Genomic DNA, 66,772 nt, shown 5'->3' with positions numbered 1-66,772 from the left:
AGGAGAAAGTCAGTCTTGGAGCGCCTCAGTCCACTTCCCGAGGAGCGAAGCAAAGCTCCGATCCAAGAACGTTTGGGCTCACTAAGGAAGCCCAGAACGACTCAACACGCTGGGGGTCGCCGTCATCTCCAGTATAACAAAGAACTCAAGGCAGCTGCGCTCACCAACTTGCGCATCGAAGTCCAAGAGCACGCTGAAGACTCGCGCCCACAAAGGCACATTTCGAGGCGTGTAACTTTTGAAAGCCCAAAGAAGGCAACCACGCCGTGGGCACTGATCCAAAGCTGATTGAAACCGCGTTTGCTCCAATGTTCTTGGATGGCTTCGGGGTTATGACGCCTACATCAATTAGCGCCTGGATCTTGTCCTTGAGGTGGTAGCATGACTTCGTAGGGTGATGGACCGCTCTGTGGTATGCACAATACCTTGGATCCGTCACTTTGTTAGCCCCTTCTTGATCCATAATCGCTGGCAGCTGAATTTTGTTGTTCTCCAATAGGTACTTAAAGATGCCGGGAACTTCGTCATCTTTGAAGGAGTACACCTTGGGAAACCTCGGCTCTGAAGATTTTTGCTTCTGAGGCCGTTGTTGCCATTGCCCCCGAGCTTGTTGTGGTGCTTGTTGCTGCTGCTGCTGTTGCTGTTGCTGAGGTTGCATTTGAAAGGTTTGATTAGCATCAACTGCATTAGCGTGTGCCTTACCTTTCCCCCGTGGATTAAAATTCTGTGTCGGAGCATTCGTCGCCTGTTGGCCTCGTTCCGCTTTCTTCCTCTTGAGGAATCGCTCGACTTGCTCTCCTCGGACCTTCAAGTCCTTCCATGTCTTGGACGGTGCTGTCCCCATTGCTTCCAACACGTCCAGTGTAAGGTTGTTGTGACAAGTCTGAAGGATGAATTCCTCGGTGATCGGGTCCCGACAGTTCATCGCCTTGTTCCGGAACCTTTTGACGAAGGTGTCGACTAGCTCTCCGTCCTTCTGCTTCTCATCGAGCAACGATCCGATAGATACCTCTGTGTCGTCGTCGAAGAAATTGGCAAGGAACTTGGTCTCCATGCCGTCCCAGCTATTTATGCTGCCTGGCTTGAGGCGACGATACCAATCGAAGGCGGCTCCGCGAAGAGTGCCGACGAATGACCGCACCATCAGAGGCTCGTTACCAGAGATAACTCCCAAGTGCGATTTGAAGTAAATCAAATGCTGAGTAGGTGAACCCATCCCATTAAACGGCATGAAGTTAATTAGATTGAACTTCGCCGGATATGGGATTGATTCCCATTCTCTTGGGTATGGGCAAGGAATGCCTAAATCAACGTGTTGATTTTGCTCTCGAGATTTTTAATTTTCAGATTTTCATCTGTGTTTTCACTAGCATTCTCGTTACCACCTCCCGCATTGACGGGAGGATTATTGGTATTACGAGCTTCATTTGTATCCTCGTCTTCCAGATTAACCGGGTTACGACGACTTGGCTCGCCTTGCTGGTTCGTCAATGCCTGGATTTGCTGGTCATGCATTTCTCTCATGTTTTGTATGGCCATCTGCATTTCGAACCTGAAGGTTTCCTGCTGCTTGGCTAAGGCGTCTTCAAGCATCTTGGTAATTTGTTCCGCACTTATCATAAGTACCTCGCGGGGTTGTCCCTCGCTGGACACCGTATTATCTGATGCAACCGCGGAGCCGGCATCAGATTCTTCATCTTCTGAAGGGCGTCTTGTCCGAACCCTACCATAGGTTGCTCGCTCGATGGTTCCAGACTGCAGATGGGTTCTAGGCCGGGAGGCTTTCAGAATCGACTCGAAATCATCCCGTGCCGATGTCCCCTTGCTGGTCATGTTGGTGGTGACCCTCGGAAATTCTCCGTCTTCAATCGTCCTTCTTCTTCGTTGAAAACGCCTAGGCCTGGGTTTTGGCGTCTCCGCACTGAGTCTTTCAAAAACCGAGACTCTTTCGGGGACCGCCTTAATACAGTTGCATTCAGACAATACCGCCCGAATGAGTTTGGAACAGGGGCATTGAATTTCCTGTTCTCGGGGACTCCTCTTCCTGGTTCTATTTGTACCCCCAGCACGATAGTACAACTCGTCATTTTGACAGTCGGAGTAACCTATCGTGTGCGGGCACGACTTCTCAGGTATAACACTATCACTATCAGATGATAATGTTTCCATCTGAGGTTGGATCGCCTTCTTTGGGCTTTCAAAAGTTACACGCCTCGAAACATGCCTTTTTGGGCGTGAGTTCTCGGCGGGCTCCTGGACTTCAATGCGCAAGTTGGTGCGCGTAGTTGCCTTGAGCTCTTTGTCATACTGGAGGTGACGGCGACCCCCAACGTGTTGAGTCGTTCTGGGCTTCTTTATTGGGCCTAAACGCTCGTGAACTGGAACTTTGCCTCTCTCATCGGGAACTAGACCGAGGCGCTCCAAAACTGGCTTCCTCCTTCGGGATGATTCTGCATGATCTCCCGGGGTAGCCATAGGAATTAACGGCGACTTTGGTTGATTCGCCGGAGTTTGACCTTGCTTAGAAGGCTGCGATGGTTGCTTTTTGGTCTGAGTCGCCACTTCAGACTTCGGCTTCCAGACTTGGCGGGTTGTTGGTGGCTTCTTCGTCACCTCCTTTTGCAGTCTTCTACGGGCTTCCTGGACTTGTGCCCGTGCCTGCGCTGACATCGCGCGGCGCTTGCGGATACGCTCCTCAAGCGTCGAACGGTTCCGTTTGACGCGGACCCATTCGTTCTTTGACGGCTTGGAGGAGTCGTCGTTCATTGGTGGTTGAGGCTGTTTGCCTCTTCTGTTCTTCAACTCCGCGTTGTAGCGGAATCCGTCCGTAGACTCCATCGCCTTAGCGAATTGCCGCGCGAGGCGTTGACGACGCCTCTGGCGGGCTCTCTTTGAGAGAGTCACAACACCCTCAATGGTGGAGGCGTCGGCGGGAGTAAGGTTGACCTGGTTGGAGGCCGGTGGAACTTCACCTGACGCAACTTCGGCGTCAGCTGGGGTGAGAGCTTCGTTGGCTTTCCGAGCTTCTTCGAACCAACGAACTTTTCTCCTGGAGGAGAACTTCTTGGACTTGCGGGGGGAGATAGAGCCGGACGAGGACACGTACTCTCGAACTTGGCTGTGTCGAACTCATACTCGACCTCCTCCTATGCCGGGATTGAGATCGCGGCGTGCGACGTCACGATGCTCAGGCAGGCGAGATCGGCGGGTCCCACTGTGGTCGCCAGGCTGTTCGCGGGGAAAATCGTTTTCTTCATTGATGTCATTGTGATCTCAAAATAACAACTTTTTGTGGTTACAAAAGATCCGGTCTTTTTTAGATCCGGTTACAACGAAATCAAAGAAAATAAAAAAAAATTACAACTTTCTCCTTGTGAACAAATCGTGAGCTCCTGTTTTGCGGTCGCTCGCTTTTGTGGGTTCTTTGCCAACGCCGGGGTTAATCCGTGGACCACCGCGCGATCTAGATCCGGTCGGATCTACACGATTTGACGGGTATTATTCCACGAAGGGAATAATAGCCGGGAGGGATTAGTTCACTAAGGAAATAATCGCTCGGATCTCGGGATCTAAGACCAAGCTTAGATCCGGAGTGTGATCTCGTGTAGATCTCAGATCTGTTCTTCCCCTCTCTCGAACTCCTGCCTTTCGTGACGTGGATGCTCGCCGAGGATCAGATCTGGATGTCCAAGTCTTTAAGTCTTCAAAACTCTAGGCTCGATCTTTAATCCGGCAGAGTTTCGGCTCTCAAAAGTCCAACCCTTGAAAATGAACAAAAGGGGGCCTATTTATAGGCTACCCTCACTGTGCCTTGGGCACAGTGCAGCCGGCCACCTTGAGGTGGCTCGGCTCTGGGCCGGCCACCTCAAGGTGGCTCGGCCACCGAGCCACCTCAGGGTGGCTCGGCATTGGCCGAGCCACCTTGAGGCGGCTCGGTTTTGGCCGAGCCCATCTGGGTGGCCGAGCCACCTTGAGGTGGCTCGGTTTCGGCCGAGCCCCGCCGAGCCCCCCCTTGGTGTTTCGTTTTGCGCTGTATCCGTTTTCCGGTTCCGTCCGTGATTTGGTTGATTCAGACTTGACTCGTTGACCTGATTTGGCAGTAAGTCGGATTCCTGATTTGGCAGTAAATCCACTTCTGAGTTCGAGTCCGAAACCGATCTTGATTTGGTCGTTATTCATCCGAGTCCGCTCTTGTTTGAATGACTCGTTGATTCCCCGAACTGTTGGCTTGATTCCACGCTCGAATGGATGTATCCCGTTGCTTGCGTGCGGTTCGTCGCCTCGTTGGTTCGTCGGTTCGTGCCGAGCTGTGCTAAGGGACCTATAAGCAATTTTATATGCCTACAGTAGCATCATAAAAAACTTATAACATCTAATTACATATAATTATCCATTCATCTTCAGTTATTCCATAAGTACTATCAGAACTAGAACTAGAAGCATAAAAATTTATAAAATCATTTATAATTTTTTATATTCTATTACTACACTTAACATTGCATAGATGGAATTCCACCTACAGTCAATATATTTTGGAATTAGTCTGGGCTTATAATTTTTTTCTTTTACAACATTTTTCCATCTTTTAATTCTCATTTCAGAAGCATTATGCATATTAACAACTGTTCTAACCTTTTCTATCATGGGTTTAATTTCAGTAAATACACTTTGAACAATTAAATTTAAAATATGACAGATATATCTAATATGAAAAAGATCATCATGACATAGCAATGACAGAGTTGTTTTGACAAAATCAACATCTATATTGTTATTACTTGCATTATCTAGTGAAAGAGAAAATATTATTTGATCAATTTCTAGTTTCATAATGTGACGCCCATGGGTTCACACAAGGCTGCAGTCCGAGGTAAAACCAGGAATGTCAAATCTACCATGTAGCACATCATACAATAACATGTTTCACCATCACAATTACTATCTTTCTAGTAGAGTCAACAACAGGTGTAGGTACAAAAGCAAGTAAAAGATAATACAAGAGATATACGATAAAATAATAGAGATAAAAATGATATTTCATTATCCAACATACAAAAATATAAAGTGAATCTATGAAATACTAGTCTGGAAATCTCAACAAGTCTCAAATATAGAATATCTGATAAAAGGAAATAAGGCACACAACCTTTACAACTTCTAGAACATAACTCTCAAATGTCTAAACAAAATGTCTACAGTAGAGATCCATAAATAAAATAAAACTACAAATGAAAGATGGACGCTAATAAGTATCGCCATCAACCTACGACTCTCTGTGCACCTTGCTCGTTACCTGAAATGGGAGGGGACAATGAGCGTCAAAGCGCTAGCGAGCAACATCACAACCAACCCCAAGGGAGAGGGCTCGTTGCATATAGAAAATACAGTTAATACATATATACATAAAATCATTGATCCTAACAATAAGATGATTTTAGTATTTAGGAAATTACAACACGAGCATAGGTACGTCGAGCAAAATAATCCAAACAAAGAAACCCTCATGTATATACCCAAGATCTAATACAGGAACAATAATATAAAGAAGGCTAATCCATCTCAGAACTCAAATAACATGTCATGTCAAAACCCACATAAGTGTCATGTCCAGCCTATGTAAGTGTAAGTATCATACTCAAGGTTTAAACATGTGTCCAACACATGGACTAAGACTAGGTGTAGTGGATGCCCAACACATTGTCCAACACATGGACTAAGACTAGGTGTAGTGGATGCCCAACACATGGACTGCATATATAAATTGTCCAGCACATGGACTGAATGATGAATGTACAACACATGGACTAAATATAATGAATGTCCAACACATGGACTGAATATAATGAATGTCCAACACATGGACTGCACATAATAATTGCCCAACACATGAACTGAATGAAATATGTAGAATATCAATGAGATATATGAAAAAGATGCATATACACTAATTTCACACATGTCTCGGTGTGCAAATCTAAACTCATGTCCGCAAGTCATCTCACATATGAAGATACATAATAAACAATAATTTCTAACGCCAAATATTCGAGGCGACTCCTCGTTCACATTAAAGCACACAACAAAAGTAAACATGCACAAACTATGCCGGTGATCAACCGAAACAGGTAGAAACCCCTCACAGGTTTCTGTCTGCTTCAAAATAAATCTAGAAGTGACATCAATATTTTCCAAGCATAATATTACTGATATCAACATATATGAAACAACATGAAACAAAATATTAGCATGTAAATATATCGTCGAAACCCTAAACATTTATATACACATATTTAAACATTTTAAAAGCAAAAACTTGTGATTTAATTCATGATTAATAAATTTCAAATCTGGAATTTGTCAAGGTTACTATTGTAATCAATTAGAAAATTATGATAATGTATTCTCACTTCATAAGTTATAAAAATCTACTTTTGTACACTAAAAATACGTTTTAGGCTCGAAAAATCCGAATAAAACTTAATAAAACGTGCAAAATAAAATGGTGCAGAGTTGGGCGAGATGTTACTCGCCTCAGATGCTGAAAAACTCCTGTCACGTGAAAGAGAATCAATCCCCTTCGCTGCACTGCACAAAACCCGCTGAAAAATACTCCAAAATCCCTCAAAATCGCCAAAGAAAAGAACTAGAGTTTGAGAGAGGGGAAAAGGGGTTGCTAGGGTTTGGAACACAGGAGAAAAAAAGGTGTTTTTCGTGTTTAAACATGTGTATATATGACAGCAAACCCGAAAAACTATAGTCCAAAACCCGAAACCCGAAACTGGAAAACCCAGTCTGACTAGAAACATACTCTTCGGTATTTTGGTTGTAACTTTCGCATCCGACCTCGGAATGAGGTGATTAAAGATTTGTTGGAAAGCTGCTAAAGATATCTACAACTTTGGCCTAGTTTTTCCATATTAACAATGTATCAGTGTGTAAAATATAAAATCTCTCCACTAGTCATAAATTTCCAGATTTATACATCGAGCATGATTTGTGCATTTGCTCTTATATATATACATATATACATTGAATTGGTCTCAAATCAATTCCTAGCATACTTAAGCATCATAATATGTTATTTATAAATATATAACATATTTATTATTATTTATCACAAAATATTCAATTTTTTGGGGTTTTACACATAAGTTCTTCAATTATTAAATTTGCAATATTAATACCAGTATGTGACTCTTTAATTGCAATAAAAGAAACGACTCTTTTAAACATTTGCTAATTTTCATCAATCCAGTGTGTTGTGTTACATAAATAACTAGTTTGTGCTCTAGATGTTCAAATATCAGAAGTTAAATAAAATTTAAAGTTTAAATTTTTAAAATAAAAAATTACTTTTCCTTATTCCTCCTGATAATATTTTAAAATATCACGTTGATAGGTTTGATGAGAAAATTTTGTAAATGTAGGATAAAAACCATCTCTAAACATATCTTCAAATTCATCATCTTCTACTAATTTAAAAGGAAGTTTTTAAGAACGATAAACCGTATTACGCATTTCCTGGCTTGTGCAACGTCATAATTCCAACTACCGAACTACCATAAGAGGAGGATTGGGAAAATCATAGATTTTCGGATATCACCTTGAGGATTCTGACCTTTATTGTGTTTTTCTATATGGCGTTTGATGTGGTTGGTGCCGCTCTTATGATGAGCTTGGAAAGTCTGGCCGCACAACGCACATTTAGCCTTCTGGGTAATGATCCTACCATGTTCATCCTTGGTGACGTCTATCTTCTTAATAAAATTCCACACATCGGATCTCGGCCTTTTAGGAGCTCTTGGTGCATGTAGATTCGTCGCCACCAGATTCGGGATTAACACCGGTAGGAGAAGTAGTTGTTGTAGGACTCATTTCAAAATCGGTACGAGATAGGTTTTGCTCTTCATAATCAGATCCAGAAGGCATTTGATGGAAGAATTAGAAAATATAAGAGAGTATAAGATTGTATAACAGAGTATTAGAGAGAAGTAGATGAATTTTGGTGTGAGGAGAAGAAATAACCCCCCCCTCTATTTATAGAGGCAGCCTCCTAGACAAATGACCAAAAAACCCTCATAAAATAGCTGTTTTTTGACCGTTTTTACGGGGAAAACGATCAAAACGTTAGTTTTGGCCATTATGGCCGGGTCGGGCGGCCGGGCGAGCAGCAGCCAGCCAAAACGGTCATATTTCAAATCGTTTTGGCCGGGCCGGCCCGGTTATTTTTGCCCAACGTTCACCTCAGGTGGGACCGCTTGGTGCCGGGCCGGGCCGAGCCGGCCGGGCGAGCTCAGCCCAGCCAAAACGGTCATATTTCAAATCGTTTTGGCCGGGCCGACCCGGTTATTTTTGGCCAACGGTCACCTCAGGTGACCCTTGGTGCCGGGCGGGCCGGGCCGGGCCGACCCGAGCCCAGCCCGGTATTTGCCCGCAACGGTCACCTCTGGTGACCGTTGGCGGGGCCCGGGTCCGGAGCGGGGCGGGATGAGCGGGCTTAGACCGGGCCCGGATCTGGCCTGGGGTGTCCGAGCCAAATCCGGGCCGGAGCCGGGTCGGGTTCCGGCCAGGCCGCAGTCTTTTTGGACAGCCCTAATTATCCTAAACAGATATACAAGTTTCAGGTTTAGATTCTCTACAACTTGAAGAATACCAACAGTTAGTTAGATGAGCTAATATTATTGACTTATCTTAACAGGTCTCACAATTAAAAATATTTTTATACTATTTAGATAACTAATATTTTTTATTGAGTCTATTGAATGAGATGATTTGATTGGTGAGCTCTTGAGATGCTCTATAATCAAGAGCGGAAGGATCTCTACCCAAAAGTTTCCTAGGATTATAGAACAAACTCGTTGATCTAGTCTAGTAGCACAGGTGTCTTTAAAGATTAGATTAAGGTCAATGCATAGAAGCAACAAGTCTTCAAGGAATGCATATCAATTTGCAACTAATTAATCACATAACGTTCCAATCATTTAGACGTGAGGTTACATCAAAGTTCATCCCTATCACCAACAAATGAGACCGCGTCAGTATTAAAAGGGTCCGGACACAATCAACACCGCTCAAGAGTATTAATTATCCAAATAATATAATCCTACCAAAGTCTTTGGTAGGCTTCTTAGAGATAACTCGTATTATCTTGAGAATTGTCTTCGGTAGGCATCTTAGAATAGGTCATATTATAACTCAAATAATTAAAAAAAACTCATATTATCTTGAGAATAGTCTTCGTTAGGCATCTTAAAAATAGCTCATATTATCTTCACAACCCTGTCCAATAAGGCAACTTGAGATATGATAGGATAGCGATGTTTTCATAAGAATACACACGCGGTTGCGGCGCGCATATATATATATATAAGTATATATATGAATATATATATGATATATTATATAATATATATAATATATATATATATATTATATATATATTATATTATATATAGTATATATATATGAATTAAGTGGTATTCTTGTCATAGGAGGGGATTTCGCCTCCTTGACGCCGCTATAAAAAAATCAGCATGATGAAGCGGACCATTGTGCTGATTGACCGCGTCCGTTGACAGTGATCTACATATTCTAAAACCCCAACAGCTACCCAAGTTTGGGGTGAATCCGTCGTCGTTTGACCACTCCATCGAAGCAAGCTGTGAAAAGTTTCTATCATTCAAAACCGTTAAAATTGAACGGTGGAGTGAATGGTCAAACGACGACGGTTCAACCCGCAAAACTTGGTGTGTTAGGTTTTAGAATATGTACGATAAAGTTGCAACGAGCGGATCACCCATGCGCATCGATCATGTGATTTTAGAGGCGTCAGGAGAAAATCCCCCTCGCTATGACAAGGATACGACATTAATCTACTGCTCTCTCATCTCTCTCTGCTATATATATATATAATATAATATATATATATATATATCATACTCCCTTTAAAAGTATGAGTTCGGAAAAATCTTTCGATTGTCAATATTATCCTTAATTTTTTAAAATATTACATTATTATCCTAATCTATTCTAATTATCATATCTTCTTTGAATTGGTAATTACATAATTTATCATATTCATAATGAGACTTAACATATTATTAGATAAAAGAGATATGTTTGATATAATTCAATTCTCAAAGAAATATAAAAAATATATGTTAGTCAACATCTAAAAGTTTTTGGACTTTGTATAAAAAATCCTCCAAATTTTTTAAATTGCAACAACACCCCCTACAATTTCAAAATTTTATTAAAACATCTTAAAAATTATAAATTTTTACTTATTTTATCTGAAAAACATATGCTAGCTAGAAACTAAAATTTTTTAAACTTTGGAGAAAGTATCTCGTAAGTTTTAAAAATTACAAAAACACCCCTAAAAATTTAAAATTTGTAAAAACTGCCTTGAGAATTTTAAGCCTATAAACACACTAAAAACCTACAAATAACACAAACAACCCCCGAAAAATTATTAAATTTGTAATAAACACTCTAAATTTTTTACAAATTACAAAATAAAACCCTCAAAATTATAAAATTTACAAAAATCCTAATAATTTCTAACCTAACAATACATTGAAAATATAGGAATTACGAATATCCCCTATATAATTTATAATTAATAGAAAACACCCTTAAAGTTTTAAAAATTACAAATAAACACTCAAAAAGTTATAAAAAATCCCTAAACATAGGCATTATAAATAATCTATAAACTCATTAGTAAATTCAAAACATAGGAATTATAAATAATCTATAAACAATTTACAATATGTATAAAATGTAAATAAGTTTAAAAAGTTATAAAAAAACCCTAAAATTCATAATTTACAAAACAAACACCATGAGAATTTCTAACTTATAGACACTAAAATGAATATACAAAATTACTAACAACCCCTAGAAATTTAAAAATTTATAAAAACTATCTGCTCCCTTTAAAAGTATAGGTTTAGGAAAAAAATTACATGGTCAATATTATCCATAACGTTTTTGGAAAGAACATAACTAATTAAAAATCTATTAAATTTAAAATTTATAAAAAAATACCGTTAAAGTTTAGTACATTGCAAATTACCCCTCCAAAGTTTGAAAATTTTTAGTGATTTTTTGTAATTCCTTGATTTCTATGTAATCTTTAATAGTTTTGTGTATTTATAAATTATAAAATTTTAGGGTGTTTTTTATAATTTTGGAACTTTTGAGGGTGCTTCTTTTATAGTTTTTAAAATTTTATTGTGTTTTCAATGTAATGCATAGATACATCAATTAACGATGACATTAAAGAGTAAGTCATTCTCAAGATTTATTAGGTCACACGTTGCTATTCCTAGGCAGTATAGTTTATATATGCAAAAATTTTCAGATAATCTATATACTGGTTAAACTAATTTTGACTTTAATATACTATTTTTTATAAATTATATTTAATGTGAACCCACCATATAATTTTAACTTTGATCATCATAATTTTAATATTTTTGATTGATTGACTCTATAGGTATATAGACCATAGATTAGTTTACTTTCTCGCATGAACTAATATTTGACGCTTAATAATTTAAATTATCATTTTTAAATTTAATATAAAGAATAGCTCTAATAACATTTATTTATTTACCTACAAGATAATACAATCTCAATTTTTATTTTTTGCTTAAGATTTATTTCATAATTACACATACCAAATTAGTAACTAAAATAATAATTATTCATGCTTAAATTATGATGATTGTAGCTGGTCAATCACTATGAAATTTTCATGAAGATGTATACATTACTCTCTATAGCTATCTACACTGCTCATGTATATTTTATAAATTAGTTGTTAATTTGACATATTAAATTACTTTTCCTTTGTAGAAAATTCTTCTTTGACTTTTGGATTGTGTAATCACTATATCATCATTCTCGCGTAGAAAGGACATCACTCTAAATGGCTTCAAGCTAATGTTTGAGTTGAATTGAAATATATACTTTTACTACTATATGGATATATTTTTTAAGAAAACCATGTCAATACTTTTTAAATAGAAGAGAATATTCTAACATCTGATATTATAAAAACTAAATATAGCCAATTGAGTGATTAGCAAAAAAGGACTTACATTAGAAAAGCGTGAATAATAAGATAAAGATGAAAAATAATGGCATTGTCAATAGTACTACCAATAGCAAACTATAATATAAAGTTAAACTATTTTGTGGAGCCCAACTACTGGCCATAAGTATCGAGCTTTTCATATATATACTTTATAATTTATTAAAAAGGGTCATATAATCTTATATAATAAAATTAATTTAAAACTATATAGTAATATCGTACTAATAATATCGATATTAGGTAAAATTCTTTATGAACCAGTATGTTCTTTATGATATATAAGCTATTCACTCTAAATTCTTATGTCTTTTATAGAGCTAAAAAGTTTGAATACGAGCCTCTAATATTTTGCTCTCACAACAACAAAATCCACTTAGCAGATGTGGATATTCCAGTTGAGTTATATATCATATATACAATACAATTGTCCTAAGCAAGTGATTAATAATAGCATTTTTCATTCACATCATTTGAGGCAAGATTTAATAGGAACCTTACATCAATGAGAAAAAAAAATTATAGCACATGGCGAAATATTTTATAATCACCATGCTCTAATTTTGCAAGAAGATAATTTCTCATACTTTTTAGTTTTATTTCTATGGTTTGGAAAATGAGCTATAAAACTGAATGAGAACATTAGGTGATCTAAATATGAGTGAGACCACAACCAAAAGTTAAAGTGAATATGAGTCAACCATAACTAAAATTTTAATGGACATATTGCAAGTAAATTCATATGCAATATTCTTTTGTGAATTGAATGATCACCCATCTTTTGAAGACTTCAAAACACTAATAAACAAAGATGTTGTATTAGATCAACGTGTTTATAACTCACAAATAGTAGATCACGTGGCCACAATCTAGGTTAAAAAACAATGATAATATTTTATTTGAGAGAGAGATTATTGAATTGAAAATCAATCCCACAAAAAACTTTGTTTTCTTTTTTGTTTTTATTCTATTTTTATCAATTTAAATAATCATAATATTCAACCACGTGCATTGCATGTGAATCTCAACTCTATATATATATATATATAGATACCCATTAATATATATATATATATATATATATATATATACCCTTTAAAAGCACGAGTTTGAGAAAATCTTTCTATGGTCAATATTACCCTTCACTATTTTAAATATTTTATTTATATTTTAATCTATCTTAATCATAATTATATCATATCCTAATCCTATGTGAACTATCTACAGCTTAACAATTTTAAAAAAAATATTAATAAAAGATATAAAACATCTTTTTATGGTATTAGTTTGTAAGGAAAAAATTTATAAGTAACTAACGTACTATAATACATAAAGTATTGCAAAAAAACATAATTTTTTTTAAAATTACACAAAATACCCTGAAAAGTTCAAAATTATAAAAACTATCCCGACGACTAAAAACTTAAATATATAAAACATCTTTTTTTATGGTATTAGTTTGTAAAGATAAAAAATTTATACGTAACTAACGTACTATAATACATAAAGTATTGCAAAAAAACATAAAAAGTTTTAAAATTACACAAAATACCCTAAAAAGTTTAAAATTATAAAAACTATCTCGACGACTAAAACCTTAGAGCAACAAACATGAAATCAAGAAATTAACAGCTAAGAATTTAAAATTTGTGGGTAACATCTCATTATCTCAAAAATTACAGAAACACCCTCAAAAGTTTAAATTACAAACAAACACCTAAAATTCTAAAAATTTCAAGACTTACAAACAACATAGATGAATTCAAGGGATTACCATAATGCACCTAAAAATTTCTGACATTTTAAAACTTAAAACAACAAACATGAAAGTAAAAAAATTAATAGCCGCCTCCGAAGAATTTAAAATTTTCAATTAACAACCTCAATGTCCCAAAAATTATAGAAACTCTCTTAAAAGTTCAAATTATAAAAACCAACCATAAAATTATAAAAGTTTTAAAATTTGCAAACAACGAAAGATGAATTCAAGAGATTACCCTCATGCACCTAAAAATTTAAAATTTACCTAAATTAACCTCAAAGTTACAAAAGTTATAGAAAAAACTCTTTCAAAATTTAAAAATTATAAAAAAAACTCTAAAATTTTAAAATTTATAACCGAGACACATCAAATATAAAAACTATTGGGTAGACTGATAAAATTTGAATTTTTAAAAATTAATCTATAGTTTTAACAATTGTAAAAAAACAGCCTTAAAATTTCAGAGTTGTAAGAAATATCGTGATATTTAGAAATTACCACCAACACATAAAACATAGAAGTTACAACTATCAAACTTAAAAGTAATTTATTAAAAATGCTCCCAAAGTTTTAAAAATTACAACTCACACCCTCAAAGTTCCAAACCACCAAAAAGGGCTGAAATTTTAAAACTTGGCAAAGAAAAGTGTAATTGTTAGATTTATGAGTGTATGGTATTTAATATTATCTGTATATATTATCTAGATTATTAATAGTAGATATATCCTTATATTAATATTATAATATAGAGTTGTAAGAGTAGTTATAGTAGTATACTTATAATACTACTATATACTATATCAGTATTATAGTTTACCGTATACTATATGAGAAATATGAAGGAATACTTGGTACACAAGTTTTTCCTTTGAACGATTGGTTTAGTGGAGGTGGCAAATCCCCACCCTACATCCACACCTTGAAGAGGAGAGCCCTCCATCACTATTCACCTACTTTTAAAAAGAGGCTCGTTTTTATGTGATGTAGGGGGGTGATGTTTGGCCACCCTCAGCTACCAATTTCAATGTAAGAACTTGGCTACCCAAAGTTGTTCTATAGTTACGTATATTATTTTTATATAGTACTAGATATTATCTATATATCGAAACTTATGCTTCAACTTTAAGTTGATGCTCCACCAAACGTTCATAGGCATTATTATTATAAAAACATTTCACTATCATGCAAGGATCCATCGCATGATGAGTGGGGGCTAAAAAAGTCTTGGTGGACAACTTTTGCTATCCCTCTTAAGGTTGACACAAGTTTGATACATGATCATATAGTGCTATGTATAATTAGTATATATATTTAATAGATTACTATATATAATCGACTATATAGGTATATAATATATATGGGTATACGCGCTATACGTACTATAGTGTTCTAGCGTAGTAGTACGTAGATATAATATAGTAACTATGGTAGGTCTATATATATGATATGAATATGGGGGTAACTTGGTACCAGTTCTTTCATTGAACTTGGTAGTGAGGTGGCAAATCACCCCCTACATCACCGTCTCGGAAATTATGCGAGACCTATTTTTTACAAGCTAGGTTGGAGGCTCTCTCTTCGGAGGACGTGAGTGCCTAGGGTGGCGGATATTTGAACCAGCTCCACTACCAAGTTCATGAAGAAACTTTAGGTACCACAGTTATCTCTCACATATTTCCTCTCATCCTCATCTTCTCTCTCTCTCTCTATTAGTATATATATATATATATATATATATATTACTATCCCTTTTCAGTATCTAAAGACAGTCTAAGTTGTTACTCGTAAACAAAAGCAATAAGAATTGATTAAAAATATTCGGTTACGAAATAAAAATTTAAAAAAGATTAACGAGCCCAGGAACGATAACAACACAAAAAGTACAACTCTAGCCTGATGTCATAATCGAGTAGATGATGAAGATACTACTCTAGAATTGTCCGGGAAAAATATAAAGGTGAGGAAGGATTAATATTAGCTCAGTAAAAAAATAAAATAGAAGTCATAAAAGGTAATATTTTGTGAATATTTTATAAATTAGTTTAATTATTTTGAGTGAATTTAGAAATCTTTAGAATGGAGTTTCATGAGTTTTTTTAGTACTTTTATATGCTTGTGCAGATGCTTTTATCATATGAAAGTATACTAGAGTTAGCATTAATCTTTAATTTATAATTTTTTCTGAAGTCTATTAATGATTAGGAACAAACTTTATATATATTCTCCTTTGTATCGTTTTAGCATACTTTTAAGAAATTATTTTGCCTTATTGGTTTTAAATATTTACCTTCCTTGTATAACACTGTTTAAATATATTTTCACTTTTGCAACCCTATACTTGTTTAAGTAACACTTGGTTTCCTATCAGTCAAAATAATATAAAAATTTAAATTAGCTCAAATTTTATTTGTTTTCTATCAATTCTAATATTAACATGAAAATTTAAATTGGGTGTAGCCTATTTAAACAAACATCAATAAAAATAACTAATCGCAATATTAAAGTTTAGAGACAAAAGTGAGCATAAACTATTAAAGTTGAACTGAGGAACAAATTTTAGTTAGAAAATAAGCCAAAAATACTTAATCATGATATTTAACCACGCGTATTTCACGTGTATAAAACCTAGTATATAAAAGACTACAAGTTTTGTAGTGAAATTGATTTTCTCGCAGTATAATTTTTTCCAAACAATAGATTATTATACTCCTAACAGAAAATAAAGACTTGTCTTCTCACCAATTTTAACTTTCTCTAGGGAACCGACCAGGATTGGGATCCTCTACTAATGAGGATCCTCCTAAGATCTCCTAATGAGGAGATCTTGGCCTTTGATTTATCAATCAAAGGTCAAGATCTCATTCTCTTCCTCCTCCCTACTTTTTCTCATGAGGAAATCATGACCTTTGATTGATAAATCAAAAGCCAAGATCTCACGAGGAGATCTTAGGAAGGGTCCTCATTAGTAGAGGATCCCAATCCAAAGGACCATTACAGCATCTGCCACTTCAACCCACAACGAAAATCATTTCCCTTTCAATCATTAAAAAAAATAAGAAATTGATTATTTTCCATAACAAAATAATAATAATAAGACTATATTTTTTGTTATAGGTTGTCTTAAATACTCAAATCCATATTGTTTTGGGAGTTTCTTTTTAGCTTGGTTTGTTTTGATCAAGAGTTCTAGTTACATTAGGCTTTGCACAACCAATCATATTAGAGGTTTATTCCTACTTGGACTCTTGTTTTGTTTTAGGACATGTGAACTTCTATTCCTATTAGAACTCTTCTTCCTTAGACAGCAAGGAGCCGGGATCTTCAAGGCTATATAAGAACAGTTTTTCAAGCCAATTAGATACATCAATCTTCAGAGCACCAATCAAGAAGAGAGAGTTATTTTGTAAAGCCTATTTGATATTCTTCTCTTTTGTACTTTTAGTTGAGAGTTGTATTAGGCTTTTCGAGTGTGATTTAGGATTGAGTGATTGAGAGATTCTACTTTGTATTCCTCACAATTAGTAAAGTTTTTCTCCTCATTCGCTTGTGGACGTAGGCTACAAGTCGAACATCGTACATCTTTGTGCTGGTGTGCTCTTGATATTTTTCGTGCTCTCGTGTGATTGATATTAGCTTATCTTGGGGAATTTGTCATAACAAATTGGTATCATACCCCTCAGCTATTGATCGGACGAGAAGATTATGACAGCTACTACGAAGTGGGATATGGAGAAGTTTGACGGTGATATCAGTTTCAGCATTTGGCAAGTTAGGATGATCGCTGTGTTGACACAGAGTGGATTGAAGAAGGCTTTGTTCGGCAAGTCGAAGAAACCTGCTACTATAACGGAGGAAGATTGGAACGAGTTGGATGATAGAGCTCTCACAGAGATCCAATTATGTTTGACAAACAAAGTTTTGCAAGAAGTTCTCACAGAGAAGGCAATCGCTGATTTATGGTCTAAATTGGAGGATTTGTATTTGATGAAGTCGCTCACTAATCGCCTCCTCTTGAAGCAACGTTTGTACACACTTCGGATGTCGGAAGGAATACACATCAAATCTCATATTAGTGAATTTAATTCTATGATTACAGATTTGAGTAAGATTGATGTTAAGATTGATGATGAAGATCAAACCCTATTGTTATTGTGTTCTTTGCCACCTTCCTACAAGCACTTTAGGGTACTATGATTTATGGTTGAGATTCTATTGGTGTCAAGGATGTCAAAGAGAACTTATTGAATAAGGAGTAGATCGACAAAGAGTTAGCCACAAGTGAAAGTGGTGATAAAGCTGAGGGCTTGTTTGTTCGAGAAAGATTGGAAGAAAGGGGCTTTGAAGGTAACATGTATAAGTCGAAGCACAATAATTTGACCTGCAGATATTTTAAGAAGAAAGGGCACATCAAGATCGATTGTTACAGATTGAAGAACAAAAATAAACAAGAAGAGTATGAAGGAAAATTAAAGGAGGACTCCGCTGAAGTTGATATTGCTGAAGATGTGATTTTGTTGGCTATAGATGATATAAACAGGGGCATGGATGATTGAATTTTGGAGTCAGGTTGTTCCTATCATATGTGTCCTAATAGGTACTGGTTCACCACGTATGAAGCTATTAATGGTGGAGTTGTTCTTATGGGGAACAATGCCTCATACAAGCTTATTGGGAAAGGCACAATTCAGATTAAGATACATGATGCAGTCATCAGGACTTTGACAGATGTTAGACATGTTTCAGGTTTAAGGAAAAATTTCATCTCTTTCGGCACTCTTGATAGCATTGAGTGTAATTTTTCAGGTGAAGGTGGAGTTCTTAGGGTTATAAAAGACTCTATTGTGGTTATGAAAGGAAAGAAGATCGCAACTTGTATGTTTTGCAGGGTTCTACCGTTACCGGCTCGGCTACAATTGCATCGTCGATGTCAGGAGTTGATACTACCAGATTATGGCGTATGAGACTTGATCATATGAGTGAGTACGAATTGACCGAGTTGAGTAAGAAGAGTCTTTTATGTGGACAGAGTACAGAAAAATTGGGATTTTGCGAGTATTGCAAATTTGAGAAGAAAAAAGAGTCAGCTTCAGTATGATAGTGCATTAGATTAAAGGTACTTTGGATTATATCCATTCAGATCTTTGGGGACCTTCTCAAGTTGCCTCGAATGGTGATAGTTCTAGATATTTGTTAACCTTCATTGATGACTACTCCATGATGGTTTGGATCTACTTTTTGAGACATAAAGATGAGTTGTTTGTAACTTTCAAGCAGTGAAAGTTTTTGATTGAGAAGCAGAATGGGAGGTTAATTAAGAGGCTTAGAACTGATAATGACCTTGAGTTTTGTGGAGAAGAATTTAATGTTTTGCAAGAAGTAGGAAATCGTAGACATCGTGCAGTCTCTCGCACACCGCAACAGAATGGAGTGGCAGAACGTATGAATAGAACCCTATTAGAGAAAGCTCGTTGTATGATGTTCAATGCAGGTTTAATTAGGCAAGGAATACTGGATGAAAGCAGTGAATACAACTTGTTACTTAGTGAATTGGTCACCATCTACTGCTATTAGTTGTAAAACTCCAAAGGTGGTTTGGTTCGGTAAGCCTACGGATTATTCTATTCTTAGAATATTTGGTTGCCCTGCATATGCGCATGTTAGTCAAGGGAAACTTGAGTCGCGAGCGAAGAAGTGCATATTCCTAAGTTATGCATCAGGTGTTAAGTGTTTTAGGCTGTGGTGTCCTGATCCAAAGTCTCCTAAGATTATTATTAGCTGTGATGTTACTTTTTGATGAATTTACTATATTCCACGAGAAACGATCATCGGTTTTAGTTGGTGATAAGGCGCGCACTGCAGCACATAAGGTGGAGTTAGAAATTCATGATTCGGCTCTTTAGCAGGATAAGACTACGAGAGTTCAGCAGCCAGATTCCGTTCATATAGATGAAGCACCTCAGCAGCTACAAGAAGAACGAGAATACACTATTGCTAGATATCGGTCTAGATGAGATATCCGACCATCGCGAAGATATGAAGATTCGGTAGCTTATGCATTATCGGTTGACAATTTTGTGCCCTTCAACTATTTAAGAGCTACTTCAGGTGATGACTTCGCTAATATTTACGGTCGTCGTGCGGACAATTCAGTCGATTTGTTGAGGAGGCCTCTTTCTATTAGCAAGTTCAAGTCGGGCTTGAACTTGATCGATACCTGCCGCATTTAGATGCCCTGCAGGGCTATTGGAGAATGTGTAGTAAGTTAGCTTATTTTGGAATGAGAAATCTTCTACGCATTTGAGTCAAGGTGGAGATTTGTTATAGGTTGCCTCAAATACTCAAATCCATATTGCTTTGGCAGTTCCTTTTTTAGCTTGGTTTGTTTTGATCAAGAGTTCTACTTACATTAGACTTTGCACAATCAATCATGTTAGAGGTTTATTTCTACTTAGACTCTTGTTAGGTTTTAGGACATGTGGACTTCTATTCCTATTAAAACTCTTATTCCTTAGACATCAAGGAGCTTGGATCTTCAAGGCTATATAAGAACAATCTTTCAAGCCAATTAGATTCATCAATTTTCATAGCACCAATCAAAAAGAGAGTTTTTTTGTGAAGCCTATTTGATATTGTTCTCTTTTGTTCATTTAGTTGAGAGTTGTATTAGGATTTTAGGATGTGATTTAGGATTGGGTGATTGAGAGATTCCACTTTGTATTCCTCACAATTAGTAAAGTTTTTCTACTCCTTCGCCCGTGGACGTAGGCTACAAGTCGAACCACGTATATCTTTATGTTCGTGTGTTCTTGATATTTTTCGTGCTCTGGTGTGATTGATATTAGCTTCATCTTGGAGAATTTGTAATAACAGTTTTGTAGTGAAATTGATTTGTCCGCAACATAAATTTTTTCCAAAAAATAGATTATTATACTCCTAACAGAAAATGAGACTTGTCTTCTCACCAATTTTAACTTCCACTAATGAAACATCGCCGCATGTACGGCTTTACCCCACTACGGAGACCATCTCTTTCGACCGTTCAAACCTCTCTATAAAAAAAGAACACTCGTCCCTACGTCTCTAAGAATCCCTCAAACCTCAAAACAACCATTAAGAAAAATGGTACTCCAGAATCTTTTATGGTTTAATAATCCAAGATTAGGTCTAACCTCCCTCCTAATCTTCCATCTCCTCTTCCTCCATTCAGCCGCTGACAACCCCATCCTCCAACCCAGAAAGGCAAACTGTACGGGCCTATCCTACACCCAAAACAGCCCCTTCGCCACGAGCCTCGCTGCCGTCCTCTCCTCCCTCACCGCCAAGTCGTCGTCATCCAACTCCGCCACCTTCAACGTTACAACCAAAAACAGTTCGGACCTTGTATACGGTCTTTTCATGTGTCAAGGCGACCTTGCCAGCTCAGACTGCCAGACATGTGTCAGGGCTGCTGCCACTGCAATCACCACCAACAGCTGTTCAACATCACGTCAGGCCGTCATCTGGTATGATAGCTGCGAACTCCGTTACTCCGACTTCAACTTCTTCGGCATCCCCGACACAGCTGGATTTAGCATGAGCAATCCCAGCCAAAAGACGAGCTCTCAAGAGCCGTTTGCAGTTGTGGCTGACCTCGTGAAGACCGCACCGCTCAACAAACCGCTAATGTTTGCCTCGAAGGCGTTGGTGAACGACGACAGTATTTATGCGCTCGCTCAGTGCAGTGATGACCTTAGCATCGATGGCTGCAAAGAGTGCCTGACAACGATATTGGCTGATATCAAGAATTGCTGCACGCAATGGAGGGGGTGGCGGTACTTGGCGACTAGCTGCTGGGTGAGGTACGAGTCCACACCTTTCCTTAAAAACTTGAATGGAACTCCCACAGTGATCACTGAGCATAGCTGTTCAGACTCGATTTTCCCATCAAATAGTCTTGCAATAGTCGAATCAAATCTCAACAATCTTCTGCAAAATCTGACAACCAAAGCTCAGACGAGCGGTTTCTATAATACCACTGTTGGAGAGAACCCAGACCAGTTCTACGGCCTAGCCCTCTGCCGGGGGGACCTCACCCCACCTAGTAACGATTGCAATACATGTCTCGCCAATGCTAGGCGCACCATAATAGGAGACTGCCCGAATAACACACAAGGGATCAAATGGTACGAGAAATGCCTCATGAGATATTCCAACAGCAACTTCTTCGGGGTGGTGGATTTGGCTGGGCAGTCAAGCTGCCAGTGATGACACGATCAAGTTTGCTAGGGGCCTCGTGGAGCAAGCCTCGAATAATCCACTGATGGTTGCCGGTGGAGAAGAGTCAGTTACTAGTCAATTGTCGAGCTATGTTTTGTTGCAGTGCACAAGAGATCTTAATAGTGAAGGCTGCAAGAACTGCTTAGAAACCGGGTTGAGCCAAGTTAGTGCTCAGTGCAACCAAACTAACGGGTGGCGATATGTATCAGGAAGCTGCACGCTGAGGTACGAGGTTTTTCCCTTCTTCAGCATTTCGGCAATATCAACTCTTCAGTCTCCGCCAGCAGCTTCTCCACAGGGCGAAGAAGGTTTACATATTTTCTGTTGGTCAAACCTGATATATTTAATAGTAGCCCGCTTGTTAAGATCATAAAAAATTGACCAAGGTAGACACGAAGTAAATTGTCTCTTATTTGGAACTTTTACAAAATAAAATAAAGAACGGATAAGGGGAATATTAATCCTTTAAAAGTTACAAGTGCGACACTCAAGGAACAGCTTTTTACAACATAACTAGTTTAGCTGTGCTCAGCTACCAAAATGACATTTACACAATAAATAAAATTTATACACCTAGATCCATTATAACCTGCATGTTTTAAGGTCCCCATAGAAACAAGGGTTAGTTGTGAATCGACAACTGTAGTACCACTCAATCGCAAAAAGCTCCCATGTAGTTCTATTTGTTGTTAATAGAACCCCTGTAGTTATACTTGTTGCAAATAGACCCCTCGAGTGAATTTTTTTTACTCTTAAATAGTGAAAAATGTTTAAGGAGGTGGATAGACCCCTATAGTTCTATTGTTAAGGATAGGCATCTAATTTCTCATTTTTTTGACTTAAAAAAGATAAAAAATTCACTAAGGGGGTGTGCTCGCACTTGGCCCAAATATTATAGAGGTCTATTCACAACAAGTAGAACTATAAGAGGTCTATTCGCAACAAATAGACATACAAGGGGTCTATTTGCAGTTGGGTGATACTATAGGGGTCTGTTAGCAATTAATTCATAGTAAATAATAAAATTTGAAGACCTATCATCCAACACACCATAAGGTGGAATATGGAGCCTTCTTTCGTCGACAATCTACTAGAAAACAACCACAACAACAACAAAGTTTTTACCCTAAATTTTTGTTGGCAGCTACATGAATGCTACTCTTCCATTCAGTTTTATTTTTGGGTCATCTACTGTGTTAATTGTTATCATATCCTTCTTAATTGCTTCCAACCAAGTTCTTTTACGTCTACAATCTAACTAGAAAAATCTCATTATCTATGAACTAGAAGCTTCCAACCACATGACTTTTTAGTTATAAACGCTTTAAGGCATGTAGCATATTGAATGGAACAGAGTGACCATTGAGCTACCTGAACTCATGAATCCCTGAGTGCTTTCAGTTATATAATTGAAATATCACTTACAGAAACTTTCAAAATGTGTGATATATATTTATAGAACTTTCAGATTTTGTATATGTAAAATTAATGAGGTGGGCTATCCAATTGCATTACACACTGCATCGGTAGGTGGATAAATAACTAATCAAGGGATGTGTTGGAAATCTTTAGTTAGAAAGTAACACCCAAATATAGCAACACGGAGAAGAAATAATAACATTGATAAATGATCAGTGACTATTTCATGAATACATTCCCAGAGGAATAGCTTGTAAAAGCTTGTCATCATGCATAGCTGGATAATGTCTGAAGGACTCATTTCGCCGCGGATAATTGAAACATCACTTGATCACCAAAAACTTAGGTGATTAAAAAAAAGTACAACCTGGAGAACTTTGATTGAAACTAGATTTCCCACATCTTATGATTTTTTAATACTGAATTTTTAAGGCAAAAATTTAGCAGAGGTCCCTTATGCATTGGTCAGATATCATCTAGGTCTTTTATATTTATGAGTCATAAGTGAGGGTTCCTAGTGTTACCTCTGTCATAACCCTAGGTCTCTTTTACAAACTTCTATTAGATAATGATGACATGTCACTGACACGGAGGACATTAATGAAGTTATAAGTTTGTCCAGCCATGTCACTGATACGTCAGCAAGATTTAACTGAAGTTAGTTTAAAAAAAACTAGAGTGTAGGGACCCTAAATGAAGACTTTCAAAATACAAGGGACCTAGATGAAATTTGAGCAATACATGAGCAACCTCAACTAAAGTTTTGAGAATTTTAATTGTCTTCCTCTTTGAACAGAGATGACAAAGAACAACATGTCAAGCGCTAAGATTGCCTCCATTGTTGCACCTATTCTTGGAGCAGTTCTTTTGGGCCCTCTTCTATACTACCTATGGCGAAGGCTGAGAAGGAAAAAAGGTACATAGCTATCCCACTGTTTGCATCTCCAAGAAATAATGCACTTCTGATTTGCTAAACTATCTTAAGTTCTTCCTTCCAGATAGAGGAAGATCTCCTTTCAGTGATATTTCAAATTCACCGGACACAGATTTGCATCTGATGGATTTGGTTACTATACAAGCAGCCACGAGTAACTTTTCCGACAACAATAAACTTGGGGAAGGTGGCTTTGGCCCTGTTTACAAGGTATCAGATATTAATCTAACTTATGCTGGTCCCTAAATCTTTGTTTCTTAATCAACATGCAAACATACGTAGGGCATACATGGCAGAAAAGAAATCGCAGTTAAGAGGCTCTCAAAAAATTCCAAACAAGGTGCTGCTGAATTCAAGAATGAAGTGAAACTAATTGCAAAACTTCAGCACAGAAACCTTGTTAGACTTTTGGCTTGCTGCATTGAGAGAGATGAAAAACTAATAGTTTACGAATTTCTTCCCAATGGAAGCCTGGATGCCTTTCTTTGCGGTTAGTGGTCTCATTTATACATTCTTACATATTTCATTGACAATAAAAACATTCACAGCTTTTTGTTTAACCACTGTTCTCTCACTAATACAAGAATACTCCTACGATCTCAGATCCAAATAGGCGTGCTCAGCTGGATTGGAACAGAAGAATACAGATAATTTCAGGAATTGCAAGGGGTATTCTCTACCTCCATGAGGACTCGAGGCTCAAAGTCATTCACAGAGATCTTAAAGCTAGCAATGTGTTGTTGGATAATGAGATGAACCCAAAGATATCAGATTTTGGCATGGCAAAGATTTATGAAGTGGACGAAACTGAAGTTAATACTAACAGAATTGTTGGAACTTAGTGAGTGAATCAAATACTCTAATAAGGTAAGATCATACCACTTTTGTCTAACAAAACCCTTACTTTGATGCAAAACAGCGGATACATGGCACCTGAGTACGCAATGGATGGTCTGTACTCTGAGAAGTCAGATGTGTATAGTTTTGGAGTTCTGCTACTAGAGATCATAAGTGGTGAAAAGAATGGCCGCACACATTTTGAAAGACATGGGCAGACCCTTCTTAGATATGTGAGTTCTTTATATGCTTTAAATCACCTAAACCTGATGTTCCAAGATCCATTCTCTCAAACAAGAAGAACTGGATGCTTTATGCAGAAACTTTTAACAAATTTCATAGGAAAACGTTTTATTCATCAGCATTCTAACTGATGTCCAGTCCATTTCCATACAAAATAAAACTTAGCGTATATTAAAATTTGCAAGAATGACAATAACTAGCATTCAAGTTAAGATATTGAAGTGCAAGGGAAAAGGCATGGTAACTTGTGGAATGAGAACTATACATCAGAATCACAAATTCAAATGACTCCGAACTGCACTTGACAGGCATGGCAGCTGTGGAACGAGCACAATGCGGTGGAGCTGATGGATTCATTGTTAGAAGGCTCATATCCAACAAATGAGGCAATGAAATTAATAAATATTGGCTTGTTGTGTGTCCAAGAAAATTCAGATGGAAGACCGACCATGTCTTTGGTGGTTCATATGCTTCGAGCTGAGGAAACGGTTATTCCCCAGCCCACACAACCCCCAACATTTATTAGACAGAGGACATCAGCATCAAATGTTTCATCAAATACTCATTCCAGTACTGATCACTCCATCAATAGGGTGACAGAAAGTATTATTGAGCCTAGGTGATGTATTACTTTTAGCAAACATTACTGGTGTAACATAAACAAGTGGGTGGTTTCACCAAGGAAATAACATGAACAACCAAAGAAGCTAGTGGATTTTGCTAGTGCTCTTGATCTTAGAGATCGCTATGTTGATGGCTTGGGAATGATCAAAAGCAGGGACAGCCCCAAGACTATGATCGTACAAACATTACAACCCAGTGATCAGTGATTGTTCAACTCTATAACTTAACAGTTAAACAACTCTGTGTTTCTCCCTCTCTGGGACACCGTAAAGGATCATCTCTTACCATATAGTGAACCTCATAGCCTACTGCAAAATGAAGCTTTGCTGTATCACAAAAAGAAATGAAAGGAAACAAGAAAAGAAATAGAAAAATGGAATCATCTTATCGGTTTTTTATCATCTTCCAAGGGGTAATAGATGTTTCACTGCATCGTGTATATTGCTTTGTTCACCACTCCCAGCAACTCCAAATACAATCCTAGACCTTCTGAGGAAATCATAGTCAACAATGTCACCACTCCCAGCAACTCCAAATACAATCCTAGACCTTCTGAGGAAATCATAGTCAACAATGCAGAAAAGTTCCAAGCAGGATACAGTAGCAGACTCGACTATGGAAGCTGAATACATTGCAACTAATGATGCAGCTAAAGAAGCTGTCTGGATGAGGAAGTTCCTTTTAGAGCTGGAAGTTGTTCCCACCATTAAAGATCCAGTACCTTTATACTGTGATAATAATGCTGCAATAGCTCTAACAAAGGAACCCCGATCTCACCATAAGTCCAGACACATTCTGAGGAAGTATCACTTGATCAGGGAGATAGTTGATCGCCGGGAGATCAAGATTGAAAGAGTAGACACAAAAGATAATATAGCAGATCCATTCACAAAGGCAATTGCTCGTTCACAATTTGAGAAACTTGTTGAGCTATTGGGTATTAGATACTATAATTGGCCTTAGTACAAGTGAGAGTTTGTTAGATATAGGTGCCCTGCAGGCAATTATTGTATATTGTAACAGGACCTATATGTATATAACATCCTTGTTCAAAATGATAGTATGCTATTTTGGTCAGATTTATCTGATGTTCTAAATATACAGATAATGTCCTTAGAATAAATACTAGACTATCAGACATTTCGGATAGTGATCGTAATGAAGAGATCTGATTAGTCGGTAACGTATATTCTAAAATGTTCCTAGTTGATGAAGTGTTGAGATAGGACATCATCACTTTGGTTTAGACTAGTGTATGCTTTATTTCTCCTTTTGAAGGAGATGATCAATCTCTTAGATCATTGATGTGAGACATCAAGATACAGTATACAGGTGACTCATTAGTGAATGAGTTGACTGAACGACTCGCCGAGAACATCTAGTTGGTAATATACTTAACTGTCAAATAGAAGTTCTCAAGTGATATAGTACATAGTAGTCTCTTGACCTGAGGCATGAGTGCAATATCTTATATGTCAGTAAAGATGTATTTAGACTTTTACCTAACCACAGTTCTTATTGAATTGTGCATAACGGTTCTTGTTGGGTACATCCCGAGACATAAGTAGATATTGAGATGCCAAGAAGGGATTCGTCTCTCCCAGTATAGGGGTTGATGTCATAAGATTGTTTGATATAACTATAGCCTGGAAATCCTTGGCCAAGGTGAATAAGATAAACTGAGTGTCAGTTTGATCTTATAGGTTATGAGTTTAATATCAATAAACACTAATCAAGCTATTAGGGTTTGACAGTTTGCCATACCCTAGGCTCAATAGTTTGACATGGTTTGACGAAGAGACCGGACTGTACGGTATTATCATTGAGTGGTCCTGATAAAATTGGATAAGCATCTTGCAGACCTTTATCACAACTTATACCCGGGTGGTCTTCATGTGTAGCTAGCACCTCTGTTGTACTTATGGATATGATCCACTACCGAGTTTTTTAAGTTGGGCCCTAGAGTCACACCAAGCGCGTACTTGAATCCTATGAAACACAATTTATGGAGTGATGCGTATGATTGATACGCATATATGATTTCTTCCGGATACACATAAACGGTTATGTATATCGGTAAAATCGGAATGCTATGTGCTTAGGAAATGAATTCCAGTATTTTTCCCATAAAGTTAACTTTTAGTCAACTAGTTGACTTTTTGGTCAACAGTTGACTTTTGGTCAACTCTTGATTTATTTGGTCATATAGTGACTAATTAGTTAAAGATTGGAATAATACTATATACCGTATTTATGAAATACTGTATTAGTGATAATAATTTGGTATTCTCATTTATGAAATACACATACCATGTATAATGAGTCATGAGATGAGTCACTTAGTGGTATGGTTTGAGCACATGGTTTATTAGCACATGGTTTTGAAATGTAATGATTCATAAGATGATTCATTGCATGACTCACTTGATTAATCATTAATTTTTGATGATTCATTGCATGACTCATAGGATGAGTCATTCATATCATGAACACATTTCACTCTATAAATATGAGCTCTTTTTCTTATGGAAAGATTAATGAAAAATTGGCTAAGTGTTTTTTTCATAAGAGAATAAAAGAGAGCTCTCCTCTTACTAATCTTTAGCAATCTTTGAGCAAGAAGAAGTAGTAGGATTTTAAGAACCCGGGGTGGATATCTTGCCTTGTGTCTTAAGAAGACTCCCATTTTATCAAGCTCACTTGAAGACTTGGAGATCCACTACAAGGAGATTTTCTACTACAAGGAGCAAGAGCTAGGGGTTATTCGATCTTTCATCGAATCACGCTACGAAAGTATGACTTTCTAACTCTTATATGCTCACTTAATAATAAGGATCATGTTAGATTTAATTAGACGATCCATATGAATATTTCATGCTCTCTACATGCTTAGTATTTTTGTACATACATGTCTTCCGCTGTGTATTATGCATGTAGACATAGCACGATTTCCTTCACTCTGGTTGGTCGACTGAACGGGTATGGCCGATTGACCAAAAATGTGCATATTACAAGGTGAGAAATTGAGCTTCTGTCCGGTCGACCGGTGGTGTGCTATCGACCTGAAAGCGGTTACGTGCCTAATTCGGTTTCTCAGTCTGTTTTGGATTTGGATTGCTGATTGATATAAACAGCAACATCGTTTCTTAGGGTTAATTGAGAGTGTTTTAACCAGAGAATTGTTAGTCTTTTGAGTACTTTGTGAGGGAAATATTATGAGGGAGTTGAGATCTTTAGTTAGGGTAATATTTGAGTGATTGTATGAGTTGTAACACGTTGTATTTCTCCTCCATATAGTAAAATCTCTCTCATCCTTTCCCGTGGATGTAGGCAATTGCCGAACCACGTAAATTCCTGTGTTTGGTTTGATTTGTGCCGTATTTTTGGTGGATTGCACTCATATTTGGTTTAGTTCTCTTCTCTCATCGCTTACCGACTCATTTGGTTAGCGAGCACGCTTCTGCACTCATATTTGGTTTAGTTCTCTTCTCTCATCGCTTACCGACTCATTTGGTTAGCGAGCACGCTTCTGCACGGCGCGTAATAATTGTTATCAGAGCTCTAGGGTTTCAGATCTAGGGTTTTGCATTGGGTGAAGGAAGATTCGTTGTTGGAAGCTTGGTTCTTGGAGTTCTAGGCTTCGGTGGAGATAACATTGCGGAGTTGCCGTTGGGATCTCGCTTTCCTTGTGTGGTTAAGAGATCGTGTTCGAATCCTATCTTGGGTTCAGTTCGATAATTTCTCAATTCTATCAAAGTTTGAATCTTTCTTTACAATTTGGAGTTTGTAAGAATGGGAGAAGAAGTTGGTGAAAGCAGCAAGACAATGATGAATACAGTTTAGGTTGGACTTCAAAATACTAAGATTAGTATAGTGAAGTATGACTGCAAGATCAATTTTAGTTTGTGGATGAGCGACGAACATGACGCTTTCAATGCTCAAAATTTGAAAGAGACCATCATGATCCATGAGAGGCCACTGAAATACGATGAGGCGATATGGGACAAGATGAATAAGAACGCTTGTGGGGTGATCAGGTCTTGTTTGGAACAATAGCTGAAATACGATAAGATTGGTGTGACGTCTGCGATAAAAGATGTAGGAGATTCTTAACAACAAGTACCTTACGAAGAGTGTTAAGAATCGGTTTCACTTGCTGCGAAGATTATTCAGAGTCCAAATGTCCATAGGCACCTCACTTGCAGTTCATGTGAACAACTATACAAAGTTATTGTCGGACTTAGCAAACGTGGATGAGAAGATAACGGATGTGTACAAGACGATTATTTTGTTGGGCTCCTTACCCAATGAGGAGTATGATACTGTCGTGCTCACTTTGTTGAATAATAGATCTTTCATCACCTATAGTGATGTGACTAATGCGTTAACGAATTACGATCTGAGGAGGAAGGACAAAGAGACTTTTAGAGCTAGCACTTTAGGAGATGTCTTGTCGACGAGAGGAATGAGTCCCTATCCGAGATGTGGCAATAGAGACAAGTCAAAATCTGGAGGCCGCTATCAAATTTTAAAGAACCAGTGTGCTTTTTTGCAAAGAACAAGAACATTGGAAGAGAGATTGCCCAAAGCTCAAAGAGAAGGAAAATAGCAAGAAGAAGGGCCCGAAGGCCAATGAGGTGAATGTTGCTAGAGGTGATGATTCCGATGATTAATGCTTTTCTCTATTACTCCAAAGGTGAACCATGTGGATGCATCTAATTGGATGCTAGGTTTTAGTGCTCTTGATCTTAGAGATCGCTATGTTGATGGCTTGGGAATGATCAAAAGCAGGGACAGCCCCAACGCTATGATCGTACAAACATTACAACCCAGTGATCAGTGATTGTTCAACTCTATAACTCAACAGTTAAACAACTCTGTGTTTCTCCCTCTCTGGGACACCGTAAAGGATCATCTCTTACCATATAGTGAACCTCATAGCCTACAGCAAAATGAAGCTTTGCTGTATCACAAAAAGAAATGAAAGGAAACAAGAAAAGAAATAGAAAATTGGAATCATCTTATCGATTTTTTATCATCTTCCAAGGGGTAATAGATGTTTCACTGCATCGTGTATATTGCTTTGTTCACCACTCCCAGCAACTCCAAATACAATCCTAGACCTTCTGAGGAAATCATAGTCAACAATGCAGAAATGCAATCATCACAAAAGATTCTTCCAGATCTTATCATCAGATGAAGCCAACTATAGGTTATTATAACTGCATTCATTTCTCGCATATTTCATCGAATTTCCATTCATCCATCAAGGCTCTCATTTAAAATCGCTCATTTTCTGGAATCATTCTTGATTTCTCAGCATGTTCTTCCATGAAAAGAAGTTACAAAGTTGCCTTTTAAGTTTCTCCTCCAACTTTAAGTCAGTGTTACATGTACAAAAAATATGTTTGGGTATCTATTCTCCAAAAAGTGTAGATTCCCAAAGCAGATTTCTACATTTGGTGCAAGCATAGCCCCAGGAATGTTACCCAATTCCATCCATGCAAATCCAAAAACTTGCTACTTTTTCCCCCCAAAAAAAAAAAATCCTTCCTCCTAAAATTTTATGTTCCTTCTCCATCAATCTTGGTGCCCTCGCCGACACGACTGCCACTAGGCCATTACCGACGAGAATATCACCATGACTAGTCTCACCAACACCAAAAGTGATATTGCCCACAACATCATCATTGATGTTGCCTCAATGAAGATACTGGTTCTCTGTGAATATTAGCATATTTCTCCAAATTAATAAAAAAACATTTAAATACCAATTCAAACCATTAAGAAAATAATAAAATTGAAAGGGATGAATCAAAGAATTACTAGTTTGTAGTAAATACTTGAAATTGGAAAAATTATACGTTTAGACTCTAGGCACGATCCAAATCTGACTTGATGCGATTTTAGGTGTGATTACAATCAAGAACCTAAACCAAATTTGACAGCTTTGGGTTTGGATATTGATATCAAGAACCATATGAACATGGTACTAACTCCATTCAAGTCATTAGATTCCTAGGTTATTATAACCTTCAGATAGAAATTATTATTCCTATCAAACTAGACCTCCTCACTAAATATCAAATACTATACCCTACTTTCCTACTTATTTATAATAAATAGCACCAATAAATTTAACAAAGGAATACCTCAAGTGTATAACATTAATTAATGTGGGGCTAGTTATATTAGCTCTATTTAGATTAGCTCTATTTTATGAAGCCAACTCTTTATTCATTGTATGCAATCTTCTATCTTTTTCCTGAATCTAGACTAGCTCAAATCATCACATTTATGCATAACTATATCCTTTCGTGTCATTATCCATTCCAATCAAGGGGAAAAAGCAACAATTGTATCAACTCATTGACATCCACCCACTCCCTTCTGTTCAACTCTCCACTTTTGAACCTCCGCATACGGATCCTAGAGCAACTTGTTATTATCAAATAAAATCATATCATCGGCAAATAACATAAACAAGACATAGTACTCAGCCATCATAGAACACCAATGAGCTATTGGTAGTACGTTTAAAATTATATGAATCCCATCTTATAGAACCATGCGCAGCAATAATCTATAAAATACATCATAGAGACACCCTACATCATAATCTCTTAAAGTTTTGACTGTAACTATTTACCAATAAACCAAACGAACAACGTAAAAAGAGAAGTAATTTGGGTAAAAGATAACTTTCATCCCAAAAAATTACACAATGAAGATCGTGGTTCTCTCTGTGAATATTGGCTTAATTCTCCAAATTAATCAAGAAAAGACTGTTTCAAATACCAGTTCCAAGCATCAAGAAACTAATTTGCACGAAAATAAAAAAGTTCGAAGGGATCGATGGAATCGAAGAAATACCAGTTGCGACCTGATCGTCCTTTCGCCGGACACTCTCGAATTCACTTGATGCACGGCGGGAACTGAGCCGCCCAATGGACGGACAGGATCGAATCTGATCGGAACCTGATCTGATCGTACGGCGGCAGACCGTTCCCGACCTGCACCAAGCGAATCCGAGAGAACAGCGATGAAACAGGGAGGACGACGAAATCCCTAACTGAGAGAGAGAGAGAGAGAGAAACTGAGGAGGAGGAAAGGTTCTCAAGCTTTCGCTGTTCACGGACTTGAGAACGGGGATTGAACTGGATTGAAGTCCGCTGGCCCGTCAAGTGTAGAGAGAGCCCAGGTCTTTCTCAGGGGACACGAGGGGACTGGCCAATCAGGAGACTTGAGGGTTGTTTACATGTTAGATCCTGTCCGGTCACTTGGCATACGGGAGAGAGATAAAGGGGGTGTTTGTTTCAAGTCCTATAATTTTAGGATATGGATTTCAACATGAGATTTGAAATCCATTGATTTTTTATTATGAGTTGAGATTCCTAAAACTATGTTTGTTTCATCAATATTTTGGGATTTGAAATACTATAATATATAAATTCTTGTTTGTTTCAAACTCAAATTGTAGCATTACAAATTTTAGAATTTGAAATCCATAGTTGTAACAAACAAGTTTTAGGATTACCAAAATAATAAATGGTGAATATAAGAACTTTGGTGAGCTTACCTCCCACAAAAAAACAAATACAACTGTATAACATACAGGTGCAGATTCAGTTTATATGAAAATATCTGGACTTTTGCAAACCAGCTTTCTTCTGTTCTGATATAACGAAGTCTTTCTCTTTCAGGGTAAATTGGGATTGCTGGAGATCCTCATAACTTGCTAGTATGGTTCAAGCTTTTCTGCATAAAGAAAAACAAAGGAATAAAGTACATAGAACAAATATAAGGCCTGAATGAGATTACCAATAAATTTGAAGTAACCAAACCACAGATAACAGGTTTATGGGGCAGGTAACAAACCTGTAGGGAATGTGCCGAAAGTGTTCCACAAGTGTCTAAAATTATAGAGAAAGAAGAAATAAATATATAAGTTAGAAGCATCAACAAGTTGTCCTTCAAAATACATTGGGAGTGACTGAAGCAAAGAAAAGTTGACACACAAGCCATCAAACATGCTCAAAGCTCAATCTGAAACAAAAATGCTTAGTAACAAGCCCACAAGCAACCATTGAAACAAACTGAATCTGAAACAACCAAGCTCACAAGCCATCAAAAACATGCTCAGAAACAAGCTATAACTCAAACAACAAAGGCTCATACAAGCAACCATTAGAAAACTCATAATAAGACCAAGGTAGGGGCTCAGATATAGGTATTAAAATTGAATACATGGATTGTCTCATCTAACAATGATGTTGCAATGGAGGTTGCAATCACATGAATGGATTGCCTCACCTAACATTGTAAATGCAATGTAGGTTGCATTCTCATCGTAGATTGCCCTACCTAAACAAAGCAAAACATTGTATGCAAAAAAACAAACACAATTGTATTCAATTGGGGTAAGCATACACATTCAAACCCACAACAAGCAATCAAGCTCACAAGCTTAGATTGGAATTAAAACCCACAACAAACCAAGGCTACAAGCAAGCCATCAAAGAATGATCGCACCTGAAACAAAAACTGAAACAAACCAAACAAGTAACCAAACTTTTCCGGCTCATATAACCAGCAAAAAATGAAACAAACCATCAAAGAATAATCGCACCTGAAATCAAAGTATGCAAGAATGAAATATGCTGCAAGCAGGCTCATATAACCATCCAAGTATGCAAACAAACTCATATAACCAAGGCTGCAAGCAAGCAGCCACAAACAAGCAAGATGGACCCATCATCATGGCCTCAAATCCTTACGTGACCAATTGTCATAGCCCCCATCAAAAACATGCTCAGTAACAAGCTCACAAGCAACTATTAGAAAACAAACTGGTTTTGTCATAGCCCCCATCAAAAACATGCTCAGTAACAAGCTCACAAGCAACTATTAGAAAACAAACTGGTTTTGAAACAAACTGAAGCTAAAACAACCTGAATAACAAGCTCACAAGCAACTATTAGAAAACAAACTGGTTTTGAAACAAACTGAAGCTAAAACAACCTGAACCTGAAACAACCTGAATCTGAAGTAAACTGAGTGCTGAAATAATCTGAATCAAGCTCACAAGCAACCATTAGACAAAGAATACAACATTTTCTTAAGAATAAATATGAACTGAAACTGAAACTGAAACTGAAACCATAGAAAACAAGCAAGCTCACAAGCTCGTAAACAACTAAGCTCAACGACAAACTTAAACTGAAACAACCAAGCTCACAAGCCATCAAAAACAAGCTCAAAAACAAGCTTAGTGCTCAAATAACCAAGGCTGCAACAAACTAAGGCTGCAACTAAACCCACAACAAACCAAGGCTGCAACAAACCAAGAAATGAACAAGGCTACAAGCAAACCCACAAGCAAGCAGCTCAAATAACCAAGGCTGAAACAAACCAACAAGGTTGTGGTCTACTTGCAGCTCAAATAATCAAGTATCATAACTAAAACTAAAACTGAAACCATGGAAAACAATCAAGCTCACAAGCAACCAAACCTGCAACAGAAGCAGCTCAAATAACCAGTCTGCAAACTAGCCAAGTGCAAAGCTCATATAACCAAGGCTGCAAACAAGCAAGCTACATATAACCAGTCTGCAAAAAATTCATATTATTCCAACAATAGCACAATATGTAATTGAAAATAGTAGGTGAAGACCAAGCAACCAAAACATTCAAGGATTATGGTAGGGACACATATGATCAGCCTTGTGCTAATATCAAGCAAAAATGTCTCAACTGCCAAGCAACACCACATGTGCTAAATCTGAGAGACAACCCCTTTAGGGAACAAACATCAGAGAAGCATACCATTATTAAAGAGAAGTAAAAGAATGCGCTATGAGAAATACAATTTCCTACAGAATATAAAAAACGGTGTGTCGTAATTCCTTAATATTTGTCATAATAGGACCAAGGTAGGGGCTCAGATATAGGTATTAAAATTGAATACATGGATTGCCTCATCTAACAATGATGTTGCAATGGAGGTTGCAATTACATTAATGGATTGCCTCACCTAACATTGTAAATGTAATGTAGGTTGCAATCACATGAATGGATTGCCTTACCTAACATTGTAAATGCAATGTAGGTTGCATTCTCATCCTACATGGCCCTACCTAAACATAGCAAAACATTGTAGATTGCATTCTCTTAACTAAGACCATCATCATTGCTCACTTTGAAGACAACCATGTAGCCATACCAATATATATCGTGCAATGTAGGTATTCATATCCAATCATATTTATATAAACCTGCAAAAGAACCAAAGTTATAATGAGATTGTAATTAGAGTAGTGAAATATGCAAGATATTGGCAAAAGCAGTGAAATATGCATAAAGTTACACCGCTAAGTGTTCAACTTACATAATTAGCAACATAAAGCTACACCACTATGTGTTCAACTTACAAAATTAGTTACATCATTAAGTTGTTAAATATACAATGAGTTTACAAAAGCAATAGATATGTCAAGTCTTCAAAAGTAGTGCAATATCAAGTTTTCATAAGTCAAACCCTTGCTCGTTGATAATCTTCTCTATAAATAGCTTTTGAGAATTTTTGGTTTTGATGATCAACCTCCTAGCTTCTGATTCATGGTCATACAAGTAATCAAGCACTTTATCCAATACCCCCTCAGAAAATTCACTCTCATGTGCCATTAGAGCATTCGTCATGGTCTCACTCCAATGCACAACATGTTGATTTACATGTTGATTTTGAATTGAGAACAACATCGTGTCAATGAAACCGCGCATGAGAGTCTCATCCTCTTTAGCCTTGCTACTCTTCTTCCTAGGAGTTGATGTATCAATTGATGCAGAAGCTACGCCTTCAATTTTTTACCTTGAGAGTTGTGATTTGGCCCAATTGATTTCTCGGGCTCAAGACGTGGGCTTGAGGACAAATCAACCTCATTATCACTAAGTGTTGCATGATCCTCATCTCTATCCATATCATGTTGTCTAGATCCAAGCTTTTCAGTCATATCTTTGGTGAAATCACCCTTTGCTTGGTCATCTCCCGCGATATAACACAAGTTCTCATAGTGAATGAGTGGAGTGTTCAAATACTCCTTCAATCTAGAGCTATTACATATTTTGTCCTATACAATGAAATATTACAAAATCAGATACTCAGAAGTAAATATTCAAACAAGCTTATTTATCAAAAATATTACCTGTGTCTACCTATCAAAACAATTTGGATCCATGGTGACAATCTTAGTTTGTGGATCATAACCAGCCCCACTCATGTTCATAACGGTGCGCATATCAAAATATTTACTCTTCAATGACTTGACATGGTTCATGACATTCTCCTTTGTGAACTCAATGCTACACTTCATGAGTCTCACTTGAATGGGTACCAGGGGAAGTATGGATAAGTGGGTGGCCACTGTTAAGCATATTCACAAACGACATGAGTTGTTGAGTCATAAATGAGTAGTTCATATCATAAGGATTGTAAGATGGATAAGTCGGTGGAGCAATGTATTGGGGCGGAGGGAATGGTTGTGTAGTGGGTGGTAGGGGAGCCGGGAAGTATGGATAAGTGGGTGTTGTTGGTGTTCTTGGTGAAGTATTATTGAACTTATCACTTTCATTAAAATCTGCCATGACTGATTGCTACAAATGAAAACAGACAAATAACAAATTTCAAACCTCATGTTAGTACAATAATAGAGTACGAACATCAAAAAGTAGCATTCATAAAGCCCAATCATCATAGCTAAATCCGGAAAACTCAAATAACCTACAAGCATGAAAAACCAATATGCAAACAAGCCAAGCAGCTCATATAATCAAGGTTACAAACAAGCACAAAATTAAACAGAACCGCAAACTGGCAAGTTGGATATATGCAAAAATAGCATTATAATGATAATATACTCATTTATCCATGAGTATTGTTGTAATATCAACGAATACATAGAGGTAGTAGATAATAATGATAATATACTCATTTATCCATGAGTATTGTTGTAATATCAACGAATACATAGAGGTAGTAGATAATATATCAACGAGTACAATAATACATTGAGTATTGTTGTAATATCAACGAATACATAGAGGTAGTAGATAATATATCAACGAGTACAATAATACATGGAAAATATAACTTAAATTACATCCCAATTTCGGTTGTGTCTCCACCACGATATTTATCACAATAATCTTTCCACATTTCAATTGCAATTTGATCCCTCTTTGCTCTCCATTCATTTCTTGAATATTTTTCCTCTCTTTGTGTCATAGTTTGAGTAAAGTCAACAATACCCTCTTCACCCTCATTTGCTATTTCATCTCCATCCTCTTCAATATGGTTGTCCTCATGCAACAACTCATCTCCTAGGTCTTCTATGGCAATGTAGTTATGAAGTATAGTACATGTAATAACTATATCAACTTGAGTTGGAAATGGGTAATGTGGCTTCGTGGATAGGATTTTGAAACGATTTTTCAATACCCCAAAAGTTGATTCAATTTTAGACCTTAGGGATGAGTGTCTTAAATTGAACAACTCTTGTCTATTATTGATTGGCCTACACTCGTGCTCATTTAGATGATACCGCACTCCTCGATATGGGGAGATAAAGCCATGCATAGTAGTGTAGCCCGCATCACACAAATAATATTTTTCTACAATTACCAAAAATAAATTTAGTATATTTTTTAATTGTAATTAAGTAGACATACTTTATTTGATTGATTTATTACCATCGTAAACTCTCAATCCACGAGGTTGTGGTCTAGATAACGCGTCTTGCAAAACTCTATAATCATTTGCGGATCCCTCCCATCTAGCTAGAACATATGAAAATAACTTGTTAGGAGTGCATGCAGCTAGAACATTTTGAGTTACACATTTACGACCTCTAAAACGTGCAACAATGCTAGCGGGAAGCATGGCGTCAATATGGGTTCCATCTATCATGACAATGCAATCCTATATGATACATTAAACAGTTAATAATAATAGAAAGGTAAAATTGACTGTTATATTATGAGTAGTTATGTTATAATAATGATTACCTTAAAATAAGGATAGTATAACGGGTTACTGGCAATCTCTGGCGATACTTCGCTTGGTGCTTGCTTCATGTACCGCCCCCTTAAACGACCAACAGCTTCCAAGCACTTATTAAAGTATTTTGAAACGGTTTCCCCCGATCTTATGAAATGTGACCTAACAATTCTATTTCTTATTTTATGGCCTAATATATTAAGGAACATGAGCAATTGTTCTTCTACTTTAACACCCCATGAATCTTTTAGTAGGTCGGTATATCTCATTATTCTAACAAGATTATGAAATACACGCGGCCCCATTCTAACATAAGCCCTACAACTCTCATCATAGCCATGAAACACATGACTTATGTGCCTAACTCTAGATTCTATCTTCTCTTTATTTTTCACCTTAGGGTGATAAGTGATTGATTTCCTTCTACTACGTATCCTCATCAAACAAGCAAACACACAAATCACCGCAGAGATAGTAGCATTAGAAGCCATCCTCATTAACATCTCTTCATCAATATCGTCCATCTACATTGTTTTAAAAAGAGATTCCACTTATAAATACTATGCATCAATCTTAAACAAGTGCTCATATGGTAAATAGAAATCAACAACGTTCAAGGAGTTAAGTGAAATTAACCTTAATAAACACAAAAAATAGATGAACCCAATATTACAAATTCCAAGAAACTAAGAGGAAACTTATGAATGCAATGTTCTAATATGTCGTTTTTAAAGTTTCTGGCATGAACTAAGCCCAAATATGTGTACTATTTAGTAATGGAGACAGGGAGCTTAAGAAACAAATACATGGCTAGTACGTGATGAATTTGAGTATGGAGGCCGAATCTACTAAAATAAGGGCATGGTTTTCATCAAAATACTCTGGAGCTACATGTCCTCTAGTACGTGAAACTTTGTCCCCAAATCTTCCACAACTTTAAATGATCTAAAAGAAATAAAATCCAAATCCAAGCAATGAAACGAGAACAATTTTGTCCCTAAATCTGCCACAACTTTCACAAACTAATAATTGTGCCAACCCAATTTCACCAAACCTAAATCAATTTCACATATAATCTACAAATTAATTTCACAGAAACTCCAGAACATTTTCACCAAATGAAAAATTTACAAAGAAACCCTAATTTACGAAGAAAGGGAACAAGATTTGCCTGCCGAGGAGGAGGCGTAGTTCGGTCGGAGAACAGTTTAGGCTGAGAGAAGTTCGGTTGAAATAATAGAATCCCCAAATCAATTTACCCCAAAACATTAGAGAGGGTTGAGGGGAGGCAGCGATGGAGCTGGGAGTTAGGAACGCTGAGGAGGAGGCGGGGCCCGCTGAGCTTGAGGGTGGAGAGGAAGGAGGGGGTGGTGTCGTAGACGCGGAGAGGAGGGAACGAGATGTAGGGTTTTCGCGGGGAAAAGAAGACGGCAGGTAAAAGAGGAGGGTGACGAAAATGGGAGGGGGAAAGCGGTGAATGTATGCGATGGGTTTTCAGGATCACGAGATGAGGTGGACTCATTTTGTCAGAGATCCACCCCAAATCCTCTCTCAAATATAGGATTTCACATATCCTAAAATATAATTTTTGGGGATTCAATACTCCAATTTTTTTTTGAAACAAACAAGGTTTATGGAAACCCAAAACCCAAAAAAATCACTTTTTACATCCCAAAAGTTAAAATCCACGCTATATCCCAAAAAAAAATGAAACAAACACCCTCTTAGAGCAACTCCAAGGGTGCGGCAAAAATGGTTGCAATCCAACAAGGCTGCATATTTTGCAGCCAAAGGGAATGATGCTGCCTATATACAGTTTCTCTCCTGAATTTACAGATAACTACCAAGTAACTGTTCATTTTTTCTAAATATCAAATTTGTCTTTTTTATGATTTATAAATAATTACTTATTACTTCTATATATTTTTTATTTAGTAACTAGTAATTTAAAATCAACATAAGTTTATTTCTACTAATTATTTTTAAATAAAATTTTTACAGTTGAAAATGTCTTGTCTATACCTTCAAAATGAGACTAATATTTAATAATATTAATTAAAATATAAAATTTCAAGAACCAAGTAATTAAAAATAAAAATGTATTAGAAAATTAGATGGAAGATAAACATACTAATATTGAAATACATCAAAACTTTAATTAAAAAAGTTACATCGCTTTATTTTCATGTCTTTCCCACAAATATTCAATCAATGCATTTCGAAGTGCAAAATGAGCTTCTTTGTTTTTCAACTTCTTATGTCGAGCAAGGAACCATTGGAATCGTTCAATTTCGGTTATCTCCATATTTTCAGCATTCGGAATTGATTGTGGAGTTGAAATGACAACATCTTCTTTCTCGTCACGTTCATCTTCAACAATCATATTGTGCATTATAATACAAGCAGTCATGAAATCATGTAGAGTTCGTTTATCTCAAAAACGGGTTGGCCCCTTGATGATAGCAAATTGTGATTGGAGAACATCGAATGCCCGATCCACATCTTTTCGACATGCTTCTTGCATCATTGCAAAATATTGTTTCTTTTTATCATCGGAATTGAAAATGGTTTGACAAGTGTTGGCCACTTCAGATATATGCCATCGGCCAAATAATAACCGACATCATAATTTTTTCCTTGAATTGTGTAATAAGCAGGAGGAGCAATATCTTGTGATAGATTGTCGAACAAATTAGATGATTGCAATACATTAATATCGTTATTGGATCCTGGTAAGCTAAAGTATGCGTGTCATATCCATAGATCATATGATGCTACTGCCTCAAGAATAATGGGTTGACCTCTATGACGTCCCGAGTATTGTCCTGCCCATGCTGTTGGACAATTTTTCCATTTTTAATGCATACAGTCTAGACTTCCCAACATTCTTGGAAAACCTCTTTCTTCACCCTTTTGCAATAACCTCACAACATCGTCGACATTGGGGGTCCTCAAATATTCATATCCATATACTTCTACAATTGTTCTGCAAAGTTCTTTAAACATACAATTACAGTTGACTCACCGATCCTAACATATTCATCAGCACTATCTACTGATGTTCCATGCGCCAACATGCGAAATGCCGCTGTTACTTTTTGTAAAGTTGATAGCCCAAGTTTGCCGACACCGTCCATCTTCTGTATGAAGAAGTTGTCATGCTCACATACCGCCTCGACTATACGAAGGAATAAACTCCTTTACATCCGAAACCTTCTATGGAATAATTTTGCACCATATGTAGGGTTATCAGAAAAATAGTCAATGTAGAGTCGAGAATTACCTTCTTCCCTCCCGCGATTGATCACTAAATGACCAGGAACTGAGCCAATACACTTTGGCCGCTCTGCCTCTTGAGAGATACAAGTCATTATTTTATTATTAGAGGCATATACTGAAGCTAAGATTTCATCTTCCTTCTTCCATTGTGTCATATCTTCCTCCCAATCTTTAATGTACTGAGAAAATGTTTCGTCGTCAGAAGAAGAAGAAGAAGAAGAAGAAGAAGAAGAAGGTAGATGTGACGGTCGAGCTCCATAGTTCATTATTGAAGAAGTTGTTTATAGAAATAAAAATATAAGTTGTGAGTTGTTTAGAGATGGATGTAATGTCATTATATAATATTTCTCCCCGCATAGGATTCTTTTCAGCATTGGATTCTGTCCAGCATTGGATTATCTCTGTGTTGAATTCTCCCCCACATTGGACTTCAGAGTAGTTATGAAGATTGTTCCAAATATTATGCTATATTTTCTGGTTTTTAAAAGATTTTTTTGGAACTGCATTTTCGGGCCAACTTCACCGGTACCATGTTTCAAATTATTTTTCGGTTCTCTCTAAAATGAACCGCACATTATCTTATTTTTTTCCTTCGGTTTTATTTTTAAAGGATCTTATCGATTTCTTATTATCAATTCATTAAAGATAATTAATTTTATTTAAATATATGAATCCTAGAGTTGTGTATAGACAATTAGGAGTGATATTGTGGAGAGATAAAGAGTGTGTAGTTATTTGCAACTAAAATGAACATAGAATAAGAGGGGAGAAAGAGTGCGACAATAAAGACAAATGAGAACAAACAAAAGGGAAAATAAAGAAATAGAAAAGATCAAAATCAAGAAAATAAGGAAAAAAAATCAAATAGAGCAAAATCAAAGCAAGTAAGATGGAAGAAAATCAAGTGGATAAAATAGGAATCTAGAACTGAATTTACTAGTTTGTTTCATTTAGGATTTATAAATTTCTCTCTTTTTATCATATTTTACTTTAGACTTACCAAGTATTGACTATCAAACAACTTAAGAAAAACATAACCTATCAAATTATTATCTAATCAAAATCAATATTCATGAAAAGAACATTAACTAGATGATAATTTTAGAATTCATACGCATAATCTATTAAACCACTCAAGAGAAGCATAGATTATCAAATTATTCTTCTACCAATTAGTTCTCTAGTTGATTATCCTATACATGATCATTTTAAATACAAGAGAGCAATTCACAAATCGTAAAAAAAATCAAACTAATTTCATACAATTTTAGAATTCCTATAAGATTTAGTTACTCATTTTACAAAATAAAAACAAAGAAATAAAATCTAAAGTAGAAAGCAGGAGAAAAAGAGATCTAAATTACAAGAAAAATAAAAACTAACTACAAAAATAAGAATAAGAATAAGAAAATAAAGATTTAAATTATAAGCATAAATGAAATCTAACTAACAAAAATAAAAGAGCATAAAAGTAAATCTTAACTATAAAAATAAAATTGTAAGAAAATAAAAGAGCATAAAAGTAAATATATAGCACAAAATTGTGAAAAATATTATAATACAAAAATAAGAGAGTATGAAAACTAAATCTGATCCAATCTAACAAAATAAATCCTAAAACATGAATTTCTAAAGAAAAAAAATAAAAGAAAAAAAAGTAAAACTTATATTGCATGGGGGTAGCCCTTTGAAAGTAAATCTTCATTTTCATCTCCATCAATAATGACGAAGAAAAGAAAATTTAAAGGTGAAGAAATTTTTTTATTAATTGTAAATAAGAAGGACTCATCAATTAAGAGTAACACTCCTCTTCAAATGGAGATTATTATAAAAAATTCCACACTCTCAAGCCCTCACTCTACTCTCTATTTATAGATAACAAGAATCTCTCACAACTCATAGATTTGTCTTGGCCCCTAAATAACCCTCACAACCTTAAGAATTGGTTCAGGCCTAAAGTAACATTCATAACCATAGGATCTCTCAAAATAATATTATAAAACCCCGAAAATTTGAATATTTTATGATAAATAATGATAAATATGTTATATAGTGAAAAATAATATATTTTGATGTTTGAATATAATAAGAATTGATTTAAGATCAATTCAGTATATATTTGTGAATATATGAGTGCATATGTGCAAGACATGCACAAAGGCCAAAAGAGAAATCTGAGATTTATGACCAGTTATGAGTTTCTATATTTTACGCACTGATGCAGTTAGAATCTAAGAAAGTGTAAAAGATCAAAGTTGTAGGTATCTTCAATAGATTTTCAACAAATCTTAAATCACCTTATTCGTAGGTCGGACTAGAAAGTTATGGCCAATATACCGAACCACAGCCTGTGTGCAGGTTTCTATACGGTTGACTGCTGGGCGTGCAGACGCCAAGATTGTCTTTGTCTCGGGTTGGTTTTGTTTATACCAAACCTGGGAGTATACCTAAGTATATATATCCATTTTGAACCTCTCAGAACCCTCTTTTAAACCCTAATAGCCTCAGCCCCCTCCTCTCTCTCTCTCTCAAACCCTAAACCCCCTTTCTTTGGCGATTCTTGGAGGATTTTGGAGGAGCTGACGGGAGATCCATCGGTGTTTAGAAAAGGAGGATCGTTCTCACTCATTTTTGGGAGTTCATCAACACCCCTTAGGCGAGTTTCATCTCGCCCAATCCTACACCTATGTTTTAAACGTTTTTAATAAAGTTTTTCCTGTGTTTTATGAGCCTAAAATGTTATTTTATGTATAAAGATATATCTTTATATTGTATGTTACAAAAAGAACAAGTTTTTAATTAATAAAGATCACCCATGAATTTCTTAATGCAGATTTAGATCTGAAAATTTTCCTGACAAGAGTTTTGAAAGAAAGATAATTGTTTTCAAATGTGTCGACATGCATACATGTGTTTAAAAAGGTTTCTTTTTGTCTATAGTGATTAGATTGTATTTTTTACATAATCTAGAAATGCTAAATCACGTATATAGGATTTGTAGTATATCGAATCATCGCATAATGGCTTTTGAATCAACCTCGAGGAGCAGAAACCTGTAGAAAAGGTTTATGTCTCTTCGCAGTCGACCGCTGGAGAATTTTCTGCATGTTCATATTGTTGCATAAGTTTGTGTGGTTGGCGAGACACCTAGGTTATATGGGATTATAATACACTAGGATTTGTGTATATGAGTTGACTACGGACACGAGTTTTAGATTCACTCGCCGAGACACGAGAGTGAGTAGTAAATATGCTGATTTTTTTTTATATTGCTTTCATGTTGAAGTCCTCGTGTTGGACTATAATCAATTGAAGTCCTCGTGTTGGACTATAATCCATTGAAGTCCTCGTGTTGGACTATAATCCATTGAAGTTCTCATGTTGGACTTTAAGCTTTTGCAGTTCATGTATTGGACATTTACCTATTTCAGTCCACGAGTTGGGCACGTATTTAACATATGACATGTCATTGATATTATGGTTGGAGATGGAGCTATATTTCTTTATTGCTCCACGTTGTAGTTTTTTTTGGGATTTGGTATTTAGCTATTTACAATTTGAGCTAACGGGAGACGTACCTATGCTCGTGTAGTAAATTTCTAAATATCAAACCACTATTTTATTTCGGAGTAGATGATTAACTATCTATATATATTAATAGCTATTTTTCTTTCTTCTAGCCCTTCCCCCTGGGGTTGGTTGAGATGTTACTTGCTAGCGCTTGACACTCGTTGTTTCCCGCCTTTCAGGTAACGAGCCAGGTGCACGGAGAGCCGTAGTTTGATAGAATTGTTCTAGCAGTTATTTATCTACATTGTTAGTAGTTTATGTCAGAACTCTATAGTAGATGTGTTTATGAATATTTGAGTTATCATTCTAGTTTTATAAAGGCGATGTGCCTAAATGTCATTTTATTTGATTTCCTATGTTGAGACACTTGTATTCAATAAGATGTTATTTCTCTCAGAGATTTGTCTATTTATTTTAGTGGTGATGATTTCTTCATAATATCTATCATTTAGTATTTCTTCTGTATATTTTCTCTAGCCTGTTTTGTACCTACACCTGTTGTTGATTCTACTAGATAGATAGTAATTATGATGGTGAAACATGCTATTACACGGTGTAGTGCATGGCAGGTTTGACATTCTTAGTTTCACCTTTGACTGTAGCCTTGTTGAAACCAGGGGCATTATAGTTGGTATCAGAGCTCTAGTTCCAGTATCCTTAGGATCATCCTATGTCAAGTCGTGGAGTTAGAGTAGAGTTTCTTAAGATTCATATATAGAGTCCACTAGAAATTTCTAGAATGAGTGAGGACGTTATATACGCGTATTAAAAAATTACGAATATTTTTTTTGTGAGACTAGTATTCATTGATATTAAAAGTATTTGCGTGAATGATATATGATATGAATTTCTTATCTTTACGAATTCCATATATATTTCGTTCGAGGACTTATAAATTTTCTTCTATATGCTTAGATGGCCGGACATGGTAGACCTCGTACCCGAAGAGCTGGTCAGGCAGAGCCACAACAGGCTCCACCAGAGCCGCAACAGGCTCCACCCGAACCGTAGTAGGCTCCATCCGAACCGTAGTAGGCTCCACCCGAGCCGTAGCAGACTCCCCAGTATTTGATAGACATGATGGCTCTCATAGTTGCTAGGATGGCAGCACTTGAGGAGCTTGTGACTAATCACATCACACCACCAACACCAGTAGTTCTACCACCGGTGATACCAGCTATTCCTGTTGCAGAAAATTTCTCGGAAGACACACTCGTACCCACCCCACAGGCAATTATTGATAGAACCACAGAGCAGGAGGTTTGACTCCGCTTAGTAGAGAGATGCCAGAAGATGAGGGCACCAGAGTTTCATGGATTATCAGATTCTCTTGCGGCACATAAGTGGAAGGAAGATGTGGGTAACATCCTTGAGATACTTAATGTGACTTTGGTTCAAAAGCAGACGCTATCATCCTACAGTCTCAAAGGGGATACAGGGAGATGGTACCGGCTACAGTTTACCCCAGAACAGAGGATGACCCTCACCTGGGAGGACTTTGTCTATGTTTTCGATGAGCAGTATATCTCTTTCGCGACACGGGCCGGGAAAGAGCTTGAGTTATCCAGATTGACGCAGGGAGATATGTCAGTAGCAGATTTTGAGAGCAGATTTATGAGCCTACTTCACTTTACAGCGTAGTAGGCTTCACCCGAGCCGTAGCAGACTCCCCAGTATTTGATAGACATGATGGCTCTCATAGTTGCTAGGATGGCAGCACTTGAGGAGCTTGTGACTAATCACATCACACCACCAACACCAGTAGTTCTACCACCGGTGATACCAGCTATTCCTGTTGCAGAAAATTTCTCGGAAGACACACTCGTACCCACCCCACAGGCAATTATTGATAGAACCACAGAGCAGGAGGTTTGACTCCGCTTAGTAGAGAGATGCCAGAAGATGAGGGCACCAGAGTTTCATGGATTATCAGATTCTCTTGCGGCACATAAGTGGAAGGAAGATGTGGGTAACATCCTTGAGATACTTAATGTGACTTTGGTTCAAAAGCAGACGCTATCATCCTACAGTCTCAAAGGGGATACAGGGAGATGGTACCGGCTACAGTTTACCCCAGAACAGAGGATGACCCTCACCTGGGAGGACTTTGTCTATGTTTTCGATGAGCAGTATATCTCTTTCGCGACACGGGCCGGGAAAGAGCTTGAGTTATCCAGATTGACGCAGGGAGATATGTCAGTAGCAGATTTTGAGAGCAGATTTATGAGCCTACTTCACTTTACAGGCATGTGGTAGACTGGAGAACGCCAAGCACAATTGTTTCTAGCAGGACTTCGTCCTAGCCTTCGTCGATACCTCATTTCTAGGAGGTTCTACTCAATTCGAGAGGTAGCTGATGCTGCCACTTCACAGGAGAACAAGTCAGCTATGTTTCAGAAAGACAAGGAAGGGAATATTAAGGATAAGGACAAGAACAAGAGGCCTTTTTCAGGACCCCAACAGCAGCAGCAAGGACCTCATAAGAGAGGACCTCAGCATGATCAGAGAGCGCCTCAGCATCGCAAGTTTCATGGCACATGTTTTAAGTGTCACAAGATTGGCCACAGAGCATCAAACTGTCGCAGTGCACCAGCAGGAGCCCAGCAAGGGAAATGGTAGAATCAGCAGCAGAACCGATTTTAGGGCCGAGGTCAGGGCCAACAAATATGAATTGAGGCACCGCCAGTAGTTCCGATGATTGAGGGATAGGTTTGCGCAGTTCAGGGGGTCTCTCAGGGATATGTAGTCCCATATGCTCCACTTCCAGCAGCAGGGCAGCCTCCAGTCATCGGCAGAGTCTATACGGTAGTCCCTCGTGATCATGGTGTGAGCGGGGCCACAGTGGAGGGTACATTCCTCGTGAACTCCTTTCCAGCCCGTATTCTTTTCGATTCAGGGGCTTCACATTCTTTCACATCTTATGCATTTATGATTAGACTTTAGCTCGTAGCTCAGCCTCTAGATATTCATTTGTTAGTTTCCACCCCTCTAGGTGAGATGTCGCTCTTGGAGAGCATTTGTAGGAGGTGTATTATTAGTTTAGACGAGTCTGAGTTCGTTATCGATCTGATAGTGTTGTGCATATCAGAGTTTGATGTTATTCTTGGTATGGATTGGCTATCTTCCTACCACGTCAGTATCGACTGTTTTACGAAAACAGTCAATTTGCGAGCGTCCGTGTTGACCCTATAGTTTTGATGATGATTTAGCAAACAATTCATTACTAATAATCTCTCTAGTGTTTTTGTGTTTCTAGTTTCTTTTCAGGTATTTCAAGTTCACAAGTCAATCTAGCGTTAAAGATTCAAGTTCTTTTTGTGTGGTTCTACCTAGGTATATGCTTAGTTTACCTACATATATTGTATGATTGTATTCAAGCTCAATATATATACACTTAACACGATTTATAACGTTTTCTATCATATAAATGATTTTTCATTAACCGTTGCTAAAATATCTCTATCCTTTTTTTTTTTACAGCTCTTTCATGTTTCACTATATACGTATAATATATGCAAATATATATATGTGAATATTTACATGTCTGAATCAAATTTCACTTTCGTAAATTTACAGGTTTTCTAAGCTGTTTTCAATAACAGGGAGTTTTAGCAAACGAAAAATGTTTTTCCAAAATTTTCTTTTCAAACATGCTTATTTCATAATTTATAAACTTTCCCCAAAGTTTCACTAATTTTGGATATGATCTGATATTTTTAACGATTTTTCAAAACTCCCCAAAAACCTGTCAATTTTCTCATATCAGTTTTCGGTCGACCGATACGGTCGACCGACAGACAGTCTGTTTCTAAGAAAGTTTCCCAAAGTTTTCCGGTCGACCGAAATATACGTCGGTCGCCCGAAATTTACCTTCGGTCGACCGAAAATTACGTCGGTCGACCGCCAGCTTCAAAACTTGTTTTCTCACGTTTTTTTGAACTAATCGGTCGACCGTACCGGTCGACCGACGAGTTAACAAACTGAGCCTAACGGCTAGTTTTTCAAATGGGTTTTTTCGTCTTTTTCTCACTTCTAGCTGTTGTATTGGGGAGCTATATATACCCAATTGCTGCTCCTCTTCTAAAAAAGCTAAGAAATCCAAGTTTACTGTTTAGCAAAGTTTTAATCGCGTTTAAGGGCTGTTTAAGAGCTGTTTCGTTAATCTGTTTTCAAGTGAAAGTTCTCTACAACAAGAAGAGGCTCTCATATTCCATTGGGATCATACTCTTCAGCTCCTCTTGTTCATTGAGAAGTTTTTTCTAAACTCTTTCCATATAGCTTACTATTTCACTTTCATTTGATTAGCTATATTCATTAAATTATTTATTGAGTTTTATTCACTGTTATCACACACACTTATTGAGCTTAATATTTTCATATTAATATTGTGGGTTTGTGGAGTGTGATTTAGTGAGTGTGAGCTTCATTGTGTTCTCACGTGTCAATTGAGAACAAATTACTGTATTTGACTTTTATTTGTGAGAATCACTTGTAATACACTTGTACACCGAGAGAAGTGTGAGGAGAGAGAGACGGGGTCAAATCCAATAGGAGTGGCGTCGATTGACGAACCTAGGGAGAGGTTGTAATCGAGCACTTGAGGAGGAGGACACGGGCTAGATTCCTACACTTAGTGTGTAAAGTGTGATTGTTGAGTGATTGTGTAGTGTGAGAGTTTTCGGTGAACTTGTAAACCGAGTGTGTTGAAGTTCCGGCTTCCAAACCGGATTGTGATAGTGGATATCTCCTCGAGGTGAGGAGCGGGGACGTAGGTCGTGGGGACCGAACCTCGTAAACATATCGTTTTGTTTGTGATTGCATTGGCGTTCTTATTCTCGTTTTCATATCTTATATCGCCTTTGTGTATTGCTCATCATATTACCCTATCACTTGTGTAGATTGTTTATTTTACCCTTGTGTTAGTTCATATATCCTTGCTCATATATTTGTAATATCTCATTGATAGGATATATTCACTTGTTCATATTGCTTATCCTAGCTTACATATCTTGTTGTATTTTATACTTGCTAGGATAACTTATTAATTAGTTTTAATTGGCATTAAATCGGATTAGATTAGCATAAGACCCTAATCACCCCCCCTCTAGGGTCTAACAGTCCGATGGGTCCGAGTTAGTTGTGGCAATCTCTCAGGGGAACCAGTTTGTGGAGTCATTACTGGTGTACATCGAGGAGGTGATGCTTCAAGATCAAAGTGTTGATATATGCGAGACTAGAGTTATCTCAGATTATCAGGATGTCTTTCAGGACATACCTGGGTTGCCTCCTCTGAGAGAGGTTGAGTTTTGTATTGAGTTGTAGCCGGGCACAGCCCCGATATCTCGAGCACCCTATCACATGGCACCTGCTGAGATGAGGGAGCTACAGACCCAGTTGGATGAGTTGTTAGCTCAGGGTTTTATTCGTCAGAGTCATTCTCCATGGTGAGCGCCGGTCCTCTTCATGAAGAAGAAGGATGGTAGTATGTGATTATGTATCGACTACCGTAGTTGAACAAAGTCACTATCCGGAATAGATATCATTTGCCTCGGATTGATGTCTTGTTCGATCATCTGTAGGGAGCATAGTATTTCTCGAAGATTGATCTTCGTTCTGGTTATCATTAGCTGCGGATTCGGAAGATGGATATTCCCAAGACCGTCTTTCTAACTGGATATGGGTCCTTTGAGTTTTTGGTCATGCCATTTGGGTTGACCAATACACCCACGGTATTCATGGATTTGATAAACCGGGTCTTTCGTCCATATTTGGACCAATTTGTGATTGTATTTATCGATGATATTCTCATATATTCGAGACCGAAATCAGAGTACGAGTAGCATCTATGTTTGGCTTTACAGACTTTGAGGGAGCATCAGCTATATGCTAAGTTCAGCAAGTGTGAGTTTTGGATTGAGGTCAGGTTTCTTGGCCATATTGTATGCAGAGAGGGCATAGCAGTGGACCCAGCTAAGGTTTTAGTAGTGCTTAATTGGAAACTGCCGAAGACGGTTACCGAGATTCGTAGCTTTTTAGGATTAGCTGGCTATTACAGGAAGTTCATTCAGGACTTCTCAAAGATTACGATGCCACTTACACGCCTTACGAAGAAGGATGTACAGTTTACTTGGAGCACAGAGTGCTAGAAGGCCTTTAACACCTTAAAGGCTAAGTTGACTACGGCGCCAGTCCTTACTATTCCGAGCAGTGACAGGATATTTGTCGTATACACAGATGCGTCGTTAGCAGATTTGGGAGGTGTTCTAATGCAGACTCATAGGGTAGTAGCATACATCTCATGACAGCTAAGGGTACATGAGCAGAACTACCCCACTCATGATTTGGAGTTAGCAGCGTACTGAAGGCATGGAGACACTATTTGTATGGAGTTCAGTTCGAGCTATTCACAGATCACCAGAGTCTGAAGTACCTATTCTTCCAGAAGGAACTCAATTAGAGACAGCGGTGATGGATTGAGTTCATCAAGGACTACGAGTTTGCAATTCAGTATCACCCGGGAAGGCGAACATCTTAGCAGATACTTTGAGTAGGAAGCGTCGACATCGGGTTGCGGCCTTGAGGTGCTCGTTGTATCGAGATCTTCTCACTCTTAGCCAGTTTGATTTTAGGCTAAAGATTGGCGGGACCAATACATACTTGGGAGCTATATCAGTACAGCCATCTTGAAGGGACAGAGTAGTCAGAGCTCAGTTAGAGGACTCTTGGATTCAAATCCGGAAGGAGGAGATTTCCAAAGAGCCCAAGGACAATTGGACCATTAGAGCAGATGGAGGCCTTCGAATGAAGGGTCGATTGGTTATGCTAGCTAGTATAGAGCTAAAGAAGGAGTTATTTGATGAAGCATATCATACCTGATATTCAATGCATCTAAGAACCACTAAGATGTACAAGAACTTGAGGGGATATTTTTGGTGGAGTGATATGTGTAGGGAGATTGCAGAATATGTGGCTAAGTGCTTCACCTGCCAGCAAGTGAAGGCAGAACACCAGAGACCAGCAGGGACACTTCAGCCTTTACCCATCCCAGAATAGAAGTGGGTGGATATTTCTATGGACTTCATTACAGGGTTTCCAAAGTCAAAGAAGAGGAATGATTCAGTTTAGGTGATAGTGGATCGGTTGACGAAGTCGGTACATTTTATTCCAGTGAGGACTACTTATACCGCCGAGACATATGCAAGGATATTTATCCGAAAGATAGTTCAACTTCACAGAGTTCCAGATATGATTGTATCAGATCGAGGCTCAGTTTTCACCTCGTACTTTTGGAGGAGTTTCCAGGATTTATTCGACAGCATGTTATTACACAGCAGTGTATTCCACCCTCAGACAGACGGTCAGACAGACGGTCAGACAGAGAGAGTGAACCAGGTGTTGGAGGACATGATGCGGGCTTATATCATTGATTTTAAGGTAGTTGGGTGGATCATATTCCATTGATAGAGTTCGTTTATAACAATAGTTATCGAGCGAGGATTGGTATGGTCCCGTATGAGGCATTGTACGGGAGACCCTGTAGATCCCCTATATGTTGGACAGAGTCGGAGGATAGCTTGTTGCTTGGACAGAGCTGATGAGGCAGACTACCGAGAAGGTAGCATTGATCAGGGAGTGTATTCTAGCCGCTCAGAGTCGGCAGAAGAGCTACACGGATCATAGACGGCGACCTTTAGAGTTTTAGGTGGGAGATTGTGTCATGCTGAAGGTACCGCCGATGAAAGATGTCCAACGATTTGGCAGACGGGGAAAGCTTGCCCCGAGATATACTGGCCCATTTCAGATTGTTGAGCGTATTAGGGTTGTTTCATATAGACTAGATCTTCTAGCATCGATGTCTAGTGTGCACGATGTATTTCATATTTCGATGCTCAAGAAGCACTTGCATGATGAGGAGAGACAACGAGTATTGGATACTCTGGAGATTGAGCTTCAGGACGATTTGTCTACTATTGAGATCCCGGTTTGTATACTTACTAGAGAAGACAAAAGACTTAGAAACAAGGTAATTCCTTTGGTGAAGGTCCAATGGAACCAGAGAGGATCTGAGGAGATTTCTTAGGAACACAAAGAGGATACGCGTCGCAACTACCCACACCTGTTTGAACAGGTAAATTGTTTGGATTACGTTTTTCTTATAGTTTATGATGATTTTAAGATAGTCATATTTATCTTTAACACTAGAATGAGGGTATTATCACTTAATCCTTAATTATTTGGAATATATGATATATATATGGGAGGTTTTTTGTTTGGATTTTTTCACCCGACGTACTAGTTCTGTTTAGTTAGGGGTTAAGTGGGAGTATCCGCATTTTAGATTGTTAAGCGTAGATATTGCTATTGATTTATATCTAGGGATTAATGGTATGAGATGTATATGAGAGGGTTTCCTTATCTGGATTTTCTCCTCTTAGTGCTTTTCTCATATTATTAATTCCTAAGATATGTTGCGAAATTTCAGGGATGAAATTCTTTTAAGGGGGGAAGAATGTAAAACCCTAAAAATTTGAATATTTTATGATAAATAATGATAAATATGTTATATGGTGAAAAATAATATATTTTGATATTTTAATATGATAAGAATTTATTTGAGATCAATTCAATATATATTTGTGAATATATGAGTGCATATGTGCAAGACATGCACAAAGGCCAAAAGAAAAATCTGAGATTTATGACCAGTTATGAGTTTCTATATTTTACATACTGATGAAGTTAGAATCTGAGAAAGTGTAAAAGATCAACGTTGTAGGTCTTTTCAATATCTTTCTAACAAATCTTAAATCACCTCATTCGGAGGTCCTACGAGAAAGTTATGCCCAATATACCGAACCCCAGTCTGTGTGCAGGTTTCTATACGGTCGACTGCTGGGCATGCAGACGCCAGGATTGTCTCTGTTTCAGGTGGTTTTGTTTATACCGAACCTGGGAGTATACTTAAGTATATATATCCGTTTTGAAGCTCTTAGAACCCTCTTTTAAACCCTAATAGTCTCAGCCCCCTCCTCTCTCTCTCTCTCTCTCTCAAACCCTAAACCCCTATCTTTGGCGATTCTTGGAGGATTTTGGAGGAGCTAACGCGAGATCCATCCGTGTTTAGTGAAGGAGGATCATTCTCACTCATTTTTAGGAGTTCATCAACACCCCTCAGGCGAGTTTCATCTCGTCCAATCCTACACCTATGTTTTAAACAATTTTAATAAAGTTTTTCCTGTGTTTTATGAGCCTAAAATACTATTTTATATATAAAGATAGATCTTTATATTGTATGTTGCAAAAAGAACAAGTTTTTAGTTAATAAAGACCACCCACAAATTTCTTAATGCAGATCTAGATCTAAATTTTTTCCTAACAAGAGTTTTGAAAGAAAGATAATTGTTTTCAAACGTGTCGACATGCATACATGTATTTAAAAAGGTTTCTTTTTGTCTATAGTGATTAGATTGTATTTTTTTTACATAATCTAGAAATGCTAAATCACGTATATAGGATTTGTAGTATATAGAATCATCGTATAATGGCTTTTGAATCAACCTCAAGGAGCAGAAACCTGTAGAAAAGGTTTCTGTCTCTTTGTAGTCGACCGCTAGGGTATTTTCTGCATGTTCATGTTGTTACATAAGTTTGTGTGGCTGGCGAGACACCTAGGTTTTATGGGATTATAATACATTGGGATTTGTGTATATGAGTTGACTACGGACACGAGTTTTGATTCACTCACCGAGGCACGAGAGTGAGTAGTAAATATGCTGATATTTTTTATATTACTTTCATGTTGAAGTCCTCGTGTTGGACTATAATCCATTGAAGTCCTCGTGTTGGACTATAATCCATTGAAGTCCTCGTGTTAGACTTTAAGCTTTTGCAGTTCATGTATTAGATATTTACCTATTTCAGTCCACGAGTTGGGCACGTATTTGACGTCTATCAGGTCATTGATATTATGGTTGGAGATGAAGTTATATTTCTTTATTGCTCCACGTTGTAGTTTTTTTTGGATTTGGTATTTAGCTATTTACAATTTGAGCTAACGGGAGACGTACATATGCTCGTGTTGTAAATTTCTAAATATCAAACCACCATTTTATTTCGGAGTAGATGATTGACTATCTATGTAAATTTCTAAATATCAAACCACCATTTTATTTCGGAGTAGATGATTGACTATCTATATGTATTAACATCTATTTTTCTTTCTTCTAGCCCTTCCCCTTATTTCGGAGTAGATGATTGACTATCTATATGTATTAACATCTATTTTTCTTTCTTCTAGCCCTTCCCCCTGGGGTTGGTTCAGATGTTACTCGCTAGCGCTTGACGCTCGTTGTTTGCCCCCTTTCAGGTAACGAGCTAGGTACATGGAGAGTCGTAGGTTGATGGAATTACTCTAGCAGTTATTTATCTATATTGTTAGTAGTTTATGTCAGAACTCTACAGTAGATATGTTTATGAACATTTAAGTTGTCATTCTAGTTTTGTAAAGGCGATGTGCCTAAATGTCATTTCATTTGATTTCTTATGTCGAGACACTTGTATTTAGTCAGAAGTTATTTCTCTCAGAGATTTGTCTATTTATTTCAGTGGCGATGATTTCTTCAGAATATCTGTCATTTAGTATTTCTTCTGTATATTTTCTCTAGCCTGTTTTGTACCTACACTTGTTGTTGATTCTACTAGATAGATAGTAATTGTGATAGTGAAACATGCTATTGCACGGTGTAGTGCATGACAGGTTTGACATTCTTGCTTTCACCTTAGACTGCGGCCTTGTTGAAACTAGGGGCGTCACAAATATACACTACTAATTCAATATTTAAGAGATGGCTTTGTTGGCTTTATTATTTTTACATTTAATTCGTTTAAGACTCTTGAACTTTTTTTTAAATGCTCTTGAGCTTCTTAGAATTTAGCTTGGCCTTCAAATAATTGAATATATATCAATTAAATTCAGAATTTTATCATAACCCATTGTTTCTAATGAAATTAGTAGAATATGTCAATCTGGATGGCTATGTCTCGTCGAAATAAGCAATTTTCGTATATAATATATTGATTTATGCTTTCCAGAGTATGAGATATCATCTTTTTTTATGGTTGACCATGCTGAGCACGAATTTGACTTGTTTTTTCCTGATTTGACTTGATTCTCAATTGTAGGCCAAGTTATTAATATTTACTGACCAAGAAAGTGATGAGTGCTGAGATTCTACTTCTAAACTTAGTTGTGAGCTTTCACATTAGACATTCTAGGCTTCATTAGAGATCTTTTGGGCTCGGAATAATCTTCATTTGAGCTCTTATTCAATAATTCTTCTTTTCCTACAATTTAAGAAAAAAAGTTTTTAATGATATATTTATTTTAAATAAAATAGATATTGAGGATATAAAAGTGTAATAAAATATGATAATCAAATACCCCACACCTAAACTTTTGCTAATCCTCTAGCAAAGAAAGAAAATGAAAAGGAAATAAAGAAAAAGTCTAACTCTTTTTCACAGGAATCACGGTTGTATTTAACATCTACAATAAGACTTTAAACCCCTAGGTTATCTTAGTGTACGATTTATAGTCTCATGAGGGTTTACAGTAAATATACTCATAAAATTTGGTTAACTTGTCAATTTGAAGAAGTCAATGTATAGTTAATTTACTTGATATCTTTAAACAATCTAATCAGAGCTAGTTTTTACTCAAAAGGAACATTTTAATGTATAACTCCAAAGTAACTTTATTTAGAAAAATCTTTTCATTATAGTTATACAAAACTAAGTCTAACTTAGAAATTTAATTAAAAGTTTGGAAAAGAACATAGTAACTCTTTGTTCAAAAAAATTTTCAAGCCTTTTGATCAAATTATTTTTCAAGAATATATATAAATATAACAATATATAAAAAGATCTTTCTTGTTGTTTCTTTTTTTATTTTATTTTTTAATTTTTTATATGTACATATATTTCTTTATTCCTTGATGATTTTATTATACTTTATTGGGCGTTCTAAGTGACCATGTAATGAATTTTGAGCCAATAGATTCCTACCCGATTGGGCTTAGGTCATTAAGTATAGAAATAATCCTCGGGCTTAATTACTCGGTGAACTTAGGCTTAGTCTGATAGACTCACTTTGGAGCTCAACAAACATTTTATTAGTGCTTATTTTTCGCACCCTGTTTTTATAAAGTTAGTTTTTTTATTACACACACACACGCACACATACATATACATATACATATCTTCAAAAATATTTGGATCAAGAGTGCTTTGAAAAATTATTTTCTACTCCAAGCTAAACATGCAAAAAAATCATTACTTTAATTAAAAGTCTATGTTAAGACTTCAATGAAGTATACTACTTTAAAAATTATTTCTTAAAACTTTATTTAGAGTTATCATATAAGGTTAACTTGAGTATAAAATTAATAAAGTACTAGGGAGATTAAAAGTTTATCAAGTATAATCAATTATTAATTAACTATATCAAGTTGGCAAGTGAAATATATATAAATAGGAACTAAAGGGCAAAGAAAAGAAAATAATAATAAAATAATTATTAAAACTAGTCCCCACCCCCACACCTAAATTTCTACATTGTCCTCAATACAAACTATATGATGCATTAGGTATGCACTTACATTTTTTCGGTCGGCTTTGAATAATAATAACATGATAAAAATCTATAACTACCTTTGGTATGAGGAGGATGTTGTAAAAAAAAAATCTTTTTTTCTCTTTTTTATTTTTCTTTTTTTTCAAAAGAACAAGAAACTCTCAAATGAGAGAAAAATAAATTCTTTTTATTTTTTCTTATTATTATGAGAGAAAGAGTAAAGATGCAGAATAAAAGATGCACATAAAAAACTTGTACACTACATAAAATCCTACCTTAATACTAAAAATTCTACCCTATATTTTGAAGAAGTCTAGAACGATGAACTTAACGATGTGCTTAAATTCTAAACATTCCAAGGTTTTCAATAGTTTATATAGTATTTGAAGGTAGGTGTTTGTGTCAAAAGTTACCTTTTCCATTGCTTTCAAACCTGTTACACCGTTTATCGATTACAAGTTCAAACTGAAAGAAAAGTTGATCTTTTTATAAGATCTTCTTATAATGAAAAATAAAGATTACAAAAAAAATGCAGCAGTAGTTTATCTCCCACTGCTTTGCGTGGGATCTTTGCCTGTACCGGGGACGCGTTAGTTCGTGGACCACCGCAGATCAAACCCGATTGACAGTATAACTACGCTCTTGTTTCACAAAGGAAACAATTGCGGAAGCGACAATCACGCCCAAGCGAGATTGTGGCTCTTCTCGAGATTAAAACCAAGTTTAATCGGAAGGAAAGAAGGGAAAAGAATTACAAACCTTTCGAAGGACTTTCTTTATGAAAGTGTTCGCCAAGATCTGATGATTCTCCTCTGAAATTCGTGGTTAGCTGGACAATTTGACAGCACCTCGCCTTCTCAACTTCAGATCCTCTTCAAAGAAGACCCTAAGCTTCTATTTATAAGCTTTTGGAGACGTCCTTTTGAATAAAAATTGGTGTTTAAATGTCATCTGTAGTTAATAAACGCATTTAGGGATAACCTCAAAACAGTTGGGGAGGTCCTGGGACGAAAGAATCCTTAAAAATCATCGAAATCCGCGTTTTAGGAGGTTTGAGAGTCAAAAAGAGTCGTGGTGGCTCGGGACTGATGCAAAGCCACACCATTGGCTGGCTCCGGCCCACCAGTTTGATGGGACTCGGCCGCACCATTGTGCTGGTGCTCGGTAGGCCACATTTGCTTGGCTCGCTTACCTGTCGCCACCATTTGGTGGCTCGGCCACCCTGTCGGTCACACATTTACTGGCTGCGCGCTGGCCAACAATTTGCTGGCTCGGCTACCTGTCGGCACCATTTGGTGGCTCCGGCCGGCCGACCATTTGCTGCTGCTCGGCCATCCTGCCGGCACCCATTTGGTGGCTGCAGCTATGGCCGAGCACTGGTTTTGACCGAGTTCTTTCAGTGCCGACTCGTCCGCAGGGGGCTATTACTTGGTTTGCCGTTTTGATGGCCGGTGAGCACGCGGGTCACTTGGAGCTGGGTGACGAGTGCGCAGGCCATTTGGAGATGGCCGGTGAGCGCACGGGTTACTTAGTTTGCCGTTTTGGTGGCCGATAAACGTGCGGGCCACTTGGTGGTGGCTAGTGAGCATGCGGACCACTTAGTTCGCCGATTTGGTGGACGATGAGCGTGCGGGCCACTTGGTGGTGGCCGGTGAGCACGCGGGCCACGTCATCAATAGTTCATTGATTCGCTGGTCGGTGTCAGATAATCCTCTTTGACTTAGATAATGGTATTCATCACCTTCTCTCTGTCTCGAGCTGTGTGTGGATACCTATAAGTATTTTTAGACGCCTACAGATACCCCCTCCAAAGTATTTCAGACTCATTCTTCTATATAGGAGTATGGGGTGCTTTGGATATGATAGGCCCAACCTTCAGTCGGTGTGTAAGGACCTGTAAACTACTTCAATTCTTAACTTCTTCAGCCTTCAGTCTATCCAGTGCTTTGTCGAATAGATGAAGTTCTTCCGGTGTTGCGTTTATCATCTGACCGTTGTCGAAATCTTGAATTAAAGTTGATGTGTAAGTTTCTAAACTTAGCTCGTGTCATTGAGTTGACTTTGAACTGATCATCTTCGTTGGGAATTCATATCTGATTGTAATTGAACTCCTTGGGATCATCTTTTGCCTTATTTTGGCAAAATTGCTGATGCGTTGACCGGCATCGACCTTTACTGTAACGCGTTGTCCGGTGTTGATTTTAGTTGTAACGAGTTGACCAGCGTTTGACACGGTTTATACTCATACGTTTGCTGGAGTCTCCACAGTTTAAGCTCTTAAGACGTTGGAGCGTGACGGTCCCAAATATTGGGCTGCAGGACCAACTATTAAAGCTGATTCATCTGCACGTGTGGATCTTATCCCGAATTTGTTGGATGTCCAAGTCACGAGACCAACTAATGGGGCTGGTGCGTCGGTGACTTTCGCATATATAGGATTTTTGGCAAACCCTCAGCCATCAATGGGTTTGATGAGCCTTTACCGACTACCGTTTGAGTCGGGCTAGCATGCGGATTGTTTAAATCCGTTTTGCAAGTAACGTTATGCTAAAAGAGTTAACTCTTTTAGTGCTACAATATTGAATACGTAGACTTCATCTTTCTCACGTGAAAAGACTAAATGGCGACGCGTGTTAGGTGTAGACTTTAAGGTTTTTGGCAAACCCTCAGCCTTCAACGGGTTTGACGTGCCTTTACCGATTATCGTTTGAATCAGGCTTGCATGCGGATTGTTTAAGTCCGTTCCGCATGTGACGTTGTGTTAAGAGAGTTAATTCTCTTAGTACTATGATATTGAATACGTAGACTTTGTCTTTCTTACGGGAATAGACTACCCGGCAACGCGTGTCAGACGCTGACTTATCCCTACTTAGGATTCGGGATAAAATTCCCTGTGCATGTGAAGCACGGATTTTGACGTTATGAATAACAACCTCCATAATATTGAATATGTGGGCTTTTGTCCTTTTTACGGTAAAAGACTGTCTGGCAGCGCGTGTTAGGCGTTGACTTATCCCTACTTAGGATTCGAGATAAAATTCCCCAGACTTGAATTCTAGTGTCTTTTTCAATCGGTGAAAGACTAAACCGGCAACGCGTGTTAGGCGTTGACTTATCCCTACTCAGGATTCGGGATAAAATTCCCCGTGTGTGTGAAGCACGGATTTTAGAAGTTTAAAAAAAATAGTGTCTTCTCCTGGGGCAAAGACGAACCCGATGCGGGAGAGGAAGAATTTTATATTCTATCTCTCAAAGCTGAAGAGGAAGAATTTTATATTCTATCTCCAGTCACGAAAAAAAACTTAAAGTGGGCTCTCCACTTCAAGAATCCGGGAAGGTGAAACTAAGAGTGGGATCTCCACTCCGAGAATCAAAAAGATTAGAATAATCCTAACCGTCTGAAGGTTTGATTATCAAACTAAAGGTGAATTTCTCGTTTATCGCGAGTGAATTATGGTTTTAGTCCTTACTGTAGGAAGGTTTGACCCAGCGAGAGTTTAAGGTGATCCTAACTATAGGAAGGTTTGATCACTCGATTTGAAAGTGGACCTCTCGTTCATTGGAGGAATCGAGAGGGGGATTTTGGTTTTGGTCCTAAGTGTAGGAAGGTTTGACCGAGTGGGAGGTTTGAGATGATCCTAACTGTAGGAAGGTTTGATCGCTCGATTTGTGGACCTCTCGTTCATTGGAGGAATCGAGAGGGGATTTTGGTTGTGGTCCTAACTGTTTAAAGTTTTGACCAAGTAGACAGTGGGAGTGGGAGTATAAATTACAGTAGGAGTGTTGACTTATACCGATTACTCAATAGGAATTCTTAAGAACTTAACACGAATGAGTTTGACAATTCGACAAGGATTAGGCCATTAAAATCCCGAGTACCATGTCCGGACTCTAATAATGAGGATGTTGAGTGCACAAATACATCGAAAGTTTGAATGGATTTAACTGAAAGGAATTTTGGTGGTCCCACCGTGAATTAGTTTGATCGGTGGGGGATTTTGTGGTGGAAGACTGTGAGTCGTCAAACACCAATGGGAATTTTGTGAGGGAAGATTGATCCAACGAGGTGATCGAATCTTGTCTCAGTAAAAGAGTGTTTGGAAATCACAGTGGGGGTTTAGTGTTTATCATCTTTTTTTGTAATGATCGGGTTATCCCTAAGAAAGCTACATGTAGCATTCTTCTGGGAACTTCCCGTTACATGAATCATCCACCCCCAGCTTTTCTTATGAAACTGGGTTTATCATTGTATCAGCTGCATGATCGGGTTATCCTTAAGAATACCACGCATAGCACTCTCCAGGAACTTCCCGTGGAAGAAAGGAAATAGTTTAGACTCATATACCTGTTGGAGTAGCGATGAGCAGTTTATACTCGTATACTCTTCGGAGTGTGGCGATTCTCATTTGGCTTATCCCAGCGTTATGATGCCGGCTTCAACCAATGTTTGGATGCTATTTTTGAGAGCGAAGCAATCCTTGGTGGGATGAAGGATCCTCCTGTGGTACGCACAGTATTTCGGATCCGCAGTGTTATCAGCTTTCTCCTAATTTACGATAGGTGGTAGCTTGATCTTGTTGTTTTCAAGGAGGGATTCGAAGATGGCTGGAACGTCTTCGTCCTTGAAGGAATACTCTTTTTGGAGTCTTGAACACGAAGTCTTCTGCTGTCTTCGGGGTTGCTGTTGTGACGTCTGATTAGCATCAACCGCAGCTGCAGGGGCCTTCCCTTTACCATGGGAGGTGAAGTTTGAGTTTGGAGGATTAGTCGTCGCTTGGCTCCTCTTGGCCTTCTTCCTTCGGAGGAAGCGTTCGGCCTGCTCTCCGCGCGTCTTTAACTCTTTCCATGTGTAGGATGGTGTGACTCCCATAACTTCTAACACTTCTAAGGAAAGATTGTTGTGGCATGTTTGGAGGATGAATTCCTCCGTGACTGGATCTCGCAGTTCATTGCCTTGTTCCAGAAACGCTTAACAAAGTTCTCAACGAGCTCTCCGTCTTTCTGTTTCTCTTCAAAGAGTGTTCCGATCGATATCTCGGCGTCGTCGTCAAAGAAGTTGGCGAGAAATGAGCTCTTCATGTCATCCCAGCTATTGATACTCCTCGATTTAAGATGGCGGTACCAATCGAAGGCGGGCCCGCGAAGGGTGCCAACGAATGACCGAACCATCAAGCCTTCATTATCGGAGATCATACCCAAGTGGGACTTGAAGTAGATCAGATGTTGTGTGGGCAAACCCTTCCCGTCAAACGGCGTGAAGTTAATCAGGTTGAACTTCGCCGGGCATGTTATTGAACCCCACTCTCTTGGGTAGGGACATGGAATGCCGGTCCTTTTCACATCTCGAGCAGACATTAGAGCGTTGATTTTGCTCTCGAGGTCTTTCATCTTAAGGTCTTCGCCTGGATCTTTTTTCTGGCGATTTTGGAGAGGGATATTGGTACCACCCCCAACGTTAAGGATGTCTTCAGTATTTTTATCCTCAAGTGGAACATCAACATTGATATTTTCCTCCACTTCTGAGTCGCTATCTATTTGATTGGTAGTTCGACGACTAGATTCACCGCGTTGATTTGACAACTGTTGGAGTTGTTGGGCATGTAAATCTTTAACCCGTTACACAGCCATATCCATCTCGATTTTAAAGTCCTCTTTCTGCTTAGCCAAAGCTTCTTGAAGGAGTTGAGCTATCTGTTCAGTAGTGATCATGAATAATTCTCGAGTCCATCCCGTGCTGGACACAGTGGCATCTGAAGTAATTACAGAGTTAGCGTCTGATGCTTCATTGTCTGAGGACTGCCCTCTCTGAATTCTCCTATAATCTCTAGGCCTGATAGCCCCGGTTTGTAGCCGAGTCAATCATTGAGATATTTGTGGAAAAGGTTCGGGACTGAAGCGTTGCGTGGATTTTCCTTTGTCTGTCATATTAATCGTGACTTCTGAGAATTCACATTCTTGAACGACCGGCTTCCTTTTATGGAAACGTCTTGACTTGTGTCTTAGCGTTTCTGTAAAAAATCATTCAAAACCGAAATCCTCTATGAGGCGGTCTTGGAGCAGTTACACTCTGATAATACCGCCTTGATAAGTTTGGTACATGGACAAAGAGAATCCATTTCCCGGGTATTTCTCTTTCGAGCTCTATTCGTACCCCCAGCCTGATAGTACAACTCGTCGGTCATATGACCGGAGCAACCTATCGTGTGTTGGCATGACTTTTTAGGTACAACGTTATCGTCTGACCAACACGTTTCCTTCCAGAGATTTGTCGCTTTGATGGCGTTCTCAAGAGTCACACGTTTGGAGCCATGCTTTTGGGAGCGCAAACTCTTGACGAGCTCTTGAACTTTAATTTTCCGTCTGAGGGGTTCAATTGCAGGGGTTTTCCCATTAAAGGAAGGCTTTAACTTGTTGTGAGGACGTGTGCGACCCCCAGCTTGAGTGGTTGCTTGGGGTTCAGTCACTGGACCCAAGCGTTCTTTCATCAGAAATTTGCCTCGATCCTGGTGCAAAGGACCCAGGCGATCCGTCATCCTCATCTTGGAATGGGACAAGTCCATGCTGCCGCGGGGCCCTGCCGGAGGTGTGTGATTCATCAGGACAGAAATATGGGCTGCCGGAGGCTTAAACGGGACCGCGAGAGGTGAAACGGGTGCGAATCGAACTGAACCGGACACGAACTAAACCGAATCAGACATGAAGCCCGAACCAGCGCAAACCACCAATTGGTGGCTCGGCTTGGGCCGAGCCACCGTTTGGTGGCTCGGCTTGGGCCGAGCCACCAGACGGTGGTTCACATATTTCGGCAGTTCCGGGCGCTGTTTGACTTTTTGCGGATGCTGTTTCGGATGTTGTTTTCCAGACTTGGTGTGGTTTTGGTGGTTTCTTGATCACCTCTTTTCGCTTCAGCTTCCGCGCTTCTCGCACGAGAATTCGTGCGTGCGCAATTAAGGCGCGACGCTTCTGAATACGCTCCTCGTGGGTTGAGCGGGTCCGTTTGACTTGGATCCACTCATTCGCTGTTGGTTTAGAGGAGAGGCCATTTATTTGCTCCTGGGACACTTGGTGCCTTCTGCGTTTTAGATCCGTCTCATAGCCAATCCCGTCAATAGGCTCCAAAGCCTTAGCAAATCGGCGCGCAAGTCGTTGGCGCTGCCTTTGGCGTGCCCTCTTCGATAAAGTTGGCACAGCTACAGCGGTTATCTCCTTGATTGAGGAGTCCAGATCTGTAGATCCGGCTTCGTTGGAGGCCGAAGGGGCTTTGCAAGGCGAGATTGTAATGGCAACACGTGCCTTGATCTTCATGCGCTTGTGAGGGACGGAGGATCTGGAGGAGGAGGACGACAGATACTCCTCAAATTTTAGTTGGTCGAATTCGTACTCGACCTCTCGTGAACCGGAATCTGGATCCGTGGTTGCGGCACGACAGCTTCGGCAGCGAAGCTGTTGGCTCCCACTGTGGTCGCCAGTTTGTTTGTGTTAAAAGTTGCCTTTTCCATTGCTTTCAAACCTGTTACACCGTTTATCCATTACAAGTTCAAACTGAAAGAAAAGTTGATCTTTTTATAAGATCTTCTTACAATGAAAAATAAAGATTATAACTTTATTAAACAAAATGCAGCAGTAGTTTATCTCCCGCTGCTTTACGCAGGATCTTTGCCTGTACCGGGGACGCGTTAGTCCGTGGACCACCACAGATCAAACCCGATTGATAGTATAACTACGCTCTTGTTTCACAAAGGAAACAATTGCGGAAGCGACAATCACGACCAAGCGAGATTGTGGCACTTCTCGAGATTAAAACCAAGTTTAATCCAGAGGAAAGAAGGGAAAAGAATCACAAACCTTTCGAAGGACTTTCTTTATGAAAGTGTTCGCCAAGATCTGATGATTCTCCTCTGAAATTCATAGTTAGCTGGACAATTTGACAGCACCTCGCCTTCTCAACTTCAGATCCTCTTCAAAGATGACCCTAGGCTTCTATTTATAAGCTTTTGGAGACGTCCTTTTGAATAAGAATTGGTGTTTAAATATCATCTGCAGTTAATAACCGCTTAAACGCG

General features: G+C 37.9%; 3 protein-coding genes across 4 annotated transcripts; all 3 read left to right on the top strand.

The window, feature by feature from the left end:
* The first annotated feature begins 20,761 nt into the window (after nucleotides 1-20,761).
* LOC109828055 (cysteine-rich repeat secretory protein 38-like) lies at nucleotides 20,762-22,109 on the top strand. Its single transcript, XM_020395092.1, has one exon. The coding sequence runs from the start codon at nucleotides 20,985-20,987 to the stop codon at nucleotides 22,107-22,109; it is 1,125 nt and encodes a 374-aa protein (XP_020250681.1). The 5' UTR covers nucleotides 20,762-20,984.
* On the top strand, nucleotides 22,098-26,347 carry LOC109828057 (cysteine-rich receptor-like protein kinase 10). Of its 2 annotated transcripts, none has more exons than XM_020395094.1 (7): nucleotides 22,098-22,429; nucleotides 24,337-24,456; nucleotides 24,539-24,684; nucleotides 24,757-24,964; nucleotides 25,078-25,315; nucleotides 25,394-25,544; nucleotides 25,863-26,346. In XM_020395094.1, the coding sequence occupies exons 1-7, from the start codon at nucleotides 22,165-22,167 to the stop codon at nucleotides 26,175-26,177; spliced, it is 1,443 nt and encodes a 480-aa protein (XP_020250683.1). In that variant the 5' UTR covers nucleotides 22,098-22,164; the 3' UTR covers nucleotides 26,178-26,346. The 2 variants fall into 2 exon arrangements, with proteins under 2 accessions (XP_020250683.1, XP_020250684.1); XM_020395095.1 differs by having other exon boundaries at nucleotides 22,263-22,346; nucleotides 25,863-26,347.
* A 21,633-nt stretch (nucleotides 26,348-47,980) lies between these two features.
* Nucleotides 47,981-48,697, top strand: LOC109828054. The gene is made up of 2 exons (XM_020395091.1): nucleotides 47,981-48,323; nucleotides 48,369-48,697. The coding sequence occupies exons 1-2, from the start codon at nucleotides 47,981-47,983 to the stop codon at nucleotides 48,695-48,697; spliced, it is 672 nt and encodes a 223-aa protein (XP_020250680.1).
* The last annotated feature ends 18,075 nt before the right edge of the window (nucleotides 48,698-66,772 follow it).

Source organism: Asparagus officinalis, unplaced genomic scaffold (genome assembly GCF_001876935.1).
Source record: "Asparagus officinalis unplaced genomic scaffold, Aspof.V1 AsparagusV1_Un679, whole genome shotgun sequence".
NCBI classification, from domain to species: domain Eukaryota; kingdom Viridiplantae; phylum Streptophyta; class Magnoliopsida; order Asparagales; family Asparagaceae; genus Asparagus; species Asparagus officinalis.
This window is presented reverse-complemented; position numbering and strand designations above follow the sequence as displayed.

Coding starts and splice junctions, on each gene's coding strand:
- LOC109828057 (XM_020395094.1), top strand. CDS start 22,165: ATGGTTGCCGGTGGAGAAGAGTCAGTTACTAGTCAATTGTCGAGCTAT. Junction 24,457..24,538: donor AAGGCTGAGAAGGAAAAAAG/GTACATAGCTAT, acceptor TCTTCCTTCCAG/ATAGAGGAAGATCTCCTTTC. Junction 25,545..25,862: donor GGCAGACCCTTCTTAGATAT/GTGAGTTCTTTA, acceptor TGCACTTGACAG/GCATGGCAGCTGTGGAACGA.
- LOC109828055 (XM_020395092.1), top strand. CDS start 20,985: ATGGTACTCCAGAATCTTTTATGGTTTAATAATCCAAGATTAGGTCTA.
- LOC109828054 (XM_020395091.1), top strand. CDS start 47,981: ATGAGGGCACCAGAGTTTCATGGATTATCAGATTCTCTTGCGGCACAT. Junction 48,324..48,368: donor GAGCCTACTTCACTTTACAG/GCATGTGGTAGA, acceptor TGTTTCTAGCAG/GACTTCGTCCTAGCCTTCGT.